We start from the raw sequence: 72,089 nt of genomic DNA, 5'->3' as shown, positions 1-72,089 counted from the left end.
TGGCTCTAGGCCTCTCATGTATGGAGGAGGAGCTGCCTGAACAGCTCCTTCGGGTTCTTTGTTGATCACCGCAGGTTAAGAAGCACGCCGGGCACGTCATCGTCGTTCATCCATGCTATATGCCTACCTATTTCTTAATAATATGTACTGTTAATGAAGAAAGACAAAACGGGGAAAAAAAACTTGTGCTAAAGCTACAGACCTAAGGTAATAACCCCACTACTGTTCACTAATAGTCGATGTGCGAACTTACTGGACTACCGCATTGGTGTCTACGAAAGATCCCAGCGAGTAACCCTCCATCGAAGCGAACTGAATGTCCTTTAGATAGAAAGACGTGAAGACAGAAGCCGATTTCCAGGATGCTACTTCCAAAATCGATGACACTGAATAGTTCCTTAAGAAAGCCGAAGAGGTAGCTATTCCCCTAATGGAATGTGCTCTTGGGCGTGGGCGAAAATCGTTGCTGCTGGGATCGGCAGGAACGTTACCTGAAGCCTGAGTAATAACTTCCCGTAGGAAATTACTGACTGCATTCTTCGAAATTAAGACCTGATTCTAGTATAACTTTTTTGAGGATTCCAAATATGGGTCTATTTTTTTACTACGATAAAAAATAAGAAAGTTGCCGCACTTTTGTTATCTCTAGAGGGATTCATTAGTGACACAAATACCGTTCGCGGATAAGGCAAGAGCTTTTCTGTGCGTCCCAAATATGTCTTTAGTTCATGAACCGAAAAATGTGCATCTCTAGTTCGTCGTCTCCAACAAAATCCTCCAGAGAGGAGACTTTAGATGCTCTTGGCAGGGGATTGGTTTCTGATTCTGATTTGTTGACAAATTCTGTTATGTACGAATAATAGATACTGCTTGTATCTCTCCCACTCTCTTCGCTGTAGCAAGCAAAACCAAGAACAGGACTTTATGGTCAGTTCTCTCAGCAACAACTCTTCTAATGGCTCGTAACTCGAAGACCTTAGCATATTTAAAACTGCCGCTAAATCCCACGAAGGGCCCCAAAGCGGTATCATAAGGCATTCAATTTTGAATGACCTTAGAAGATCGTGCAATATCCTGCTGTTAGACAATTCTGGGAGATGAAACCGGAACGCACTACTCAGCATAGACCTATATCCCGTTATAGTCGAGTATGACAACTTCTTGTGTTTCCTGAGGAACAGGAGGAAATCTGCAATCTTCGCAATGGTAGGACAAGAGATACTATGTCCTTCCTTCCTACATCAGCTCCTGTACTTGATAGAGTTTTCTAGTAGACTTTCTTAGACATAGGGAAAGCTGGCGAGCCACTTCCTTAGAGAGCCCCATACTGCGCGCCACTCGATGGATAGTCTCCACGCAGATAGGTTGAGCACATGCAGGTTCTGATGATAATGAAAATGGGGCTGGCTGAGTAGATCTCTCCAATTTGGGAGGATCACAGGAGGTTCCTCTAACATTTCTAGGAGATCCGGGAACCACGGTCTCTGGGGCCAAAACAGAGCTATAAGAGTCATTTGAGTCCCCGTACTGCCTCTTAGTTTGCTTAATACTTGATGTATTAATCCGAAGGGGGGAAAAGCGTACACCTGTAGGTTGTCCCATGAGTGGAGCATCGCATCTGTCCCACACGACATGGGGTCTGCTACCGGAGAGAAGTAGACTGGAGGTCGAAAATTCAGTCTTGTGGCAAAAAGAGCTGGACTTTCTCTTGTACTTACGTCCACTCGCCCCCTAGTACTTCTCTTGACCGACTCAATGCATCCGCCAATACGTTTAGTTTCCCGGCTATGAACTGGGGAAGGAGAGAAACCCTGTGAGATTCGCAGCACCAAAGTATCCTTTGTGCGATCATATTTAGCTTTGCCGACCGTGTTCCCCCCTGTTTCCTCAGGTAAGCCAACACTGTAACGTTGTCCGAGAAAAGCGCTACCGCTTTTCCCCCACCAACTCTGAAAACTGTTACTGCTTTCTCTACTGTTCTCAACTCGCAGTAATTTATCGAATCCTCCCAATCCGGATCCCTCCAATGGCCCTTGGCCTGAGTTTCCTCTAAGATTGTGGCGCAACCTTGATCCAAGGCATCTGTATACAGATGAACATCTGGAATCGGGAAAGCCAGACTTACGCCGGCGGTCAGATGAGATTCTTCTGACCACCACCTTTAGATCCTCTAGTCAGGAATCGTCCCAAACTACCACTGCACTCTCTTCCTGAAAGTCCCAGAGATTCCTAACATGCCTGCAGAAAGCGCATCCGGAGACAATACGAGAGAGAAAGAGAGAGAGCATTCTCCCCAACAAACTTCTCTATTCACTCACTGGTTGACCCCTCTGTGACCTGAAGCTTTCTATTTGACTGAGGATAGATAGCACTCGCTCTTGTGTCGGAAAAACCCTCAAATGACGAGTTTGAATCATCATACTTAGATATGATTTTACTTGCGATGGTGAAAGGGAACTCTTCTCTTATTACTAAGTTTTGACACAGTTGTAACAAGAAATCCCTTGCTCTTCATGCTTCCTCTCTCTCGATGAAGCCTGAATGAGCCAATCGTCGAGATACCTCCTCATTCTGAATCCCCAATGATGCATTATCGCAGATACCAGACACATTACCCTTGTAAACACCTAAGGTGCAGTAGTCAGCCCAAAGCAGAGGACTTTGAACTGGAAAGTTCCGGATGGACCCAAGAATCGAAGGAACTTCCGAGATTCCTGATGTACAGGAATCTGGAAATAGATGTCCTTGTGGTCCACCGAAATCATCCAGTCGTCTCTCCGAACCGACTTCAGCACAGATTGGGAAGTTTCCATGTGGAATTTTGTAGAAACCACCAGCTGATTGAGACCCAACAAGTCTATAATCGGTCTGCATGAACCTCCCGCCTTGGCGGTCACGAAAATCTGGCTGTAAAAACCTGCGAAGGGGAAGCAGGCTCTATCGCTCCCTTCCCTAAAAGTGACCGAGTCTCCGCTGTCAAGGCCATACCCTTGAGGAGTCCGGGGAATAACTGGCCAGGTGAATAGGAACATCGGATAGGGGAGGCACGGAATGGAAAGGAATCTTGCATCCGTTCCTCAAGACCTCCACAACCCAACACTCCGCACCCCACTTCTCCCAGATATTCACGAAGTGGTTCAGACATCCTCCTACTGGTGTCAACTTGCAAAAACCCCTCTTCACGACTGAAGGCTTAGAAGTTACAATCGGGGAAGTCTTAGCGGAAAACCGCCCATTCTTAGGGGACCTGACACCTTGTGCCGCAACCCGTATCATCGCCTGTTGCGACTCTACCACTAATGTTGAAAGGACGAAGTTTACCATCACCGCAACTTTGTTGTCTCTGAAGAGTTTGTCGCAGAGTGTGAGGGGCATCCTCAACAGGGCTCTCTTGTGGATATCTGGAAAATGGAGGGAAGATGTCTCAAGTATAAGTCTCTCCTCTTCTTTCCAATAAAGGTTGTACTGGGCGCTGCGACATTTGCTTGATGAGCCAATCCCGTTGAAACCGATGTGATTAAATTATCAAAGTGGACCGGATCCGACAGAACGAACCCGTCTCTTTTCAAGAAGCCCATGAAGCCCGACAACATCCACATCAAGTGTGAGAGAGCTTTGGACTGGTTCCGAAAGGTGTCCTCCAAAATGGTCGCTTCTCTCAAGGTGATTCCTACCTGCCTAGATGACAAGGGAACTCTCGCCAAAAGAGCCTCTACAGATTCATTCAGGGGAACTCTTATACCCGACGAAGGGTTACCCGCTACTCCATACACATTCTTCCTGGGTGGAAGTAGACAAGAATCCTGCCTACCCAAACCCACTATTGAAGTCAAGCTAACATCCGCATCTCTCAAGGACTCCTCCACCTGACCAAACAAAGGCAACTTACAGGATGTGCGAGGTACCGAAGGTTTCGTGGAATATAATTCCTCAAACATTGCCTGACTAGGGTGTACTGGATCCTCCGCCACTCTTGACTGAGGAAACAAACCATGAATAAATCCTACCATCATCCTCTTATATTCACTTTCTCCCGCTTGGGGAAAACTCTCTTCCACAATAGGGATTTCTTCTTCCAACGATGTTTCCCTATCGGGAACCTCCGATCGGAGAGGAGCAGAAGAAGAGACAGGACGAACTTCCAACTTACCTGACTGCAAAGAGGGGGAACTCAATGAATCCCTATACCTGGAATCCTGACCAATCAATCCATGTAGAATTCTGCACCAACTGTACCCGGTTGTGACAGAACACTCCCTCCTAAGAGAGCCGATGTAGCTCGTGGAGTTGTTGCACTGCCAAACACTTGGTGTTCCAAATCTGAAGCAAACCTCCCTGAGGCCGAATTCCCCTGATGTGAAACATTCACATGGATCGTCTTCTCCTGAAGACTGATGACGAATTTGGTGCATAAGGCGCAGCCGATCTACCCAAACTGGATTGCAAAGGAACTGAGGCTGAAGCACCTACGCTTAACCTCTCAAAATACCCTGAGCCAACACCTGAGAACTCCGAAGCCACAACACCTGAGACATTACCTAAGTTCTTAACCGCAGGGGAGCCTGCCAACGCGGAAAAACTCGCCCCAAGAGCAAGATCGCTTGTACCTGAGAGAACCATGCCAGTACCTAATACCGGAGCAGCCGCAATACCTGTACCAATCATACCACCCAATGTCCTATTTGAACGGGGAACCGCCACAGCAGTCTAAAGACCAGAAGAATCACCCACCATAGCGGTTACATAAGAATTAGAAGAGGGATTCCCTGTGCCAGTAACCCCCACCAAACCAGCACCAATACCATAACCCTTGGAAAAGGAAACCGCCACACCCTGAGAAAGGTTTGGGAAAGACATATCTGGTTTGGGAAAGACATGCCTGGTATAACTACTGGAACCCCTGCTGAAGAACTCGGGCAGTAAGAGACCCTGCCCACCAAGCTCGCTCTGACAGGTGTGCTAAGAGCGCAGGATACGCCCACCGAAACCGAAATGCCTAACTGTCCTTTTGCCAAACCCTCCGCTTCTGAACACGGGACCTCAGAACGGGACCCCTCTAGACACAACCCACCCGGGGGAACCTGTTGACAGGTTGCAGACGAAGCTAGGGCATGCCCCAAAAGAGAAGAGTGAGGAAGAACTTGAGAGGTAGGCTTGTTGATAAGAAGTGGAGAGAAACATTAGGAATAGAAGGAGATGGAGAAGAAGAATACGAAGAAGAAGCCATTGTTTTAAGTGAAAGAAGGTATATAGACTCCCCTCCCCCTGATAATCATCCGAAAACTTGACGAAATTCTCACTGACATGATCCCGAATGTCCGAAAAGCCTAAATGATAGTACTGTTTAACCAGAAGTCTATAATTCTGAGACAAACCTAGAATGTTAGCATTATGCTCTGCCAAGTTGAATGTTGTTTCATCAAAATGGTTACCACCAGCCCTTGAATCTATAATAGACCCCGCTGAGAAGGAAACTTTCGAAGAAGGGATGGCCTCAAAAATTCCAACAGGCTTTACTTATGATACCGACTTAACGGACGACTTAATGTCCTTGTCCTTCGGAAAACACGAGGACGGAAACAGAACTTCCGTCAGATCCAATGCCGATCCTGTAAAGATAGCCAAATGTGAACCCAAAATACACTGCTCTAGCAGCTTCTCATCCTTAACCTCTACACTAGGATCCCTGACAGTCTTGGTCTCACCTATTGCTAATTCACACTTTTTACTTATGCTTTTAGGGGAAAGGGGGTATTCTGATGCAGACACTGCCGGCTCCGCGCCAGGGGGGCCGGCAGATCCTGACCTTTATGCTTGCGGTTCCCTATAACCCCTGGCACCCGTTAGGGCTGGTTCTGGAACAGGCAGGGGACTGAAAAAGAGCGGTTAGAGTCCACACTCCTATCATTATCCCTATCCTGATTCAGTTTTGTCATCAATTCAGTAAAAAGACTAGTCATACTTGATGACAACCTATCCTCTAATTCCTTGAATAATACAGCTTCTAAATTCTCTTCTTCCACTTTCTTAGGTTCTGTCACCCTATGGTTATTCTTTCCTATGTTTTAAATAGTTCTCCATCTGGTCCAATGACCAGTCCCTACACTCCTGCACCTCCCTACAACTAATGCAACGTAAATGTCTGTCATGTTTCAGGGTACTCATCCACTTCTTGCAGGCAATACAAGACCGATGTGCTGCCCCATCACCGCTGCAATGTTGTTCTAGAGTCGTAGCAGATGAGGATGACTTCGAAGGTGCAGCCAGGGAAGTTTCTTTCTGAGGTGTGTCTATGATAGAAAGTCCAATCAACGTTTTAGTCAAATCCAAAATCCAGAAGAGGTCCAAATGAAGTCCAAAACATAATCCAAAGTTCATCAACAAAACAGCAGGTTAATCTGTCGGTCAGGCTAATAGACCAAAATCTTCACTTGAGCTAGGAAACATCCTAACGCTTGAGTGAACAAGAAGCAATTGAAGGGAGAGCGCTCTGCTGGCCGGTCCTGGCAACAGCGTTGTCAACAGTAGTACAGGTAACTCAGTGGTAGGGGGTTTACCTGCAGCGTTGGTAGCGCTGGCAGTTAAAAAAGTACCCAATTACAGGTAATTCTGTGGGGATATAATTCGGGCTGGTCAGTGACCATGGCTAATTCAGGTGTTCAAGTGGTGTATTGCAATCTTAATAGTTACACAGCAAACTAGGAAGTACCGAGAAAATTTAGATTTCTGCTATCTAGCCAAGGAATAAGGTAATTTTAGCCAATTTGCTCCTGTCTCTGAAAAGAGGGGTTTGGAGTGGTTGGAAAGCAAGATATCAGAAAATAGAGACAAAAGGAGGTTGGTCAGTGACTGTAGAAAGGAAGCAGGAATGAAGGTCATGTAAAAGGCTAAAGTTGGTGAAGTTTGGAGGTGAAGGGACCCTGCAAACACCTTGTTGCAATGCCAAGAGCGCACCACGTGAGGTACACTATTCCTTTACTTGTGGTAAAACCTTTTATATTGGGACAGGTATATCAGTACATTTTTAAAGTGGGATTTGGATAACACATTAAATCTGGGTGGACTGGTCAATAACTTTTATGGACTCTTGATATCTTCAGATTAAATTCCGCTTAATTGTTCTCTTTCAGTTTATTCCCCTCAGTACATTACTACTCTGGTGCCTACTCGTTTCTTCAGGTATTCAAGACCTTTACACCATTTTCTTAAGTCTTCTATATATAATCAGTTTTAAATATAATCAGTGTAATATTCAGAGATTTTGCTTCAATGTATTTTATCCAATTGCATCTAATTTTTCCCATATTAGAGGGGATAATCTTTGACTCAAAACTGCTTCCCTCCACATGCTACATCCTTCTTTCCTGAATTATAAACATAATCTGGATGTTGTTTTACCTTTGCGTAACAAATAACAAAAGGAAGGCAAGATTTTTTTCTAAATAATACTGAATAGAACTTGGCTCATCAGCAGGACATACCTTGTTTCTTTCCAGAAGCTGGTTATCCTCTTTGACCACATATTCTTTTAAATTTTCCGCCCATTCTCTGACTACCATATTGATTTCCTCCGTTTCATCAATAACAGCAGAAGCGTCTTGTAAAGTCGAAGCTGAGTCCAATACCGTCCTTGCAGACACAAGTTTTCCTTCATTCTTTAATATATCTTTCAAAGAGTCTTTTAAATTGAGACGAGCATTGCTGGACTTTTGGTGACGCTCATCGATCTTAGACATCAGTTTTTGAATATGTGCAGATATGTCTTCACTAAGGTGATGTTTCAGGGCCAAGAGACCTTCCTGAAGCTGTTCCTCACCCTTCATAAGCCTTTCGACGTCTTCCTTCATGCGCTTAAGGTCCGCCATGACTTCTTCGTTACTCTTGCAGACCACCTGTTTGAAACCATCCAGTCTTTCCTGGTACCTGGAATTCATCTTGCTCCCTAGTTTACCAGGTTTTCTTTTCACAGATAGAATAGACTTCATGCAGTCAATCAGTGCATGATTGACCATTAAATCTCCTGCTGACCTTGCCTTAAATTCTTTACGGCATTTGTAACAAGCCTTCTTATCTTGGGCGATGAGGTCATCAATACATTCAGTGCAAAAATGATGGGAGCAGGGCAGGTTGCGAGGGCGCCTTGTATCATCATTGAACAGCTGACAGCAGACACCACAAAAGGCCGGATTTGGAACTGACTGACAAAGATATAGATGTGTATCAGTACATGGGAATAAATAACACATACGTTTATACATATTTATGAGAAAAATTGTTACCTACCTCATGGCATTTCCCTTCTGGGCGTGGGTGATACCAGAAGTGCATAGCTCTCTAGTTTATCAGCGGGTCTCTTGCGCCATTGGTCATTCTTTACGCCACCTGACACTGGTATACTTCTACAGCTGAGTGAACTCGTCGACGACTTATTTACCATTCCATTATTCAACCTCTTAACTGACCTATCCTTTCGGCTTCAGGAGTCACTCCCACATGCATTACTTTACCCTATTTGACCCTCTCACTTTCTTCATGACTACCCAACAAAATGTCTGCACGTGATCTCATCGTGAGCCAGGCACCTCAGTGTTTACTTTCGTTCCGCTAGGCCTATAATTTCAACATTTCGGAGAGAGAGAGAGAGAGAGAGAGAGAGAGAGAGAGAGAGAGAGAGAGAGGTGTTCTTATTGCAAGCTGGAACAGCAACAGCAGGGGCGGATTTAGGGTGTGGGTGCCCCCTCATTTGTGGGCAAGCTGCGGAGTGGGGGTTTGGGGTTGGAGAAGGTTTCCGGGATTTATTTTCTAATTGAATACTAGTAGATTATTATTATTATTATTATTATTATTATTATTATTATTATTATTATTATTATTATTATTATTATTATTAGTTATCTATATTAATATTATTATTTTTTATTTTATTGTTTTTTTTTCTTTTGCTGACGTGCGGGGCCCTAGCATCGCCTGCTCAACCCCCCCCCCCCCCCCCTCCCCCCGCCCTAAATCCGCCACTGATTAACAGCACCGCATTTTCTTGCTTCCTTCACTAAAACTGATATTTCAGAGGTCGGACGTCAAAAGTGGTGGGGCGGGGAGGTAATAGAGCTAAAAGAAGAGTAGTGAAGAATAGATAAGAGAGGAGGGAGAAGGAGCAGAGATAAGAGTGGGAGGGTTTGATCTATGAAAATTAGGCTGTAATGCCTGGCACTGGGACACCTTCAGCAAATCGGCCCTCAAGTTCATAAGAACAACGAGAGAGAGAGAGGGAGAGAGGAGAGAGAGAGAGAGAGAGAGAGAGAGATAAACAGGAGATAAACAGCAGCCCACAAGACTAAAGAAAGCTACGTGAATTTGAATTCTTTATTTTTAAATCATTGAAACACATGGTTTCAATAGGAGACTTCATTCTCTCTCTCTCTCTTACGGGATAAATATTATTTTTTTACTCGCCCTCCATCGTTGAAGGAGATACCATTATCAACAAGGACAACACGGTCAGTTCTTCCTGATAATGCATATCACAAAAAATCGCTACCTGACCACGCTTGCTATCGCCTGGGAACCGCCAGTTTGAACTGCTACAATATTCGATTGCTTCCCATTAGTCACTCGGTAATCTTTAGGATACTTTGATCACCTACTAAGTGCTCGCGAGCGGTTTTTAACATTTCGTTAACATTCTACGACAATCTGGGTATAGATGATTAAACTTAAGACACTCACCATGGCGTATATTTAAACCTATATACTCCCACAGTGGATATTTAAACATATGACTTACCACGACTTATATTTTACCCTATGACACTCACCACAGCTTATATTTAAACCTATGACATTCACCACTGCGTATAATTAAACATATTACACAACGCGGGGTATATTTAATCCTGTGACCTTCAGCGTGGCATATATTGAACCTGGCGTTTTTTTAAAACTATGACACCCACCACGGCGAATATTTAAACCTATGAAACTCACTACAGCGTGTATTTAAACCTATGACACTCACCATGCTGTATGTATGCCCAGTTATATGAAACACCACGACACTGTTAGGTCCTCGGAACTAAAACTTCTGTCACCTGATCGATGGAAAGTCACTCGCTCAGTGGATGTGCATCAGAACAGATTCGGGAACATTGGTTGTAATTTTCGCTCTTGGTAGGTATCGCTTTCGGCAAGGTTGCCAGATGCTTCTGAGATAAAGACAACAGGCATCGATATATATTATAGTATATATATAATATATATATATAGATATATATAGATAATCTTATATATCATTATATATATAGGGTATGTCCTTTTGTAAAACGCTGAAAGAGAAATTGTCAGTAAGGTTTGAAAGATATAACAGTAGGAAAACCTCGCAGTCGCACTATGAGCAGTTGTAGAGTGGCTGGAAAGTCAGAAGGAAGAAAGAGAACATGAACGGAGGTAAAGTAAAAGGAATGAAAGGGACGCTGCAAAGAACCTTGAGTAATACTTTGAGGTGCTCTGACACCACTATTCCCCCTTGAGTGCTTCTCAGCTGATGGCACTGTAGAACTTTCCTCCAAGCTTATAAGTCAATCAACTTCCAAAGGATTTCTGTTTACTCGAATTTTGTGAACTTTTTGAAGGAATGTGTGGTTTGGAAGGATCTTGAGTAGTTTGCTTGCAATGCAACATTCAGTGATTCAAATTCCGTATTATTGGGAGTACAAAAGCAAAGCAAAGATTGTTCAATTTCAACACAGCTTTCTTTGAGCAAAGTGTGTACTAGAGTTGTACGGTTGAACACGGACTGGCCTTCAGCTCTACTTATTGGCTTGCTTTGTCTCTAGTGTCTCATATTGCTCTTTCTCGTCTGAAGGGGCTGGAAAGTAAAGACAATTTTGAACAACTTAGTCATTTAGACCAAGTTGAACTAGATATAAAGGCAATGTTATAAATACAAACCAAGTTTTTTATGGTTATTTTTATTTTTTTGACAACAATATTTTGCCCAAGTCTATTATATAATATAGAGAAAATAAAGATTTTAGCTTATTAATCTGAAGAAAAAGGGAAAGCGGCAAGGTGGAAGGGGAAAAAACCCAGAGTTACTTTCAGCGTGATGAATGTTTCCATTGCCTTCCATTCATCAGCAACCTTCTGAAGATCGAAGTAATCAGTTAGATCACTTTCACAAGCTAGTAAGATAATGTTAACGTTTCTCTTTTGTTCGGTTTCGCAAATAAGTTCTTAATACCTTCAGCCTCGTGAATGACCTATCACTTCTACATACTAAAGGTGGTGCAGTCAAAAACAATTTGGAAACTTTTGCCAGATAGGAAATAATCAATTTTCACATGGCAAAGCTTTGACCTTAATCACAGAAATATCTCCCTGTAAGTATGTATGTATGTATGTATATATATATATGTATGATATAGATATATATATAGTATATATCTATATATATATATATATATATAATAGTATATATATATATATATATAGATATATATATAGTGTATATATCTATATATATATATATATATATATATATTTTGTTTTTATTTATATATATATAGAGATATATATATATATATATATATACTGAGAGTAGCGGAGAGTAGAGAGAGAGATAGAAGATGAGAGTAGAGAGACGGGGACAGATATAGATAGAGAGAGAGAGAGAAGAGATAGAGGATAGACAGAGCATAGAGACGGAGAGAGAGATCTATATATATATATATATATAAATACTAATTAGATATATATATGATATAGATATAGTGTGTGGTGTTTTGTGGGTGTGGTGTGTGGTGAAGTTTAAAAATTAGCGCACCATTTAAAGCTACAATGTTATATATATATATATATATATATATATATATATATATATATATATATATATATACTATATATATATATATATATAGTATATATATACACGTATATATATATATATATATATATATCATATCTATATTTATATTAATATATATATATATATATATATATATATATATATATATGTGTGTGTGTGCGTGTGGGTGTGTGTGTGTGCGCGCGCGCACATTAAGCTACAAATGTTCTTAAATATCCAATTCGCTATACCTCGGAGTTAACTTATTTTCACTTATGTTTACCGAACGGGAATTTTTCAGTTGATAATAATCTCGTCCTCTCGTGGATTCGAACCAGCGGACAGAGGAGAAATTTCTTGCAACTCCGCATACGTGGCTCTCACTGAAAACTGTTCAACAGAGAGAGAGAGAGAGAGAGAGGCAAGCAGGTCAAGAGGCTCTCCTTAATGTTGTCCGTTTCTTATGAACAGAGTGAGTTCTGCTTTGCCTATGAATATCTGAAGATTAATGAGAAGTGGACTGGGAAAGTGTATATTGTGTCATTGTTGTTTAAACTTTGATTGCAAACTTCCAGTTTTCTATCGTTCAAAATTTTGTTCAGGCATTGTGCTTGCGCATTCGCAGTTGCAACAATAAGTGACAATACGAAAATTATAAGTTACATTGTTTTGGATGTCAGCGTTGTTTGTCATGGCTAGACAGTTGTCTGAATTACGTAAGATGTAGAGACATCAATGGAATAGGACAAACAAAGAGGATTTAATTGACAGCATCTTAGCCGCGAGAGGAAACGATGAGGGACCGCCAGGCATTACAAAGCAGCTCGATGACGTCATGGATCGTAAAGAAAGAGAGCATGATCTAATCATTTTAGGGATTCCAGATTTTGAGGAAGTGTGTGATGGGGCATCATCCGATAATGTTAAGCTTGAAAAAATCTGGACTTGGATTGGGGTTGAAAATGTAAATGCTACGTATCGCAGATGAGGTCAAAGTAACCCTTACTAGTGATCTTGAAAGACAAAAACTTTCGGTTGAATATCTTGGATCGTGCCAAGAACCTCAGAATTGCTGGTGACCCATACAAGAAGATATTTGTTTGTTTGTTTGTATGGTGTTTTTACGTTGCATTGAACCAGTGGTTATTCAGCAACGAAACCAACGGCTTTACGTGACTTCCGACCTACGTCGAGAGTGACCTTCTATCACCAGAAATACGCATCTCTGACCCCTCAGTGGAATGACCGAGAATCGAACTCGCGGCCACCGAGGTGGCAGGCAAAGACCATACCAACCACGCCACTGAGGCGCTTAAGAAGCTTTTTATGAAGAAGGATGTTCATCCAGCTGTTAGGAAGGAATGAGAGAGGCTACGTAATGTCGAGAAGACAGAAAAGGAGGAAAGTGTAAAGAGACAATGTTTTTGAATTGTCCACAGCGAATAGGAGATTTCAAAATTGTATCTTGGAATATCAATGGCATATTTATCAAATTGGAGAAGAATTGTTTCATGCATTTATTGTATATTTATGATGTAATATGTTTTACTGAGGTAAAAACAAGTTTATCTGTATCATTACCTGGATATGCGACGTATCGCAGTCATTAAGAAAGCTCTGGTAATCGAGGTGGTACAGCAGTTTTTGTTAAGAATAGTTTATTCCATTTAGTACTTAATGTTGATGTAAGTATTGGATCAAGTATGGATTCAGAATTACGGAGGGTATTTTGTTTGGATTTTGTTATATTCCGCCAAGTGATTCTCCTAGTTATTCTCATTCTCCTTTTGCCACATGAGTGGGTAGTATGTATTAATGGGTGATATGAATTGCAGATTTGGGAACACAGTAAGATATTTACTTGATGATTTTGAAGATGATATGCTTTCTTATCCCATTGTTAGTGACGATGTAGGTCATGTTAATGACCATGCAAAGACACTCACTGCCATAGTGTAAAGATAATGGTCTGTTCGTGTTAAATAATCTAAATACACCGGACAAGCATTTTGTTGGCAACAAAACTTACGGGAAAGGTGGAGTTTGGATTTCTGAAATAGATACGTGTTGTTTCACGAAATATGATTAAGAATATGAGAAATTATCATGTTTGGCATCGAGCTGATCTTCCATCTGATCATGCGCCAATAGCAATAACAGTAGCTGGTGTTGATATAAATATCGATAATATTTTGTTATGGGCAACATCACTTGAAGGTCATTCAGCTAAGCTGAGCGAGACTACGGGCTGCAGAGTCGTAAAGAAACCTGTTAAATTTTGTAACACCGATAAGCAGAAATTTATTTATATTACTTCATATGATACGATAGATTGTAGTGATATAAATATCTTTGCTGAGTGTGTTGCTTGTTCGTTGTATGATTGTGCGAGGGGGAATTTTTTTCGTGAAACTGATGGTGTTTTAGATGATTTTGGTCGCTGGGAGGATCACCTGCCGAGTGATAAGGATGACTCGAGAGTTTGGAAGGAAATTGAGGAGTTTAAACATCTCTTTGAGAGTATCTATAAACCCCAGGATGCTCTAGATTGATGTGGATTTGATAATACAGAGGTTACTATACCTGTTTTAAGCGTTTTACATAACTCCTCCTGAAGTATGAGTGCAGATAAAGAATTTGAATCCTAATAAAGCATGTGGACCTGATGGTCTATCTCCAGGTATGTTCTCAGTGTTACCAGCTGACTAAGTATTATGTCTAGTTTGCCTCTTTAATTGAGTATTAGTCTCTGGCTTGTACCCATTGTCCTGTATTACAGCTAAAATGTCTGTGATTTTTAAGAAGGGAAATAGAGCTGACCCTAATAATTGTCGGGGTATAAGTTTCACCAACGCCATTGATATGGTTATGCATATGACAGATTGTACCAATGGTTTAAACCATATAGGGAGCAAGCAGGTGCTCAGAGGAAGCGTGGTTGTATGGAGCTGCATATGACAGATTGTACCAGGATCCATACAGAGAGGGGTCAGTTAAGAGTGGGACGAAAATAAGGCCTATTCCGCGCACCTCGTCACGTGAGCCCCCGTGAGCCGGGTGGCGCTCAGTATTATGATAGGCGCTAATTCCTTTCTTTTATCTTGATTTATCTACCCGTTCCTGATACTTGTCTTTTTTCTTTTCTACATTCATGCTTTCATTAGTGAAACTCAACTCAAGTTAAGACTTTCATATTCAACCAAACAAAAGCTTCTTTCAGTTTTCTTCTGAAGATTGAAAAAGAAACCCACAAATTCAATTTGTAACTTGTTTACTTCTATGTATTTACATTTAGTTTTACTCCACACTCGAGTACTTTCAGGCCCTTCTGTGGCCCATTCTCAAGAGATGTTGGGATGTTAGCCTGGGTCAAGGCCCAGCAGTCTTCTGGAACTTCTTCTCGTTGTGCTGTCATTTATGCGATGGCTGTTCTGGTTTTCTTGAGAGTTGCCAATCCCCTCTTGTCGCTCTGATATCCTGAGCTGATGGTCAATGGGATTCACCCTTGTGGTAAGGGTGTGGTCACCGTAAGTCTGTTGGGCAGGAAACCTAATCTCCAGGTCAGCAGGGTCAATCTTAGCTTCTTTTAATATCAAAGCTCGGCTTATGGGATCTTCTGAGGTAAAACCTTTGTTTCCTTCAATTACTTTGATCTCTCTGATAAGCGCACCTTCTACTACCCTCCTGTGACTAATTTTGTTGCTTTTGTATATAAGCCTACTGTTTTTGAAATCCATCCTATGGTCATTTTCCCAACAATGTCTAGCTATAGCACTCCCCTGAGAGTTAAGCTGTACTGCCCTTTTATGTTCTTGGACTCTAGTCCTTATTCCCCTACCTGATTCCCCCACATATCTATCTCCACAATTATTGCAATTGATTATGTATACCCCCGCTACATCATCTGTATTACTGTCTTCTCCTTCCAATTTATTTTTACATACTTTGTTTTTTAAGGTATTATCAAAGGTATATACAAATTTATATTGACTTTCTTTCATTTTTGACGTGATTTGTTTCATTTTAGGCATAAAAGGGAGGGCAACTATTTTCTTGTTTTCTTTATTCCATGTACTCTCTACATTCGCTCTGTAAAATATTTTTCTAGCTTTGGTGAGTGCCCTTTTTCAATCCAAACATCGAAATAGGCGTCTTCCTTGCGTTGATCAAATTGTGTGTCAGTGATACTTATTTCACGTTTGAGGGACATGTTTACAAACAGAAATATGGAGTAGCTATGGGGTCCTCATTATCACCTATACTCGCTAACATCTATATGGAATATTTCGAAACTAATCTAGTTCCTAATGTGAATGTCCCTAACTTAAAACTGCAAGGATGGTGGAGATACGTGGATGATATTTTTGCTATTCTGCAAGGGGATGGAAATAAAATAGAAACTTTTCTAGATGAGCTCAATAAGTTTGATAACAATATCCAGTTCACTTTAGAGAAAAGTAACAATAATAAACTGCCCTTTTTAGACATACTCATAGAAAGAAAAGAAACAGGATATGAATTCAGCACATATAGAAAGCCCACACATACAAACTCATATATTCATTTCTTCTCTTTTCATAGTCATGATATAAAAATAGGGGTTCTAACAGGTTTATTTCTTAGAGCAATGAGAACGTGTGACCCTTGCAAGATAGAGCAAGAAATAAATTACATCGATAAAAGCTTCGATGCATTAGCATACCCGGAATGGTTCAGAAAAAGGGCACTCACCAAAGCTAGAAAAATATTTTACAGAGCGAATGTAGAGAGTACATGGAATAAAGAAAACAAGAAAATAGTTGCCCTCCCTTTTATGCCTAAAATGAAACAAATCACGTCAAAAATGAAAGAAAGTCAATATAAATTTGTATATACCTTTGATAATACCTTAAAAAACAAAGTATGTAAAAATAAATTGGAAGGAGAAGACAGTAATACAGATGATGTAGCGGGGGTATACATAATCAATTGCAATAATTGTGGAGATAGATATGTGGGGGAATCAGGTAGGGGAATAAGGACTAGAGTCCAAGAACATAAAAGGGCAGTACAGCTTAACTCTCAGGGGAGTGCTATAGCTAGACATTGTTGGGAAAATGACCATAGGATGGATTTCAAAAACAGTAGGCTTATATACAAAAGCAACAAAATTAGTCACAGGAGGGTAGTAGAAGGTGCGCTTATCAGAGAGATCAAAGTAATTGAAGGAAACAAAGGTTTTACCTCAGAAGATCCCATAAGCCGAGCTTTGATATTAAAAGAAGCTAAGATTGACCCTGCTGACCTGGAGATTAGGTTTCCTGCCCAACAGACTTACGGTGACCACACCCTTACCACAAGGGTGAATCCCATTGACCATCAGCTCAGGATATCAGAGCGACAAGAGGGGATTGGCAACTCTCAAGAAAACCAGAACAGCCATCGCATAAATGACAGCACAACGAGAAGAAGTTCCAGAAGACTGCTGGGCCTTGACCCAGGCTAACATCCCAACATCTCTTGAGAATGGGCCACAGAAGGGCCTGAAAGTACTCGAGTGTGGAGTAAAACTAAATGTAAATACATAGAAGTAAACAAGTTACAAATTGAATTTGTGGGTTTCTTTTTCAACTTTCATATTCGTTATTTTGGTTATAAGTAAATGATCGTATCGTTAAAGTACTGACCAGAGGAACTCTAATTTCTTTAGTAAAACTAAGCTTCAGGTAAGGTTTTCATATTTGTTTGGGTCTCTTTGTCTATAAACATATACTCTGTTTATAAAAGGAAAACTAAAGGTGACATAAAAACAAAACTATTTTAATCATATATTTTATTGTACAGTTTCAAAAGTCAAAAAATAAGAAAAAACATAGTTAACATATTCACAATTTCATAAATTTCTTTTTCATGCTACGACACTCTTTCTTTTTCTTTTTATCTATCACAATTGTTTTGTTCAGATGTCTCATCCGAAAGAACAGAAATTTTAGCAAAAAATACTATCACATCTTTGGGAATATCAACTCCGGATAATTCCATTCCTAAAATTAATGACTTTATGCAGTCTTTTCCTTCTCTTAAAGTATCACCTTGAGCAGCAATGAAATTTTCTCTCATGATAGATAACTGAGACATGAAATCATCAGAAGGAGCATGAAGTCCGTCCATGTTAATAGTACTAAGCCATGATTTTTCTTTTTCGTCAGCCTCTGATGCCTTAACTCCCAAATGAGGATATTTTAATCCAAACTTCTTCACAATATAGCCTCCAATGTATCGAAGAGATTCTTCTTCTATCACTTCAGATATCAATCTCTTGTCTTCCTGTCTCATTATTAGGTTCCTCTCCCAAGTCTATTGCGCCCTCATTTTCTTTTTCAAAGTCACATTCTACTGTTTTGAAAAAAAATACTTGTCAGGCATATTTCTACAGATAGTTCTCTCTCGCTGTCTCGCGTTGCACTTGCTGGAGTTTGCATTTGCTGGTTAAAGATATCAAATTCTTCTATGCATTCGGTAGGGTTTTTTTCACTTAACAGCGCATTGTCTTTCCCTAGCAAGTACTTTCTTAAGCAGAATTTGAAGTTTACTGAATTAGGATTGTCATATGGCCCATTCATTTGACGTACACACCAAAAAAGGGTTCAAGTACATCCTGATTCAGTCTTCTTGAAGGAATGAATTTAACAACATATAATTTCTTTACCATCTCATATAGGCCTATCAGAGACTTGCATGACAAAATAACTCCCTTTTGAAATTTATACATGCAATTAAACCGTGAGTTTGCCACCTTCATGGTTCTTATGGTGTCCATCATTTCATGCAAAACATTTTTCTGTTTTTCATAATCAATTCCAACGGCGATTAGGGATGCCTTGTCACCATAAACAGTACAAGAATTCATGATATCAAACCACTCGTCAACTAATGATACCAACTTTGCAGTCTCCTCCCAATTACTGCTCTCTAACAGGCCTTTCTCACCCAAAAATGCTATTGCATTTGCAGTTGTGCTGGGTAACAGTTGCACTGCCAGTTTCACACGTTGCTTTTCTTGTCCAATCAGGTTAAAATGACTTTCATTTAATTTGTAAGAAAGACCATATTCTGTCTTTCTCTTACTGCATATTTCACGAATGGCAGAATCCGACACAATACTGCCATCTTGCAATTTGAAACCCGACTTGATGAAATTGTTCCTTATGAGTATGATGAGATGAGGCGCATCTGCAAAAACGAAGATGTCTCTGTCTGCACTTGGATTTTTAAAAGAATTTTTCATGGATTCTGCAGATATTTCCAAATTTTTACAGACACGGAGATTTGACGAACCCAAATCATGCACTAATGCAACAAACAACATGATGGTTGGCTTTTTCAACAGTTTCTATTAGAGTTAAAAGAATTTTCTGAATGAAACATTGTACTGGACTGTTGGCATTTATATGCCGAGATCCTAAGCAGATTGTGTATTAAGGACTATAAAAGATCTCCAGAGACAGGATAAACATAAAGTAGGGTCAGAACCATAAAAGAAATCCTCAGAGACAGGATAAATATAAAATAGAAGCAAAAGACATATTTTGTTTTGATATTTTCGTTCAAATGCGCTCCCGAAGATATACTTGACTGTGAGCAACAGGGGCTCACGTGATCTCAGTCACCCAGCCCTGACCCAACCATATCTGTGCGTTAGTTGACCCCTCTCTGTATGGATCCTGGATTGTACCAATGGTTTAAACCATATAAGGAGCAAGCAGGTGCTCAGAAGAAGCGTGGTTGTATGGATCTGCATATGACAGATTGTACCAATGGTTTAAACCATATAGGGAGCAAGCAGGTACTCAGAAGAAGCGTGGTTGTATGGAGCTGAATATGGACAGATTGTCCAAATGGTTTTTAAAACCTAGGGAGCAAGCAGGGGTGCTCAGAAAGAAAGCGTGGTTTTGATGGGATGCATATGACAGACTGTACCAATGGTTTAAAACCATATAGGGAGCAAGCAGGTGTCAGAAAGAAGCGTGGTTGTACGGAGCTGCATATGACAGATTGTCAAAGGGTTTTTTTAAAACATATAGGGAGCAAGCAGGTGCTCCCCCCCACAAGAAGTGGTTGTATGGAGCTGCATATGACGATTGTACCAATGGTTTTTAAACTTAGGGACAAGCAGGTACTCAGAAGAAGCGTGGTTGTATGGAGCTGCATATGACAGATTGTACCAATGGTTTAAACCATATAGGGAGCAAGCAGGTGCTCAGAAGAAGCGTGGTTGTATGGAGCTGCATATGACAGATTGTACCAATGGTTTAAACCATATAGGGAGCAAGCAGGTGCTCAGAAGAAGCTGGTTGATTGGAGCTGCAATGACAGATTGTAACCAAGGGTTTAAACCATATTTAGGGAGCAAGCCAGGTGCTCAGAAGAAGCGTGTTTTATGGGAGCTGCATAATGACAGATTGGTCCAATGGTTTAAACCTATAGGGACAAGCAGGTTAATCAATAAGCGTGGTTGTATGGAGCTGCATATGACAGATTGTACCAATGGTTTAAACCATATAGGGAGCAAGCAGGTAATCAGAAGAAGCGTGGTTGTATCGAGCAAAGATTTACACTACGGTTGATCACAGACATAGCTAAAAGAAAGTTTGTTTGTTTGTATGGTGTTTTACGTTGCATGGAACCAGTGGTTATTCAGCAACGGGACCAAGGGCTTTACGTGACTTCCGACCCACGTCGAGAGTGAACTTCTATCACCAGAAATACGCATCTCTGGCCCCTCAATGGAATGCCTGAGAAATGAACTCGCGGCCACCGAGGTGGCAGGACAAGACCAAACCAACTACGCTACTCAGGGGCTTCCTAAAAGAAAGCGAATCACATTATGTCCCTTTTATAGGATTTTTTAAAGCTTTTAATTTTTTAAACCTTTTAATTCTTATACTGCTTTTAACTTCGGAGTGGAGATTTACGTGTGGGGTGGACTGACTTTTATATGGGTGGAACTAATTCGTTACACTGGGTAACTGTCCTTAAAGGGAAACACTTAATTCTTCATATTGTCTTGTCGCGAACTTCACTTGACCAAAAGATTTACTTTTGCTGATAAGCAACTTGAAGAATAATGCCCACAGTAATGTGTGACCGTCTTTTATAACAAAAGCAAGAAGCACTGACTTATAATTTGTGGAATTCGAAATCCCTTTAGCTCGCCACCATAAATACTGGTATGGGAAGGAGTCTTCTTCTGTCTTAGGAGGCTTGGTAGCGTGATTTTATTCTTCAACAAGAACAATATTTGTATCCACCAAAATAACTACATTTACATTGGGTGGAAATAAACTCATGTTTCCCTAAGATACAATTATTATTTCCTTGAGTGTTTATAAAAATTCCACCTTAACTTCTGGGTAAATGACTTAAACGTTTGAGGTGATTGTATTGAGTCTATTTCAAAAGCACTTTGGACTTTTATGAGTCGACACTTGGACTTCGATTCTTTACTCTCTACCTTACTATGCTCCCGTTCCTTCGTACGAACGGTTTGTTTATATATATATATATATATATATATATATATATATATATATATATATATATATATAGTATATATGTATGTATGTATGTATGTCTGTCTGTCTGTATATATATATATATATATATATATATATATATATATATCATATATATATATATATATATATATATACATATAGATATATATACCAACAAGTGAAAAATGAAACGCCTCTAATTATTCACCTGTGGATATGTATAATTGAATCACGTGCTAAAGTGATTGTAATCATTTATATATATATATATATATATATATATATATATATAATATATATATATATATATATATGATATATATATATATATATATATATATATATATATATATATATATATATATATATATATATATATATATATATATATATATATATATATATATATATATCGTCTTCTTCTCAGCTGGTTCCCATTTTCATATGGGGTCGCCTTTTCAGATGAGCCGTTTCCATCTATTTCCATCCTGTGCTTCTGCCTCATCAATTCCCTTCTCATGAGAGTCTCCTCTCACACAGTCCTTCCATCTCTTTCTTGGTCTCCTTCTTCTTCTTCTTCTTTCTTGAACCTCCATCCCCTTACTATGTCTCCCAGCGAGGTCCTCATCTCTCTTCAACAAGTGTCCATACCATCTCAGCCTCCCCTCCTGCACTTTCTTTGATACTTCCACCACCTTAGTCCACCCCCTTACGTAGTCATTTCTGATCTTATCATCTCTTGCTACTCCAAACATCCACTTAGGCTTTCTAATTTCTGCCACATCCATCTTTTTCTCCTCTGTCTTTTTCATGCATGCTGTTTCCATACCATACAGCATTACTGTTCTTACCACCGTCTTGTGAAATTTTCCTTTTAGACTCAGCTGTACTCTTTTGTCAGAAAGAACTCCAGAGGCCGCTCTCAAGTTGCTCCAGCCTACCTGTACCCGATGTTTTACTTCTTCTTCCATACTTCCTCCAGCGTTAATAAAGGATCCCAAATACTTAAACTTATCAACTCTCTTTGTTTGTTCTCTACCAAGCAGAATACTTTCTTGATCATCCCCCTCATTGGTGGTACACATATATTCTGTATTAGATCTACTTGATGTCCCATTTCATTTTCAGATCTTCCCTGCTCTCTGCGCACAGAACAACATCATCCGCATACAATATGTTCCATGGTACTGCCTCCCTTACTTCCTCTATTATAACATTCATCACTATGTTAAAGATAAATGGGCTCAGAGCCGACCCCTGTAATCCTACTCTCACCTTAAAAACCCTCTGTCTCCCCAACACTGTTCCTCACTCGGGTAAATAGATTCCGGTACATCTCTTGTATTCATCGCACGTACTTCTCTGGCACCATCTTCTCCCTCAGACTCCTCCATACCTCTTGTCTCAGGACTCGGTCATAAGCCTTTTCTAGGTCAATGAATACCTACCATATGTAGGTCCTTTCACTTTCCCTGAATTTCTCCACTAGTTGCCTCAGACAAAATATACCATCTGTTGTTCCCCCTTCCCTTCATAAATCCCATCTGCTCTTTACCTATTTGTACTTCTTCTCTCAGTCGAACATCTATCATCCTTTCCAGTATATTCAAAGTATGGGACATCAATTTAATACCCCTATTATTACCCCACTCTTGGACATCGCCTTTCCCTTTAAAAATTGGGATCAATATACTCCCACGCCACTTATCTGGTATCTTTTCCTGCTCAAGGATCTTTATCATAAGATCGTACAGTATGGCCACTCCTCCTAATGCTTTCCATGCCTCCACAGGAATCATGTCTGTTCGTTTGCCTTCCCATTCTTCATCTTCTTCAGTGCATTTAGTACCTCTTGCCTAGAAAACCTCATTACCATGCCAATGTTCACTTGCCCATCCCCTTTTATTAGTCTATTATTTTCTTCATTCAACAACTGTTCAAAATGTTCTCTCCATCTCTTCACAATGTCTTCCTCCTTCCTAAGGACTACACCATCTTGCTCTTTTATTTGTTTGATATGTATAATATCTTTGGTGCTCCTATTTCTAGCCTTTGATATCTTGATCATCTTCTTTAATACTTCCTTTGTCCCAAGCTCATTATGCACATCATACGACTTAGCTTTAGCTTGGGCTACCACCTTTTTCACCACATTGTTTTTCTCTCCTAACCTATCTCTGTCCACCATTGACTGTGACTCTTCCCACTTTTTCTTTGACTCCTTATCTTTTACTACTTTCTCTTTTCTTTGCCTCCTTATCTTTTACTACTTTCTCAATGTCTTTATCCCACCACCAACTCTACATTTCTTCCCATGTGATACCAGATGTCTCTCCTAACAGCTCCTTTCCATGCCTCCTCATTACTGTTACATTTCGTGCCCACTATTCTTGAACATCTTCAATCCTTTAACAATATCCTCCAAAAACCTCTTCTTAAACTCTCTTCCTATTCCCTTCCTTCAATAATTTGTACCATTTAATTTTCCTTATCCCTTTAGCTTTCGTTTTTCTTTCCCTTTATAGCTTTAAATCCATGCATAGCAGTCTATGCTGGGGGCTACATGGTCGCCTGGAATAACTTTGCAGTTCTTGACCTCCACCAGCTTTATCCTTTTATACATGAAGTGGTCTTATCTGGGAGCATCTTCCCCAACGCCTATATGTTATTAGGTGTTCCCTTTTCTTCTTAAAGAATGCTTCTATTGCCATGTTGAATGACACAGCAAAGTCCACTACACTCTCTCCTTCTGGATTTCTCTCCCCAATTCCATGGCCCCCAAGCACCCGACCAATCACCTCATTTTCACTTCCAACATGGCCATTCAAATCTGGTCCCACTATCACCCTCTCATGTTCTTCCAGTTCTTGCATTACTCCATCCATGTCTCTCCAGAAAATTCCCTTCTCTTCTTCTGCGCAACCAACTTGTGGTGCATATGCACTTATAATATTCAGAATCTCTCCTCCAAAACATATCTTCAATCAGATGATACAGTCATTCTTTCTAAGCACTTCTATCACTGTATTCTTCAGTTCACCAGACAGTACTATGCTAACTCCATTTCTACCTTGTATATTTATTCCACTATAACACAGTTTACATCCATCACCCAACTCTTTAGCTTTATTTCCTTTCCATTGCGTTTCTTGCACACACATAACATCTACATATAGTATATATATATATTATATATATATATATTATATATATATCTATATATATATATTATATATATATATATATATATATATATATGGTAATATTCTGATCACATCATCGTGATAAATATATACACACTAGGCTACAAGTCTCCTTTATATTTAATTCGCTCTACCTCGGAATTAATATATTTTCATATATGTTAACTGAAGGGGAATTTTTAGTTGATAATAATTTCGTCGGCTCCCGGCCACGAACCTAGAACGAAGAAATCAGAATGTACAGTTTATATATATATATATATATATATATATATATATATATATATATATATATATATATATATATGTATATAAATACACATATATATGCGTATATATACTTAAATATATCTATCTATGTATATATGTGTGTATATATATAATTATATACTATATATATACTATATTTATATATTAGATATATATTATAACATATATATATAATGCGTATATATTATTTAAATATATCTAGTATATTTTATATATATATAATATCTATATCTATAAGATATATATCTATATAGATATATGTGTATATATATTATATATATATATATTATATATATATATATATTATACATTATATAACATATATAGATACGGTAATATAAATTTAAATATATCTATGTATATATATATATATATATATATATATATATATATATATATATATATATGTATATACATATATGAGGCCATGGAGAGTGAATGGTGTATATGTTTGCGTGCGTCTGCTTTTATAGAAGGAAATAGCTTTAAAAACCTTAATATTAGAGAGAGAGAGAGAGAGAGAGAGAGAGAGAGAGAGAGAGAGAGAGAGAGTAATGTTTATGGTAGTTGACCAGGCACTGAATGATTTAACCAATTCTTGAGATCCTCCTTAAAGAATCCTTGCGAAGATGTGCATGACATCCCCATGCGCCCCACAAGATTCTTCGGAGAGGAACCAATTTCTGATGTCCCAAAACTAAGGGTACGCTCTCACTGCAGCAAAACGCTCTTAAACAAGTCAACATCCTGTCACACACCAATCACATACATGTTGAATACAAGTCACTGACTTGTAAGTACCAATTTCCAAACTCCTACAACTAACAAATACGACCTCACTGCGGTGAAACATTGACACATGTCAGCGACTTATCACGCAAAAATCACATATAGTTTGAATACAAGTCAGTGACTGGTAGTTAACAATTTCCGAAGTCCCAAGAATAAAGGTACCACCTCATGGTAATGAAACATTGACAAATGTCAGTAACTAGTCACACACAAATCATAGGAAGGTTGAATACAAGTCAGTGACTCGTTGTTAGCCGTAACCAGTGCTTTATGTGATGATCAGGCATTTTTCAAGGTCTCGTTCTACACTACAGTTGTTAAATTGTTTTTAAAAGAACTCGTTGACTTGTTTCCAATATTATGTTTGCGATAAGTGGGCAATAATCAATCACTGTATATATGATGTTTCACTGAAATAAGGAAGCACCCTACTGCATCATTGGATGTCTTGTAGTCAAGGAGATAAAAAAAAATTGCATATTTGGGAATTCAGTCTCAGTAATTTATACCTTGTCTAATATGAAGAAAAATTGCATATTCTGCCATTCTAATTTTGGTGGCTTTCGATTTTCACCTACTTTTGTCCAATACAATAAATCTTTTTATTTTACATTTAGTACTAAATAAACATAACACACTGAGAGGCTTACTTCCTCATCAAGTTGCATATGCCCATCCCAACACAAGCACACATTAAAGTTATGGGGGAGAAGAACTGTCCCAAGACGCACATGCACCTAACTAGCAACCCAGGCACAGGAACGCCTACTGCAAATACTCATCCGGATGTGTACCCAAGAGCCCACAGGAGGATGAGACAGAAGGATGAGACTTCCCTTTCATCTTCATCCACCTAATGTGGTGAAGGAGCTTCAAGGGCTAGGGAAGAAAATGAAGACAGTTATGAGCAAAAAACAACAATGAAGGGCCCAAGGAGGACGGACAATATTTCTTCTTCCCTCTTATCTCAAAAGGCGAGCTAGCCTTACACATCAGACAGTTGGTCAAAGGATCAGCTAATGCAAGAACTTCAGTAACAGAAGGATCCCCCTTCATCACAGTGATTGAAAATACAGGAGACGCTCATACAACATCAACGGCAGACATCATACAGGGTACTTAACAAAAGCCATTTAGGAATATACTTAAGGAAGGGCTACCTGCAATATTCAAAGTAAGCCAAATCCTCTTCAAGTAGTCAAGAAACCTTTTATTCACTCTGGAAACACTATCATAATTGCCATCATCATCAATGAAGAAAAACTGCTGGAGGAACACTAATCACAGCTGTGCCACCATCTCCTGAAGAAAGGTCATGGACAGGACTCCCAGGGGCAGGAGAGCAAACCTTATATGTGAGGAAACTCTAAAAAGTTGGCGAAGAAATAGAAATTAGTGGAAAGTAAGGCCTACATGAACCTGAAAACATCCCTTGAGGTTTACGCCAACTCCTCAACAGTGGAAAACATCTTTTGTCCTCCTTCCTACATTTCCCAAACTTTTCATAATCAGAATCAGACCAATCTGCATGTTCCTCACATAAAAACAATGCTTGTCAGTCTACTGAGATGAGAGACATGACCACACAGCCATCCATGTCCCTCACACTTGCGTTGCTCATTTCTTCTTCAATTGACAAAAACAAGGCAACAAAGATATGAAAAAATACCCACAATTCTTAAGGTAACAAGAACATATCTACCCTCAATGAGAGCCAAAGAAATAGTGGCTGTACAGTATGGCGAGTGTAGAGAAGTCAAACCCCATCTACACTAGCAAACTCTCGTTTCCAAGTTCAAAAGGTGGTTCACACATGCAAGGTGATGATTCTAAAATTGAAATATGTTAGTCGGTATCCCAGCTAGGAACAACATGCCTTTATTTTTCCACATAGGAATACTGTAGGGTAAATTGCCCGATACATTAAGCAAGTTTCTGTTAACAAATCTGTTGGATAAAGATGGACAGGATTTTTAAATAATACAAATATGAAAATCTTGATGTTTAAATAATACAAATATCACAATTTTTGAAAGTAAATTGTATACAATAGGAATATGCTTAAGGCGAAGCCGGAACAGCCGCTGAATTCTTTACAAGGCAGTTAGGTAGTTACCTGCCGGTCCGGTCGTTAGTAGTCCCTTTGAGTGGACATAGACATTCCAATTTGCTTTGGCCTAGGTAGCTGATTGAGGGGTGGCATGAGGTGGGCAGTTAGTGTAAAGGACCACAAGTTTGTATAGTTAGGAAAAATACAATTTACTTTCAAAAATTGTGATTTGTTCCTAAACAATGTACAAACCCCCGGTCCTTAACACTAGGAAGACTCACTGATTGGAGGGTGGAATCTGAGTCATCTCCAGTGAAACGACAAGGGGTTCCGCCTACCTGCAATTTCCTTCCTGGTCGTAAGAGCTAGGAAGGGAATCCAGCTACTGACTACTGATCGGATTTAAGAACTGCAAGATCATAGTCAGTCTCCTGGGCTCACTCATAAGCGAGAGAATATGTGTCCCCCTTAAGAGAAAGCTAAAAACCATATGTCGGAGACTATAAGGCAAATACAATCAATGAGTTTGTCTTATGTCCAGGTGCTCTTCCTGCCTTGTGAAGGGAATGGGGGTGGAAGTTACTCCTATTAACTAATCAAGAAAATAGGTAGGTTATTCCAAGGAGTGTCATACCTGCATCAATCGCTCGGTCCAGCATGTAACGGTGCGCATATTTTCTCCCCCAAAGAGAGAGAATAGGATGAAAGAGAGGAAAGGGGGAGCCAGTCACTCCCCAATCAGCTCAATCATACCGTACAACGAGGCGAGATGCAATACTCTCCAATAAAGGAGCTGGGTAAGATACACTACTTATCGAGTAGCCACAAATGGTCCCAAGGAAAAGTGTCCAGGGCCTGTGGGTAACATCCCGAACCGACAGGTTCTATGGAACGTGAGAGAATGGGGCAATGCCCCGACCTCAATACCTCTTCAGGGGAAGTGTACTATTGCCATCAGCAGCAGATTATTACTTCTTCCTAGTCATTTCTCGAAGTCATCAGATACTGAAGACTAAGCTTGTCTACCATTACATTCCTCTTGTCTGGAATGCATCTGGCTGACTGCCCGACTGAGAGTACTGTTGCCCACTCGATCACCAGCACTGTCAAGGGGAAGCTCGGGAGAGGCAAGACCCTCACTTATTGACGTGTGCCACTATTTTAGTGTCAATTATCAAAGCTACAGTGACTCATCCATGTCTCCCAATACTTTTGGTGAACCAGGAAGGCAACCTTGAGTTTCAGGACGTTGATGAGAAGCTGTTCGTCTTGAAGTTCCTGTACTTCTACAACTTTTCTCGGTTCGTCTCTCTTCCTCAGTCAATGCCTCCGACTCTCCAGGGGCAGCAGTCGAAGCCTGACGATGAGACACGGCCGAACAGATCGTTCCTGTCGAAACTGGAACCATCTTACTGTCTACCTGAACATGCTGGTACTAGAGTTTGAGTAGGACTCATGTACCAGCCCGCACAGGTAGCAAGTCCTCTGCTTCAGCTCGAAATCGAACCTCTCACGGTTATCAGGGTCTTCAGATCCCAGAGACACTTGAGGAGTCAATTTCCGTCCTGTGAAAAACCATGAATGGGAGTTCACTTGGACCAAGCAAATGTTGGGATACCTCAGACATATCCCATGCGAATGCACTCAAGCTGAGACCAGGTCGAATACTTGTGACACCTGTGGAGCAGTCGAGAGCCCGACCCGGTGTGTTATACGAGAAGTAGGAGGAATGATAGAGGGGCATCGGATGCTTTCATTCCCTCTAACAGTGCCGTTGTCAGGGGGGAATGAGCCACAACCTCGTGTCGACCCGTAGTGACAGCAAACCCTCTTCGAGGCCAAAATCTCGAGGAAGGAGGGCCAAAAAAGTAATCTCCCACTATCCTCCAAGTGTCTTGCTTCAAGAAATAACGACATAGTCCCTAAACCCTGCAGAAGAATCCAGATTCTTCATAGGTGGGACCAAGCCCTAGTTCGAGTCCTGCTCACTGCCATAGAAAGGACAGAATCCATCATTGGCTGTGGATGCATGTCCTCCCTTAGGAAGTTTTACATTCGGAGATTCTCATGAACAAGATTCGGACATGGTCTCTGTCCTTTGAGTAGAGCCTATAGAAACAGGAATTGGAGAACAAACCTTGGTTTGGTCTCCAGAGGCATCCTCCGCCCCAAGATCCCCCGATCGCTGGGGAGAGAAACTCGGTCCCTAATTCCGGAGAAGTGGGAAGGTCGACGAGTGCCAATATGGTACTCTGCAGCGTCACTATTTCCTGTTGAAAGAGATTCTCTCGCTTGTCAGGTATGCCCGGTTACCTGACTGTCGACAGAGGCTTCTAAGGGACCGCATGTCAACAGGACTGGTAGAAGGACTTCCAGCATTGCTGGCCTCCTGCAGTCAGCAGTGCTGCTCCCCATCAAGGTAGATCATGCACTGACTCACGGACCCGAAAAGGATTCGAGGTGGGAGGGACAATCTCCTGAAGAGGATGTCTTGGCTGCTTCCCTGAGATCATTGTGCTGATGGATCAGCGCAACGATCTCTGCAAACGTCCTCTGCATTTCAAGGTTGTCCGAATCCCTTGGTAAAGGCCCAAGTCCTTCCAGGGATCGATTTTCCCGATCTGCTCCTCCGTCAGGAAGAACCAAGCCAGACCCCTTCGATCCATACACAACGACTTTGGCGTACGATCGTCGGGGTCCTGGGACTCAAGGAACATAGGCCACCGTCGCTGAATCCCGTGGAGAAGTCTCTACGGGGTTCCTACCATTCACCTTGCCCCTCCCACTGTATCCCTATGAAGTAGACGGAAAGGGAGAGAAGGATCGGATGCCAACACTCCTCCTAGCAGCAGTACTGCCAGGTGGGGTGAGCCTCGCCCCTGTACTAACTGCGAACGTACCAACAATGCAGTCCCGAGATGATTGCAACTGTTCTCTTCGCTCTGCAGTAGCACTGGTAGCAGTGCTGGTAGCAGGACTGGCAGCAGTGCCAGTAGCAGGACCGGCAGCAGCGCTGGTAGCAGGACCGATAGTAGCACTGGTGGGAAACGTAGTCTTCTTCCAAGCAGCACTGCTGCTCGCAGAGACCGGGTTCCCCACCTGCTGAGAGTGTGCATCCCCCTCACGACACATCCCAGTGCTCTTCGAGGCTGAAGCCCCTGATGAAGAGGACTGAATAGGGGACCTCTTGTACGTCTCTTCCTTGCTCCTTCCAATGTGGAAGGTGCAGAGGTCACGGCTCCTGATGAAGAACCAGTCTTGGTATTCGCAGGAAGGTTCGAGCTGCAGCTCTATCCCTTCTCGTTTCGTGCCACCACCAGTGGATGTGCTGCCCGCTTTGGAAGGCAGCACACTCGGAGTTACTCACAAACAAGACACAGACATGGCTCTGGTTCCTCCTGCAGCGCTATCAGAACTCGGAGTTGGAGTGCGAACCGTAGTTCGTTCTCCAGAGGCTGCCAAGGCTCTGGCCTCTGAAGGTGGAGCCTCTGTTCCCTTTCCGGAAGGAGAGAGCCAACGAGAGAGCCAACGAGAGAGCCAACTGCCTTCTTCCCAGAGGAGGAGTGCAGACCCTTAGAAGTTTCGGCACGAGACTTCTTAGGAGGGGGGGGGGGGGAGACGACCTTCTCCTTCTTAGGTCGTGCGACCTTCGGAAGAAAAGGTAAAGAGGAGGCAGGCGAAGACGATGAAAACGAATCTGAAGAGGAAGATGATGACACCCTGGCTCTCTTTCTCCTCAACTTCGAAACCTTCTCCAGGGACGATACGAGGTACGACATACCGGGAGACGATCGCAATGGCAATAAATGAAATACGAAAGTTGAATTGTATACCTTCACTCCCCTTCGCAGCACGGCTGCCTGGGGAGTGAGCCAAGCCCTTGCACCAACCTACGGTAGCACTAAGTGCGTGAGTTCAGGAGAGCACGATATTATAGGCGATGCGATCTCCCGAGAGCATGGTCTTTTCCCCGCGCTGTATGGTAGCAACGCTGGAGGTGCCAATGTCATACAAGCAGCGCTGCTGCCCATTGAGATGAGGGCTGCCTTGGTGGAGACTTGCAACAAACTCTGTCACGATTGTTCTCGCTGCACTGCATAAGTACTGTGACTACAGGACTGGTAGTAGCGCTGGTAGGTGCCAATGCCTTACAAGTAGCGGTGCTGCTTGCTGGCACGCAGCTCACTACCAGGCGAGAACTTGCAACGTCGTTATAGATGTTGAAGGGGGCCACCCGCCCCCAATAACCTGTACTGTTGCTTCTATCCCATGGGCAGATGAAACGCAATAGGCTTATGACAAAGAACCAGGTTCAGACATTGCAGGGGGGAGGGTGGGTGGGTGGGTGGGGGGGGGGGGAGGGGGGGGGGGGTGGGGGGGGGGGGGGTTCGAGCTGCGACTCGACCCCATCTCTCGTCCCACGCCACTGCTGCAATGTGAAACTGAAGCCACATCTCGGCAGTGGGTGTGCTACTTCCCTTGGAGGTTAGCACATTCGAGGAATCTCGCAGACGAGACCTTGACACGGACCCGGTTCCATACGGCGTGCCCTTGGAACTCGGGGCTGGAGAACGGAACAATGTCCGAGCTCCAGAGGCTCCCAAGTCTCGTGCCCCTAGAGGCAAAATCTCGGTTCCCACTCCCGCGGAAGTGGGAGAGCCAACTAGAGAGCAGCTGCTTTCCCCCAGGAGGAGGAATGCAGACCCCTTGAAGTCTCGTACAAGACCTCTCGGGGGGAAGGCTCCTGTATCTCGTGCCCTTAGAAGCCAAGTTTCGTTTCCCGCTCCCCTGGGAGCAAGGGAGCTGATGACCGAGCCAACTGCTTTCCTCCCGAAGGAGAAATGCAGACCCATCGAAGTCTCGTATGAGACCTCTCGGGGGGAAGGCTCCCGAGTCTCATGCCCCTAGATTCCGAGTCTCCGTTCCCGCTCCGGGAATGGGAGAGCTGACGACAAAGCCAGCTGCTTTCCTCCCTAGAGGCCGAGTCTCAGTTCCCACTCCCAAGGGAGTGGGAAAGCTGATGAGAGGTCAGCTGCTTTCCTTCCGAAGGAGGAATGCCGGCCCCTCGAAGTCTCATGAAAGCTATCATCCGCTTCTCAGTCTCCCACCTTTGAAGGGGAGGGAGAGGAGAAGGCAGATGACATTAACGACGATGAGGAAACAGATGAAGAGGATATCCAGAAAGGCATCGTTGTCTCCATCTTTGACCCCATCCTAGACAGCCTCCGCAGGATTGTAGTCAGAGCCATCCTCTAGCCCGGAGGTGGGAGCAGCAGCCATTTGCCAGGAACAGGTCCGCGAGCGGGAGCTGGTCCGGGAACAGGACCTGTGCTGCATGACGAGCGTCCCGCAATTACACGCCTGGCTGTGGCAAGAACCCAGGACCGGCAGGAGCCGCACTGGTAGAAGCGGATCTTGCAACCATACACCTGGCAGTGTGGCACCAAGAAATACCCATTGGCAGCTGATGTCCACCTCCCGTGTAAGGAAAAGAGGGGGGTAGGCGAGGCAATAGACCTTGGATCTCGTTGACGTGAGCCGCACTGCCACTGAGTCATGAGTCCCAAGGAAGACCAAGAAAGGGAAAGAGCAGTGCTGGTATCAGGACTGGGGTCTATCCTCCTAACAGGTCTTCCTGTACTTCTACAATTATATGCTCCAAATAACACCAGCTGTATTCCAGCAATGCACTACCTACCAGTAGCCTCTCACTCTAGATTCTTCACAGGAGCACAAACCAGATGGGCTACTGTAGAGAAGGAACTTTACACGACTGTGGCTTCTTTACAACACTTCCAGCCCAATCTTGAAGGTCATCACCGGGTCATTGTCTTTACTGATCACCAACCACTCACATTCCTCAACCGTGCCAGACTCAAAAATCTAAATCTCTTACGGTGGTCTTACATCCTGGCCACCTTCAATATTCAGCTTCAAAGCATCAAAGGGACCAACAACACCATTGCGGACACATTGTCACGCCTTCCATCAACATCTTCAGTTGGATCCACCGCTATGGACCCATCTTAGTGGGGGGGGGGGGGGGGGGGGGGGGGGGGGGGGGGGGGGGGAAGGGGGGGGGGGGAAATTGTCAAGTTTTCACTCCACTATTGTATATATTGTATATAATTAGTCTTATGTCTTTATTACTTTTTCTTTTAACTTCCCATACGCTCGCCATCTGTTGATTGCTCCCTCACTTTTCCTTCAACTTTGTCTTATTCTAAGTCTATTCCCATTACTCCTCCTTGATATCCTTAGTTTTGTTTACTTGGGTACCTCCACCCTCTTGTTAAGTTAGGTGTTTTCTTCCTCTATTGAAGACAGTGCTTGTGGCACTAACTAGTTTATCTTTGTGTATTTTGTAATTTAGATATTAAGTTTAATACTGTTCAATTATGGTGTTATTTGACAAATGTTTAAAGTGAAGTGCTTTGTTATATTGATTACTGTTTTGTGTTACCTTTATATAAGTAATTACTAATTATAATCTTAAGTGACTGTTGAGCTTCGTTCACCCGACCAGTGTTTTGCACAGAGTGGATATTTTATTGTAGTGGAATATTATTTTTATTATGCTTCCTACCGAGTGTCAGCTAAGGGCATATAAAAGCTAAGTATTTACTACTGAATACGAGGAGATTCAGCTTAGGTGTGGCATAGCATGCATACTAAATAAAAGTCTGAAAGTAATCGTATTAATATGCTAACCAAAAATCACACTCACGCTCCTGGTGACTTTGAGCAAGGGCGTGAGGATGACAAGGACCAAATCACAAATATAGTAATTGAATTTTATTCACAACTTATAAAAAAAGAAATAATGCACGTATGCCGATAAATACGCTCACACTCCCGGCAACGATGGGCAAGAGCGTGAGGAAAAACATCCATGTGCTTTGTACTTACTCCATTAACAAACTACATTTACGCTCCCGGCAATGACGGGCGAGGGCGTAAAGATAGAAAAAACACAAGAAAAGACACGGACTTGCCGCATCTCGTACCCCCATTGGGATCGGGGGGGGGGCAGGTACAAGGTTATACAGAATGCATGATTCATCATCGTAACACAATATCACAACAACGAAAATATACAAGGCAGTTGCAATTCATGGGTTTCCCTTCAGAATATCACAAACACACATTATCGCAACAACAATAATCCACAACAGGAAACAACAAAGAAAAATTCCACCAGGATTAGAAGAAAACTGCATCAAACAGTCGTGCAGAGAGCGCATCTACTCACAACGGTGGCCAAAAGCAAATTGGAATGTCTACGTCTGGTCGGAGGGACTACCAACGACCGGACCGGCAGGTAACTACCTAACTGCCCTGTTAAGAATTCAGCGGCCGTTCCGGCTTCGCCTTAAGCATATTCCTCTTGTAAAGGACCTAGGGTTTGTATACCATGTAGGAACAAATGAAAATCTTAATAGAAAGTTTAGAAATTTACCATAGCATCAGCAATCCTCACATTCATCATTTCTTTTAGTTGTGCCCTATTTTGCAAGGAATCAATAAAGTACATATACAGATTTCCATTTTCAGATATTTCAAGACTTAATCCCAACAATAGTCTCAATCACAAACCTGTTCAAAGATGAGAATCTCTCCAACAATGAACATTTTTCATTGTTGCAGGGTATCCTACATTACTACTAATATTCCGATATAAATAACTTAATTGTTGTTGTCTTAAAATACAAACTTTTGATATGATATCGAAATAACTTACCTTCAGTTTCTAACTGAACATGATACAGTAACTTAATTTTCAAAATAAACTGGATATACTATACTGGCTCCCAACCAAACTATTTGAAACCAAATTAGCTGGCAACAGCACCTTTGGTAGGTAATACCAAACCACACTGGCTAACCTTAACCTCCTTTATATCCTTAGACCAGTGAAGGGCATCACTCAGGATGTCCATACCTTCTTCCACATTGCCCATGTGTCCACCATAGCTGAGCGCACATGGACCCATATGGATACCAAACAGTGGTGGTGTCCTGGAATGATTCAAGTTCCAAACTATCCCCCTGTTGCCTGGGGTGACATGGTTATGTTCCAGAGAAAAATCTGCTACATCCCCACTTACTACTTCAGATATCTGGTAACCAAACAAAGCTCGTTCCCAAAGCTGCCCTCTGTTAGCTATTTGCAAGGGTGTACCGGAATAGCTTTCTCCTGAGCCACCTGTGAAGTGTTTATGAATGTCGTAGTGTCTACCGTTGTCATTGAGAAGGATGGAGACTCTTCCAACTGACAATCCTTTAGTCTCCAAGTCCAGGAAGACTGTACTTTTAGAGATGGCTAGGCCCAGAACATCTTCATACTGATGAAAGAAAAGAAATTGCATACAAATTATAGGTAACAATTCATTATAAATTTATTAAAGTCAGTTCCATTACCTAATACAGTAACAATCAATCAATCAATCAATCTGTGTGTGTGTGTGTGTGTGTGTGTGTGTGTGTGTGTGTGTGTGTGTGTGTGTGTGTGTGTGTGTGTGTGTGTGTACTATTGAGAGCACATTATGATCTGTTTACTTTCAATAAATGGTAACTACCAAGACAAGAACAAAAATAAATACCTGCACATAATAGGCATTAGGGACAGGTTCTTCTTCGTCTTGTAAACTATACAGGAGCAGCTCTCCATTTTCAATAGTGATTTTGGCAGACTTTCTTGTGTTATCCTTTTCCTGGAGTGCAAAGACTCGTCCTTCCTCTACTAGAATTTTTACAGGGATGCTCATTTCCCAGAGCCCTATAGCCTAGGATGATAAAAGACAATGACATTATTCGTAATATTAATACCTAGAGTCACATAGCCCAAGATGATGGACATGGACACAACATGGTTTTTAGTTATACTGACTTTCACTAAAAGTTTATCCAACTTTGGTTTCAAAAAAAAATGACATTGGCGTGAATTTTACAGTTAAAAGTTGAAACAACTGGATAAACAAAAATCCACTTCCACTAACTGTTACTTGACTTGAAAGATCCATCTTGCTTGCAGCAACTCCTGTGATAGGGATGAGATGGAAAGCATCTTCTTCAGGTTCACTGATCAGCAATTTCATAAGCTTGCTATGAAATTTTTCAGATACCTTCAGTTCCTGTAAACTGCACCCAAATTAATGAATAGAAACAGTATCCAAGTCCACAATATGTTTATATAAATATCAAAAAGGGCTTCTGTCATTACCTATTTTCACACTTTCCAAATGTATTTCTTGTGTCACTACTACTACTGCGATCTATGAAACAGCCTAAAATTACCGTGTCCCATCATCCTCACAGCACCAGTAACAACATAGTCAGACTTGTAGTGAACTACATAGATTGGTCAGATTTGTAGAAAGACTAGATAATTTGTGTTGAAAACACCATGACATTTACTTGACCCATGAAAATTCATTTCAACAAATAAATTCATTATACTTTATAACTGTTGGCCATACTTTTTCCACAATATTACTGTTGGCTTAAGTTTTATATCTACGATGTATTATTTATACAGACTGGAATCTTTCTTATTCAAAAGTCTGTCTATTTAATGATTTACAGTAGCTTTAGTTTTAATAATGCCTACGGTGCACCTCATATTACTGGGATAAGGCAAAGATCAAGACAATGTATTACTGTTACCTTTCTATTATCTGTGGTACAAACTTCTCTATAAGGGTATTTAATTATATGGCCTCCCAAAATTTGTTTGCTCCGATTTTTTACAACTTGTTAACCATTTCCTATCAATGTCAACTTTATTCAACACAACCTTGAGAGAATGTGCTTCCTATCTTTTTCCAATCATATCTATTCCTCACAATGGAGGGGATAAACCTTCATAAACGACTGCCTCTCTATGGACGCTACATCGCTCTTTCCTGGAATATAAACATATAAGGAGTGTTGTATCACCTTTGAGTACAACTAACATAAAGGTAAGAAAGGCTACTCTCAAAACAACACTAACTGAAACCATTTTAAAATTTGCTTGTTAATAGAATATACCTTGTTTCTTTCCTGAAGTTGGTTGTCCTCATTTGCTACATATTCTTTTAAATTATCTGTCCAGTCTCTGACGTCCATATTGATATCCTCCGTTTCATCAATAACAGCAGAAGTATCTTCCAAAGTTGAAGCAGAGTCCAGTACCTTTCTTGCAGATACAAGTTTTCCTTCATTTTTCAATATATCTTTCAAAGAGTCTTTCAACTTGAGACGAGCATTGCTGGACTTCTGATGATGCTCATCGATCTTAGATATTAGCTTTTGAAAATGAGCAAGAACATCTTCACTGAGGTAGCGTCTCAGAGTTGAAAGAGACGTCTGAAATTGTTCCTCACCCTTCATAAGCCTTTCAACGTCTTCCTTCATGTGCTTAAGATCCGCCATGACTTCTTCGTTACTTTTGCAGACCTCCTCTTTAAGACCATCGATTCTTTCCTGGTACCTGGCATTCTTCTTACTCCCAAGTTTACTGGGTTTTCTTTTCACTGCTAAAAATGAATTGATGCAGTCAATCAGTGCATGATTGACCATTAAATCTCCGGCCGATTTGACTTTAAAACTTTTCTGGCAATTGGGACAAGCCATCGCATCTTGGGCAATGAGGTCATCAATACACTTAGCGCAAAAATGATGGGAGCAGGGCAGGTTATGAGGGCGATTTAATTCATTGTTAAACAGCTGACAGCAAACACCACAACTGGCCGAACTGGGAAGTGACTGCCAAAAATAGATCTGTATATCAGTACATGGATTGAAGCATATACACACCTGATATTAGTACACATTTTAATACATGCACATGCGAGTTAATAAAAATTGATTAAAAAAAAGTCAATAAAAATTGAGAAAAATATCATAAGGCTTTCCTTTTAGGATGGGTTGGTGAAAAGAGTATGGCCCTATATTATTATTTTCATTACTATTCAGAAGATGAACCCTATTCATATGGAACAAGCCTACAGGAGCCATTGACTTGAAATTCAAGCTCCCAAAGAATTAGGTGATCATTAGTAAGAAAGAGAAAGTAAAGGGAAATATAGAATGAAATCTCGGTAATTAAAACGAAAGAAGACATAATAAATTAATTAATGAAAAAATAAAAATGTTTTAAAATGGAAGGAAAATAGTATTGAGATTGTAATGTATTACATCCTTGCTTGAACTTCTGAAGTTCCAGTTGCGTGAATCCTCAGGCAGACTGTTCCACAGTCAGCAGTGTGAGGAATAAAGAGCCTCTGGAACGGACAGGTTCACCACAAGGCACATTTACTGCATATTGGTGCAGCTGTTCAGCGAATCTGATTGCTCTCAGAAGATGAAGGGGATCAGGGATCATTGTAAATGTGAAAGATCTCTGTTGAAATATAATTTATGAAAATGTGTTAAACAAGAGACCATCCGTCATTGGTCCAAGTCATAACTGCTACTGTTAGGAAACAAAATCCTACCACTATGAGACACTCTATCTAAGAGAGACAAATCTCTGCCAGAAGCATACATCCACACAGGAGAACAATATTCTTGTAATGGAAGTACAAATGTCCTAAAATGGGTTGCATTGATTGAATCACTTTTATAAATATGTGAGGCCTTACGAACAATATCCAACTTTCGTGCATTTGCTAAATCTTTCATTAGATGTTTCCCAAAAGTACGATTGTAGTTAAAAGTTACATTTAAAATAGTTAAAGCTTCAGAATTATTCAGCAAAGTTCCTTCTACCTGAAGCGGAAGATGTGGTGGAAAATCAGTAAGAGATCTGCTAATAAATAATGTTTTCGTTTTAATGGAATTCAGCCTCACAGCCCACCAACTACACCAATCACTGACCCAGTCATGTCCCGATTGAGGCTGAGGGCAGCTTCATTTCCCATAAGGCGAGCCTTTACTACACCCATAAGTGTAGCATCATCACCATACTGAACAATCTTGTTTTCCAGGCAGACAACCACACCGAAAATTACCATGTAGAACTCTTGGTTCTCTAAAGATTTCATCAACAGCAAATCGCTCCTACCTACCAGTGAGGAAATCTGGAAGTATAATTTAAAACAAATCAATCCAGTCTATGGTTCTGAAGTTTATAAATAACTGTCTTATGATTTCCTAAACCCAAAGCAGCTCAAAAATCTAATTAAATTACTCTGCACCCAAAACAACTTATCAAGGTTCCCTTGCAAATGGCATGCCAAATCTAAAAGCAATGCAGGTACCTATCGTTTTCAGGAACTTTGGGGAGCACAGGGAGAATAGAGATTGGCCTGTAGTTACTGCAGTCTACAGATATGACACTCTTTGGAACAGGCACTGTATTACTAAGCTTGCGCAATCTGCAGAGAAGCTACATACACATAAAAATCTATAGAATCTATTAAACTTGGCAGACATGCTAGAAAACTTTTTCAAAAATAAAAAAAAGGAAAGAAACCATCAGGGTCTTCTCCACCCTAGCAATCAAGATTATCAAGAATTCTCTTGATATTCCTGAAGAGACATGCAAATTTTGTAAAATGACGTTCAGGATGATAAGTATCAGCTGATTGCTTAGTTTCAAAAGCTCGATGAAACAATTCAGCCTTTTTCCGTAAGGCCAGTAACCAATCTACCATGATTTGTTAGTAGTTGTGGAATGGAAGGCGAGTCTGACCAAAAGATAGATACCAATTTGGTCCACCACAGATGAGGCAGAGTAATTCCTTCACATGTCCTCTTCAAGGAATTATTGTAATTACTCTCAGCTGTATGGTAAGTTCTATTCGCAGCACAGTGAGACTCGACGGAAATAAGTTTAATTTTCATTTGAATTATTTTGTTTCCATATGTTGCATTAGGTCTGTTTGTCATGGTAAGCTCGTCTACATGTATCATCAAACCATGGCTGATCTTTTGTCCTGATTTGAAGACCTTTCAAGGGACATACGTTATTAAAATTGCCATTAGCATTTGAATGAACTTTTTCTTGGAATCAGGAACTAATATAGCATCTAAATTAAGTGTCTGACAAGCTTTAATAATGCAATCCAAATTGGCTCTAGATTTCAGCCATTGCCTCTAGATTTCAGCCAGAACTTTTTGCTGATGGTGGCATTAGGAACATACTTATTGACTGATATGTCCTTCTCAATGGCACACTCTTGAAAAAAGTACGATGGAAGGAATAAAATAAGACAGTTAAAATAGCTCGCTTTAATGAAAGTATATACTTCCATATAAAATATAACTTTTGACAACTTGTGAGCTGGTTACTGGTTGGCTTGTTGTTGAAAGAAGTAACTACAGGTATGCTGTCTTCCTTCTTTATTCCCCACCGTTATTCAAGAAACCCTGAGGATATAAACGAAATTTTATTCTAAATGTAAAGGAAAATATTTTTAGATCACCTAGTAACTCAAGCAATAAACTTAATAATAGTCAGCAAGGCTTAGAATTTAGATTTTGAGCCAGTGAAGTAAAAGATTATTTATTTGCCGTCGACAATACTAAATGTGAATATCGCTAACCACAACAGGCCCAAGGACCTGGAAACTTCAACTTAAAGAAAAGCTCACATCTGGCCAATAATCTAACACAAAGGTGCCTAAAAAATGCTAACAACTTTATGGGATAACGCCAAGTTACAGAAGTGATAAATTATGAGTACTGAAAAAAGCAGCATCCACAGGGCTTACTTGTTGGGAATCGAGCAAGGGAATATTTATCCAAGATAAATACACTGACAGGGAAACACTTTTAGAAAACCAGCATAATTTTTGCAATGACATTCCTTATCAATACTATTCCTCTGAAATTTGGTGACGATAGTGTCGTTGATGTTAAAACACATTTGGCTGGTTGATGTTAAAACACATATGGCTGGTCTCATCTTGTGCAGGATGGCAGAGAAAATCGAGGATGTATTACCCATCCATTATAAGGCCTTGACGAACTAACATTAATTGGGGTTTTTATTCCCAAAGACTTGCGTCAAGTAAGAAGGTCTTCTTCCAACTGCTTTATTCCAATTGCCTTTTTTCCGCCGGCGATGGTTCCTTCAATACGTCATAATACTGAGAAAGAACAAGACCACCAGCAGATAGTTCCGAAAGAGTCATTAGGTAGTTTACACTTGAAAGGATTTGCCGTCAAAATGAAAATAAACAATATGCTGTGTTTACCCTCAAGTGCAAACAACATTAATACTTAATTCACAATTTACATAAGTTATCAATGGGTAACATAGTTTTACTCAAAAGGGAGAAAAAGAACAATAGATTCTGTAATTATCCAACTACCAATAACAACAAAAAAGAACACGAACACTCAGTAAACAAATAATTCCTAACACACACTGAACAGAACAGACCTTGGACATGACAGCAACTAGAACATCTCTAATTATGAGGTCTAATCTACTACCAGGAATATGCACGACTCCTAAATTAGCTGGACAAATTCGGAGGATACACTGAACTTAAATAGCAGATCGGCCATGTTGAACTGTGGAATTTGAATATTGTCACTCACTGTGGTGTGTATTAGTCTCCACAAAAAAAAACCGATAAAACTTTTGAATCCTAACACTGTGACATAGTAATCTTTTCCCAGAGACAGTCGTTAATAGAAACATCATTATTTGGATTGAGGTAAATAACAAATACGTATGAGAACATTGTAGAACTTCCTGAAAATTTTAAAACAAATCTTCATGGTAACTAGACTCCAAATTTTTCGGACGATATACGTATAGGTTGCCTGGACTTTGTGTACATATATGTACAGCCATACATTGTACATGCAGGGATGCTGCGACAAAAAAGAAAATCAGGGCTATTAAACTTCAAGATTAAAATTTCATCTTGAACTTATTAAATCGCAATTGTGGGCACAAATCTGGAGATAAGAGAAAAGTTGACCTTAAGTTTCAAATATTTGAGCAAAGTACTTTGCAATTTTTCTTAGCATAATGAGTAGCAGGCCAAGGGTTCATATCAATGTCTCACGAAAGAAATAATGTTAACAACAGGAGATCAGTAGCAACACTAATAAATAGACTCATAACAACAGTACCACTGTTGAGATCAACAGGACAAAGAGAACAATACCATCACCAACATGGGTATATCCTTTAATTACAAATTTTTCTGTTGAAAGCATTTAGTATAAAGACTATCATATGCCACAGAATAAAGTGCCGGAGGCAATTGGTCGACAAGGTAGGGCCAGCACACTTTGTAAGGCAAACCAGAAATCCGAAGGTTTACCACAACCACTCATGGGAGACAGTCACGATGGATTTAGGAATTTAAAACGCTCCAAAGGAATATAGTGTGTATAGACGAAGAAACTTTCCAGATAATCAACAATGCAACTTTTACTTTCACATTAGGTTGTCCTACATACTTGAAAACCATTACAGTGAATGAAGATTAGGATAAATGCCTGATTGTACCCTCAGGCAAGGGAACTCAAACCCAAAAACACTGCAGGGCACAGTACAGTGGCTATGGCACAGTACAGTGGCTATGGCACTGTCCATAGTTGGAGTACAAGGTTTGAATTTGAGTAACCTCCTCCCAGAAGAGTTGCCTAACAAGGCTAAAGGGACCCCTGCCCATCAGATTTGGTTCCAGTGTCCTTCTCGTTGAAGGGTTGCGGCTGCCTGCTTGAAGATTGCCAGCTAAGGCTAAAGAGTCTCTTCTACCTTAGAGGCTAAAGAGTCTCTTCTACCTTGACATATCTAAAAGTTTCCTGAAATACGGTTGCTAGACACATGGCTTTCCTTTACAGCATATTACTAGTACTCCCCCAAACCGGCTGTACTGTCACTCCGTAATCATTTAGTCTCTATAGTCTTGAGGCCTCAAGGGTCACACTCCCACAAGCATGATCAGCCTATCACTACTTGCCATGTGTGTGTTGTGTGAATTTTTTCGAACAAAACAACACCTCTTAATTACAATATTACTTCACTTCACAAAGAGTGGAGGGGTAAGTTGGGTGGGAGAGGGGAGGGAAAGAATAATGGGAGGAGACAGGGGAGGTTTTAAGAGAGTGGAAGAACAAGGAAAAGGATGAATGGTTATAAAATAAGAAGGGGGGGATGGAAAGGGCCAGGGCAAGGAGAAATCAGTATTAGGGGAAGAAGGGAGAGGGAAAAGGGGTAGGGGGATGGGGACAAGGGAGGGGAGTTGAGACTAATATTAAACTTTTTATGTTGGCACCAGGGCATGATAGAGGAAAAAACTAAAAAACGACACACAAATGAGGATTCAGTACCGTTTCGCATCAGCTTAAGGCATATACAAGTTCCCATTAGCTTAACACTCTTGTTAAGTGTTAACTGTGCTATATCAGTAATACATACAGCTGGTTTCCACCTCTCCCGTTAACCTTCAACAAATTCCTCCCGCAACGCTACATATTTGTGTAAACACATCCCTATTACAAGTCCACTTTATCAAAATTATGGAATTAAGTGGTTAAGGGCAACCTTTGTTTGCCGATAAGATTTTTCTTACCGAACTTTATGATACCGTACATATGAAATACGATGAGAACTTTGGAGAAATACTCTGAAAGAATCAGAAATTTCCAGTCTAGTTCATGGTTACGGTGATCGGAAGGAGGGGGAGGGGGGGGGGGGGGTTGTAACCACAATATCCCCTAGGGCTTTCCTTTGTAAAACAAAATATGGTAAACTTATCACATTCTTGCAGTTACTTTTTCAAGTTTCCTCATTAACAACGCATCATATACTCCCTAGTCTCAATTATTCAGCAATACTAAATTTTATTAATAACATTATCTAATAATTTCCTTAATAAAAATATATCTCTAAATTTAATTAATAACAATATCTCTATTTGGTTCTTTCTTACAATAACCCAACCAGGAATACGACGAATTGGCCATTTAACACTAACAGCGTAACGCACTCTGTATTCCACTTAACCCTTACTTTAGGCCGTAAAATTCCGAGTAAGCCACTTTCCTGTAAAATATATACTATAACGTTCTCGGTACACAACTTTGGACCAATCTATAAACAAAGCTAAAATAAAGGTTATCATACTAACAGAAACAAAATGGCTATCATGAAATACAGATGGTAATCACGAAATAAATGAAGATAAATGTAGTGAGAAACGAATATGGTAACCCGGCACAACCGCCCCACCAAAAAAAACAATTGAATCCAAGAAATTGTTATGAGTGATTGATGGTGTAAAATGGTGTAACGAAAATATGAGGGCAATCATGGAAAGAGAAGGGGGTGACTTGTACAAATCATGTATTAATCAAGAGTTCATACTTATTCATACATCCATTTGACGTCACTGACAATAAGGTATCAACCGCCCTAAAAACGTCTTCTCCGTCCCCAAGGGCATTCTAAGGGGTGGGGGGGGGGGGGGCGCTGTCCTGAAAAATGTGATGTTAAGTATATGGGGTAAAATCATTTGAGTAGACGTAAATCCACTTAAGCAAAATCATTTGAGAAAAGGATTAAAATAAAAAAAAAACTGAAGAAATAAGAATTATTAAAAAAACAGAAAGGAATATATGTTACTTAGTGCATGAATTCTCTAATTGCTTCACAAATACGACATACATTCATTACTACATACATACATACATACATACATATATATATATGCATACATATATATATATATATATATATATATATATATATATATATATATATATATATATATACACTAACGTGCCAACCCTTCCCACAGTTGATTTACCCCATCCATAACCGGCCGGTCCCCTTACCAAAGGATAGAGTTAGGGGTAATCATTCTCCCCGTGGTCTACCCCGCCCAAAACAAAGGATTCACATCGGTTATCACTAACCATAGGATACAGTTTCAAGGAAAATTACATGTTAATTACAGTCGACCGCCAAAAAAAGCGTTATATTCTCAGTTGACAACCAGAATACTGTATAAGAAGTCAATCTCCAGGGAAACCCGACGCGTCACAATTGCTTATCTAGATTAACCTTCCTGTTCACCAACCTAGTGTAACATTCTCCGTACGCCATTTTTTCCTCTAAACAGGGCGTTAACTTTTCTCTGTAACTCACTTTTCACAAAAACACTTTCCAATCACCTTTAGACTAACAAGTAAATCACTTTTCACTGGTAACCTATAGCGTAATGTTCTTGATAAATCACACTTCCTTCACGTGTGGCTTAACTTTCTCGGTAAATCACTTTCCACAATCTATAGAGTAACGTTCTCTGTATATGACTTCACTAACTGTCTGATGGTAACGCTCGCGGTAGCTCTTTCGACACGTGACATTCGTCCAACAAATTACACTCACCATCATTGCGAACTTGTTGTGAATATTCGCTTATCTAATACACTGAAATGAGCTTGGGCCTTCAGAAACAAAAAAGCTCCGAGGTGGTCTGCTTCAGTGGCAACGCGTTTCTCTATATGCGCTGCATATCATATGCGCAGTGAGCCAGTGACTGGGAAGAGGGAGGGAAGTAGCCGACCTGTTCAGCCCAAGGTCTCCCAGTCATGCAGTAACCTCCGAACTACAGTTGCCGTTTGCTTCATTTTTTATTTTTTTTTATTTTATGACAGCTATATTTCACTGAATGAGAATTCAGTGTACTACATTTCATTGAATGATAGTTCAGTAAGTAAAGTGTGGTTGTAGATTAAGTTAGTCGTATGTCAGCAGTCTCTCTCTCTTTCTCTCTCACCAAGCACGAACACACGTACGGTACACATATTCGTCAATAGTATGTGTTTGAATGATAGTGCTTTCGTCACTTTTTAGCTTTTCATCCAAACGAATACTTCTATTGCTCTTGTTTTTCGGTAAAGTTGACGAAAGGAACGGCTCTATAGTTTATTAATGTGACTCTGCTGTAAGTTACAGGGGTTGTGTGAGCTTCCGTTTTGAAGCATGAAGACTTTCATGGCTGTGCTCATGCTTGGCAACGAACACGCCGCGACTGTTCATCTGCCATTTCACATTTACCTTTTTTTTTTTTCTTGCATATCCTCTGAGTATTTTTTTTAATTAAATGGAGTAAGTCAGGTTATCCGTTACTGGCTCTCCCTCATTCTATTTAATGTTTTGCTATATTTAATTAGCCTATGTTCTATTAGAAAAAGAAGCTTCTTTTCCTAATTACTCGTCTGAAAATATGAAGGCGAACGGTTTTTTTTTTTCTTATAAGCAAACAATGACCACTTCTTTCCCTCTACTTCGATGCTTCGGAATTCTATTTGTGCTTCCGTTTCTCGTGACTCCTACAGCCTTCATTCCCCTAAGAGGCCGACTTATATCTTCTGTCAGATTCAAACTTTCCTATTTTGTTTATTTTCTGTCTGCTTGATGTCTTCTAGTTTCAGTTACACAAAGCAAGCATTAAAGTTTGGATTTCTCAAAGGTCTTGAAGTACATAGCTAAGGACTGTCTGATTGAGATAGGTAAAGACAATTTTGACCTAGTTAGTAATTTTGACAAAGTCGAACTATATACATTATATATCCAATGTGTAATGTGATATAAACAAATCAAATTTTTATGTATCGTACGGGTAATGTTATATATTTAATCAAATTTTTTGTTATATTTTATTCTTTATACAATATTTTCCCCGAGTTTATTTTATAGTGCAAAGAAATTAAAGATTATATGTCATACATACCCATTCTTAATTTCTTACATATGTACGGACATATATATATATATACACACACACTATACAGGTGAGTATTTAAACAACAAATACTGTCCATTTTTACCATCTCAAAAGGGCTTCCTTGGTTGCCATTCACTCCTGTAAATGTCTACCCACTCTCAGTGCTCTTGATGAGATGGTCGGTCTAGATCTAATTTAGAATGTAGTCGTGACGATGTGAATCGCGAAGCACTTATCTACAAGCTAAGATTATTGGGTATTGGTGGATCTTCTATCAATATATTTTAATAGGTAGAGCTCAAAAAGGGCCTGTGTTGATGGCTAGTATAGTAGATTTAATTATGTCATTTCAGTCGTTCTTCAGGGCAGTAGTGTTCTTAGACCTTAGCTATTTATTATCTATATTATATACTAGGGACATGTGACAAAGTCTGGAGGACAAACTGCCTACCGCGATAGTGCTACTTTTCTAGCTAATGTTCTTCCTCCGTGCCTATGTTTGCATAATCCTTGAACAGAGATCTGGTACGTATTCATGAGTTTAGTATATGAGGCCTTGGAGTAAAACACTTTACCTTTCTAGAACTCTAAGTTAGATAGTTATATATAATTCCAAACAGTTTTGTCTTCACAACCAGTTTACATTTATATGGTCCATTTTTAAAAGTTAGTGACTTAAGATTTGGCGTGTAACTTCTGATATGATACTGTCTTTAAGAAGAATATATGTAATACTGATTGCAGAAATATTTAAGAATGTTTCAAGAAGTTACATCTTAATTTTGCAACTCTTTCTTCTTCCTTATTTAGGGTAGCGTATTTCACGTGCTGATTCCCTCCTCCAGCTCTCTGATAGAGTTTTGCCATCAGTCAAGTTTGTTTTGCAAACTCTTAATATTGACTTGTGGCTTAAACATAAAGTGAGTTCTTTATTTGTGGCTTAAACATAAAGTGAGTTCTTTATCTTTGTTGCATAAAATGTACTACATAGCAACAAACGTCCTTTGCAATCTTCTCTACCTGACCTACCGCGCAACACTAGGCAGGCTGATGCTGCGTACGGCATGCCATTTTTTAATATTAGTGTTAACCCTGCATAGGTGCGATAGGTCGCGCACGACCTGAGGAGTGTTTCAAAAAACATGTTTTTTTCCCATAAATCATAGTCTATCTCGAATCTGGGTGTGATCGACCTGCAAGAGGCCAACAGAACACACACTACAATCATGTTAGAACCTGCGTTTGCCTTGTCTTTGTTCTTGGTGACAGGACTTTATTGTACGAGACCAGAGAGCCGACTGACTCGCAAACACGTTGCAGGTTAATGCCCGGCAGTGCATCACAAACACATATTGTACATCCCCCCCTCAAGATTATACTTATACATAATAAAAATTAAAGGGGCCAATGTCACTATGAACATGGAAATGAGCTACGAAAAGAAAAATGTTTTTAAGTAACTTTTCATTACAAAAACATGCAGTTACATACACTGAGTGCGTTGCTTAGTGGCACTCAAATGCACGTAATACACATACACAGAAAAAAAAAAGAATAAATTCTTGATACAATTGTACAATTGCATATCATATGAGCAAACAACAAATAATATCAGCATTATATGAAGTCTTGGAGCCAATTGGGTCTACCGGCAGCCCTTTTGGGCCTACCAACGACGCCGGGGTCCTGCATGGAATGCGTTACTGGTTCTATGGGCATAGGGCTCGCGGAGATGTCGTGCTGAGATGCAGGGGCTCTAGGGGACGCAGCGATGACTCTCAAGTTTTGTCTGTTCCTTTTTGAGAGTCTGCCGCTCCCGTTGAGCTTGACTGTGTAACTGTGTACTAACGATGGGGCTTAGTTTCCGATACCACGCCCGTTCTGTCCCACTGCTTAGTAGCCTGGTTTTGTATGCGTACATGGGTGCCTAGTTGATGGGCGGCAGTCTCCTGGTGGTGTCAAGGGTGCGCATAGCTACCTATGATTTTGCCACTTGTAGTTCCCTTTGACATATCGTCTGTCTCCAACATCGGTCTACTAGCAGGTGTCTTCTAGCCGTCGGTACCCCGTCATGCAGCTGGCGACCCGTTGCAAGCTTTGATGGCAACTTGTTGATCTCCCTCAGAGGCGTGTTGAGATACTGGAGTATCGCCAGGGCCGTCTTGTCTGACTCAAGGGCTCCACCTTTTGACATGTTTTCTCGGAGTAGCCTCTTTGCCGATTCGACAGCTGCTTCTGCCCTGCCGTTAGACTGGGGATACTGGGCTCACGACAGATGGCCCTTGACTCCCCATCTCCTGAAGAAGGCAACCATCTCCTCGCTGGCCAAGTTCGTACCTCCGTCAGTTGATATTTGCTCTGGGGCTCCCCAACGTGAAAAATAGGATCGAAGGTGATTGCTTATTTTGTTGGACGTGGCACCACAGGGGAAGTGAGCTACTTCTAACCAACCGGTTAGTCTGTCTGTGTATACCATGTATACATTGCCCTCTATTTGGAACATATCTGCAACAACTTGCTGGAAGGGGTATTCTGCTGGCGGCGTGTGTATAATTTCTTCAGGAGGCAGTGAAAGGGCATGTTCATTACATGAGGTGCATTGGGCACGGCGATGCTGAAGGTTTCCTTTTATTCCCGGCCAGTAGTCTGACTGCCTGGCCCTCCTAAGCATAGAGTCGAGGCCTTGGTGTCCCGTATGTAGGTTAGCGGCTACCTGACAACATAAATCTTCGGTGATAACCAAAAGTATGCATCCTTGGTCCACCGAGTATGTCACCAGATCCTGGTTGATGGCTAGCCTATCCCGGACGCCGAAGAAGGGACGAAGGCAGGAGATTTCTTGTGACTTCAGTTGGGGCCAATAACCCGCTGCGACCCTAGCAAGCAATAGCTGATACACTGGGTTGTTAGATGCGGCGCTCCTGACGTAGTCTTCATCCAACACGATGATGTCCAGTTCCAAGGCTGCAACAGTTGCACATGCCACTGCCACTTGGATGTCGTCCTCCAAATCCACATCAGAAGCTTCGTGGGGTGCTCACATGGTCGGGTGCCTTGAGAGAAAGTCCGCGGCAGTGTTCCTTTTTCCGGGCAGGTATTTGATATGAAACTTGAACTGGAGTGTCTTCTCCTTCAGGTTGAACAATCTTGGGTTGATGACATCCTTAAGAGCCCTATTACCCAGTAGCTTGACAAGTGGACAGTGGTCTGTGATGATGGTGAGATTTGGGCACCCAAGTAGGAACAACCTGGCCTTCCACAAGCACCAGGTGACTGCAAGGGCTTCTCCTTCTACGGGGGCATACCCTGCTTCAGAGGGGGTGAGGTGTCGACTGCCACATAGGGCAAGACGCCAGCTGCCCTTGCAACAAAAGGGACTGTCAGTTGGCTGACAAGCGCAATACTGCTGGAGGATGACGAAACCAATGCCTTCCTTGCTCCAATCCGTCATGATTATCATAATATGCCAAGCCGTCCTTGGCTAATTGACAGATGACCTCCTGTGCCTGCTGGAGTTTGCTACGTAGCTGGCTATCCCAGTAGACGCATTTCCCTGTTGGTTTTCTGAGGAGGTCCCTAAAAGCTAATGATTCACGAATCCGAACCATGACTTAATATCAGTGATGAAGGGCTTCTCTGGCATGTGGAAGTTACGAATGGCGTCTAGTCATTTGTCTGCAGGTTTATATGACTCCCATCCCCAGTGGTACCCGACGAAGGTAACCTCTCTCTTGCAGAATTTGAACTTCTCGGGCTTGAGTGTAATACCTGCAGAGGCACACGTTGACAGGAATTCATTTACGTGCCAAAACACCTCTTCGATGCTGTGATCGTATAGCAAGGTGTCATCGAGGCATTTATGCTTTCTGGTGATGTCTTGCAGGGCGTCATAGAATCTTTTCGTGTAGGCGTCGGAAGCCGAACAGTGACCAATGGGTGTCCTACGATAACGATACCGCCCCCATGGGGTGATGAAGGTCGTGAGTGGGCGGCTATTCTCGTCCAGTTCCACTTATTGGAAACCCCAATGGGCGCCCGCTGTAGTCTTGTATGTGTGAATGGGGATGCTCGAAATCATATCGAAGGGTGCCGGTGTATGATGAGTCTCATGGAAACTGTGGGCATTGAGGCGCTGGAAGTCTACTGTGCAGCGAGGTTGGCCCGTTTTCTTGACTATCACGACCATCCTTGCACACCACTCCGTTGCATCCCCTGCCGGGACTGGTTCTATCACGCCCTTCCGAACGTCTTCGTCAAGCTGGGCCTTGACCTCCTCTTCCCAATGCTTAGGGATTGCTGGCGGCGTGTGACAGGCATAAGGCACGGCATCGGGCAATAAATGTATGAAGTGCTGCTTGCCGGTCATCACAGGTAGGGGTTCCCTGGTTGTGTTGAAGGTCGTGGATGAGAAGTGACGTAATAACCATACCTCCAGTCTTGGTATGTTCTCCTCCATGGGTGGGATAGGTATGGTGGCTGACTTCGTTGTCTGAGGGGGGTTAGGCTGAGAGACTGTCACGCTACTAACGTCAGCTGATGCAATGAGAGGGGAAGGGTGAGGGAAACCAGGTGGTACTATTCCCAGCTCCTTACAAGCATTCAGAGATAAGTAGAAGTTCTTGGCCATTGACACGAAGTAGACCTCCTGCTTCGTGCATCGCCCACGTATTTCAATGGTACAGGCTGTTGATCCGAGGCATCTCACTCGGAGATTAGCAACGTCCCTCAGACCCTTTCGAGGTTGCAACTCCAGGGGCTTTATGTGCAGGCTTGAAAGAATCGTGGGCCCGGCAACGCAGATCTGTGCTCCTGTGTCTGCTACGGCGAGTGTGGACACCGACCCTCCGCTTTCATGGGAAACGCAAGCCTTGATTGGTGGGGTGGGGGAATAGGTGTGTGTCTGCGACAATCATCAAACTCGAGGTGAGCGGCACTTTCTTCATACTTCTGCAGCATTTCTGGAAGTGCCTTACCTTTTGTCACCCGTGGCACGTCATACCTTTTGCTGGGCACGATGTTCGACCAGGCGAATGACGTCCCCCGCAATTCCCGCAATGCTTTGCACCTGAGTTACTGCGCAACACCGCGACGTCTGGCTCTACGTCATCGGTGCCAGTAACGTCATCATTCAAGGCGTCAGCCGACTCCCTCGCACCAATAGCGGCACGTTGGACGCTTTCAACGTCTAGGCTTGCAGCTTCAAAGGTACAACACAAAGCCTGAAGGGCATCTACACTTTTAAATGTATCACATGCCTGAAATACATGCCTTTTTAACACAGGGTCACTGAGACCTACTATTATTTTCCGTAACAGCATATATTCGGCCAAGCACTCCCCGCATTTGGGACACTGAAAATCACAGTCGGTGGCCTTTTGAGCACACCTTGAGAAATAATCACTAACAGACTCTTCGCGCCCTTGTGTGAGGGCAAAAAATTCGGACCATTGGACTGCCTGATTCGATGACCGTAACACAATACCGAGCATCCAGTGCACGTTGCAGCGCCAGCACACAGTTGAGTCTAATATGCAGGACAACATCCTGCGGCGGGAACTTGTTAAGGTGGATCCAACATGTCATCGAACATCTCCAGGACCTGAACTTTGCTGAGGACATCACAACATTACATTTCTCAGGGGCAGCAGAGACAGGGACTTTGCCGGCACGTGATCCAGTACCGGGAAGAGCATCCTGAAGGGAACGGATGGCACGTTGCTGGTCTGCAATTAACGCCTGTGCTTGCATCACGGCCCTTGGCATTGCAGGAGCGGCACGCCTCGGCGTGGCCTGGGCTGGTCAACGCATCAGAGGCATGACTTGGTTCGAAAACTCACTGCGCCATGTTGGGTTTACAATGAGACGATGTCTTGGTGACAGGACTTTATTGTGCAAGACCAGAGAGCCGACTGACTCGCAAACACATTGCGGGTTAATGCCCGGCAGTGCATTACAAAGACATATCGTACAGTAGTGATTTCCTGTCTATCACTGCTGATACTGGTAATGTTTTGTTTTGTTGGAAACTGTTGGTGGATGGTGTGAGTACCATATGCATGCCATTGGTTGTGGCTGAGATGCCTTATATTGCCATTTGGTCCAATTTCCTTCGAATGCGAATTTCTCAGTTTTTGCATTTATTTGCAGTTCTCATCAATAATGGCCAGCAGGCAGTATTCCCAGTGCATGGATATCATCAACTTACTTCTAATGGAATTAGAAAGTGATGTTGATGATAATTTAGAGGTTGCTGACACCTACCTCTATGGCAAAAATCTCGAGTGTGTGAGAGGCGAAGCAGATGACCTTGAAATGACTAGAGAGAGGGGACGTGACAGGGGGAGGGGAATAGTGGTTCTGTGCCTTTTCTGGTGACAGATTACATCAGCTTATGTCAATAAACCATCGCACTCTGTATGAAGAGAGAGAGGGAGAGAGAGAATAACATTTCTGAGAATTATCTTATGACAAAGCTGCCTAACTGCAATAATGGCTATATGCCCTCATATATTCTTGATTTAAAAAAAAAAAAAAGCAATAGGTTCACCATAGCAAGTCAAATAGTTCAGGTGGCAGATTTGGGAGTAGAAGTTGGTGTGGATTGTGGCCATTTTGTTTACATACCCGAAAGGTGAGTGGGCATATTTCTATATATTCTTGTTTTCTATAGAATTTGTGATATGATGGTATATTTTCATGCATAAATATATTTTAAAAATTTCATGGTGAAAATAGTAGGTAAAAAAATGATCTTTAGATTTGGCCCCTGATATAATGTTTGCCCAAATATTTTTACATAATTACGTTCTAGGATAATATGACTTTATTATAGAAAAAAAATGAGCCACTTCCTATTTCATTTAGGTACCAAAAAAAATTCGTGAAATATTGACTTTTTTTTTTTTTTGACCAAAAAAATTTACCCTTTTTTTCTCTTTTCAGATTTTGACCTCTATGGGTCCGACACCTTTTCTGGCAGTCACATATCGTAAATTGTAGTTTTAGGAAGGATTTCTTCAATTTTTTTGTGTATATAGCTTTTGTATTTTTTGTAAATATTTTTGTAAATTAATTTTTCTTTATATACTTTTTCTTTTTAAATATTTGTAATAAATATTTCATTTGTAGATGGGTATTATTTATCTTTTCAGTAGTGTTTCAGAATGTTAAAATTGATTTTAGAAACTAAACTGTACAGCAAAAATGAAGTTAGTGATTTTTGGGAAATTTTTCTAGATGCTCGAGTTGAGCTCGACCCGCACGCACCTTTAACGCGGTAGCAATATAGCTAAACCTATCCAGCGTTAATAGTACTTAGTCTTTGTATCAGGTTCACAATAATATTCATTGAGGAATTATGCTGATTTTATAACAACGTTACAAGAGCTTTCGAACCCTGTCCTGGGTTCATCTACAGTCTAACTCTTCTAACGTTTTTATACAATTAACATAATTCACCACTGAATATTATTCTGGACCTGACATATACTTCAGTATATCCAGTTCTCTATCTAGATGAGAAAGACCTACTACACAGTTAGTACGGAGTTTAATCTCGGCTAAATATAAAATGTGGAATTGCTTAACCAGTGCTGTTGTAGAATCTTCTCATCTCCAAATGTTCAAGCGAAGAGCAATTAAATTCAAGTGTATTATTTTCAAGTTCTCTCATATCTGTTCATTCATTACCTTTTCCTATACGTTGTATCTTTTTACAGGCTGATCTCCTTTTGAAGACATCTTGGGTTTATAGTCTGTTGACTATATTCATAAAAATTAAAGAAGGATGGAACAATTTCTTTTCTTCATATCTTTTGTGGCCGATTTTCATTTAACACAGCTATCACATATTTCTAAAACCTGTTTTCTCTTCAATATTTCGTATATATATATATCTATATATATATACTATATATATATATATATATATATATATATATATATATATGCGTGTGTGTGTGTGTAGTGTATGACTGTTAATGATAATATTCCTATTATTACTCGTGTATTAACCATACTGTATATGTATACAGTATCGGTGCCAATTGTCATGACTTAAAAGCATTAGGAGGAGGCAGAGCCGTATAAAGAGAGTTTGGCCAATCTTTTGACAAGGCGCTATCTTGCTCTTGTCCTGTTCAGCGACTCTGTCCCAGCTCTTCGCTCTCACTCTCTTTTATCATATGCTGCTGATTCACTTCCTTTTGATTTTTACGACCGAGCTTTGTAAATATTCTCTTGTTTTGTAGCATAAATATGTAATATTAGAGTGAAAAAAACTTCAGGTGCCTACCGTTAATGTCATGGCAAGAAGGAAAGGTTATATTTTTTGCCTGAGTGTTTACCCAAGGCACTAGTCGTCCTCATAAATTGCTTTTGTTTCCAAAACCATTTTAATTTGCCCTAACAATATTCTCTGCATTCTGAAATAAACTGAAGAAGGCATCTGTGTTACAAACTAGGAAGTTTTCTCTACATTCTTTTAATTGAGCCAGCCTTTGAGAAGAATCTGTCTGTGTTGACTGGGTGCTCTCTATTGTTTGAAGATAGAACGTACAATGATCATTTGACTTTTTAACCTTTGTTATGCAGTAACCAGCAATTAATGTAGGTTGCTCAGTTCCGCTTGATTAATTAAATTGTCACTTGAGAATTGGTCAAAATCAGGTTCCTCAGTTTCATTTTTTGCATCACCATTTGTTTCAACATTTGGCTTATTAAGAAGGTCAGCTAGAAACTCACGGTCATCTACGTTATAATTACTTGCACTTGAGCATTTCACAAATTATGCAACTGATATCAGTTTCAGAGACTGTCAAAATTCTAAGGCTTATGGAGCAAAACAAATTTTCTAAACAATTTTGAGTGAATCTGGAAGACAGTAAAAATCTGTGACCTCTGTCAAAATAATTACTTTGGAGATTAAGAAGGGAAGTGGTAGACAATATCACTCCATATTGAACTGCCTTCCACTGTGCCTTAACTGCAATAAGTATTTCATGAAACACTCTCACAGCTTGCTCAAGATGCAGCATAGCTTGCTTATAGTAGGATTCTTTGACGTTACTTAGTGCCATGATTGGATGTCTGCTTGACATTAAATCGAACCACTTATTTATTAGACCAATGAACCAAGCTGTTGTAAGTAACTCTACTGTATCCTTCGCGTTCAACAAGTAATGAAGTCCTGCTTTTACCGAATTGATAAAGAAATTTAAAGCACTTGATACTTTCATTTTCTCAAAATGAGATAGATTTATAAGAGCTTCAGTGAGTTTTGACGTAAGCTTCAGATCTTTGCCTTCCTGAAAAGATATCAAAATTCTGGCTTGTTCAGCTGTCACCTCTTTCGATGGTAAACCAAATTGTTTTACCATGTCGTCACTCAATGAATATTACTTTTCACAGACATGACCACAAGTTCTTTATAATGTGTGGCACCCCGAGCATGAGGTAAAGAAATTGTTCTTCGCTAATAGGATGAGCTATCTTGTTAACAATTTTACAGTTCCTGGCACAAATATAATGCCAAAACACTTTAGAAAGGGCCAAGTTGCACTCCTCATGTCTGATGTGATGGCACTAAAATGCAATCCAATGTAATGCGCTCGTTGCAAAATATTCAAAACCAAAAGGTTTTAAAGTTTCCCCCGTGACGATTCTGGTGTGACAGAAGCAAGATGGCCCCCATCTCTATATACGGCTCTGGGAGGAGGCTACCATACATTTTAGGACAATTAACTCAAACAAGCCTAAACATAACAATTCAAACATAGGCTAATATCAAATCTTAGCCTAATGAGGAATCAGTCACTGATAATCCTGCATGTTTCTGAACATTTAATGTCACTTGACTATACAGGAAGTACAAAAAGGAGTTGCTGGTCAGTTGCTACACATGGCCGTTACACGAATATTGGCGGTGGTTCTTCTCTCAAAAAGACAAACGCCTCCCAAATTTATTACTTTACACAATTACTAAAGTAATGAATCTCATATTCTAAGAACACAACAGCTAATATAAAGGTACCTCATAGGCATAGGCTAATAAAAATTCCTGGCCTATTTAGTTGGAGCAGGTACTTGACGTCGGACACGGTCGAAATTCGAATCTTCATTGTTGTAGTTAGGGTTGAGGGAAAGGCTGGCTCCCGCAAGGGTTTTCAATATTTTTTCTTAACAGTAGCTGGATATATTGTTTTTACGTTGCATGAAACCAATTGTAAAAGCAACTTATTCCAAGTTATCATCCTTCCCATAAGAGTTAGAACTGACACTGATTCGTAAACTGAACCTCTATATTGGTTTCCTATACTGGTTCTTACACCGGACCCGGTTCCCTGTAATACAAACAGTTCATTTAGGACAGCAATCTTGTGCCAAAGAGTATGCAGCCGTTAGCCTACAGGCTATGCTATACTCATGCCTAACTTGACTGTTACACCGCACATTTAGCCTGACTTTATATGCGTAACACATGTGGAAGTTAACTCTAGACTAGAACTAACATTTTCATAAACACATGGAAGACTAATTCACATCTTAGCCTACCGTTGGTGGTACAATTGCAACCACATGCAAACTCAACATAGTGCAACTTACGTGACAGTACCACCATTACAATTCTTGGTAATTTTCCGTTATATCAGAGTAAAAATACAAAGGAACACTACCGAGTGTTATGGCAACATATACATTATAAACCAAGACAAGTGCATACCTTTAACAAGGGAGAAGTATTTCAACAGGAGAGAAATACGTCATTACAATTTAATATATCGGGAGATACGTTCGTCTCCCCTTAGCGTTGCCGTAATCGTCTCGAACAGAAATTTGAGCTTATGCAACTGCGCACTTGGTTACAGTTACATCATTACATACATACTAACTATATATATATATATATATATATATATAGATATATATATATATATATATATATATATATATATAATATATATGAAGAGGTGTCCAATCAGACGTCAGTCATGTACACGTGTTTTATTAAGAAAAGTTTCATGTTGTCACCAACACATCATCAGTTTGCAATTGAAATTCACAATTAAAATAAACTTAAAAATTACAACAAAAACTAAAATATACTCAGAACGTTGAAATAGGGAGTGAGAAGAAAACTACCTATTCATAAAGAAAGAAAGAGCTGAGCGACTAAAAGAGGTAAGGTCTGCACACCACGTTTACGTTGTGTGCAGACCTTTACCTCCTCCATACCCTTTGGAAGCTTGTTGTTCAGAATGGCCCTTGTGGTCTTGTTCCATATGAATAGGTTCATCTTCTGTATAATAATAATAATAATTTTATGATTGATCTATACAATCGTTCTCTAAGAAATTTACATTTTACGTTCTAGTTGTTCTTGACTTCTTTGGTCTGACTTCTTGAGATTTATGGTGCTTTGGATTCGTCCTCAGAGAGGCAATTCACTCTGGAATTACGTAATATTGATGCAAAATAAAATACGACTACTCATGTTTAGGGGAAAAAAAAATATTGAAGAACTTCCTAATAAAAGCACTAATACTGGCTACTAAGTAGTTCGTTCAGGTACAAATAGTTATATGTGCATAGATATGAATCATTAACAAAAAGTATTTCTAGATCACTTCACATGCATACTTATACAAAATGATTAATATAAAAGGTAGATCACTAGTACTATTCCGCGGCGGCCTAGACTAACAAAAATCAAAACTTTGCAAACAAAACCAACGTTCTTAGGCTGTATGCTTACATGGTCTGAGTTCTATTTGGTCAAAAAACCACACTACCCCCAAAGGTAAAAATACAAAACTCCTTTTGCCGTTTCTATAAAAACCAGTGTCTCCAAACCAAGTACTTACCTACTCCCAATTTGTGAGCAGGGATGACCTCCGGTTATATTGTTGGTTAAGGGATTCGACAGGAGGTGCTCGACTTCGATCCTGCAAGTTACTTTTCGCCAGATCACATTATTAACATGAAAGTATGAAGACAATAATTTCTTCAGATCAAATTTCCTTTACAATTCACTACAATGGGATCACAGCAAAAGGATATTAAATAGTGGGTAATTGAAACAAATTTGTTGAATTTTAAACAAATTAATTTTAATAACTAAAAACTAAACCTCAAATGGTAATTAGAGGTAACCGAACAAGAATTACTCAAAAAGAACCTAAAATTCTTAAGTCAAAAAGAACCCAGTTATAAGATTCAAAGAATAATGGTAGCCATAACTTCCAAACCCGCCACACACAACACACCAGATAAAACTTCGGAAATATCAGCCAAGATGTTCGTTTCGTTTTCCATGTGGGTTTTGTTGGGTAAAAGGTGAAAAGTTATACTTATTATATTTAATGGATTTAATACTTACTATTAACTGCAATACAGCACAGACTTGGGAAATTCAATACAAGGAAAATATCAGTAAATAAAAATTGTGCTATTCCTGGTTTTCTAGTTCGTTGTTAAATTTAAACTCTACACATTAGTCATTTCAACAAACTTGTTAGCGAATTAAATGTAGCTGAGAGAATAAACTGTTGGTGCTCTCACGCCTTAACTTGCTTACACTATTACAGACCGAATTTTCCCAAAAATATTATAGAGGAAATCGGACAATGACTCCCCTCCGCCATCAGTAAACACATTGATGAAGATGTATGCATCTTTTGCATAGATACACAGGATACTGCGAACAGATATATATAATTATACTACACCAATAACATTGATATAACCATACCTAACAAGTATTAACATGCATAAACTGAATTTTATAAGTATTAACATTGATATAACCGAACTTAATGCCTGCACTACATTACTAACATTGATACAGTTGAAATTAATTATTGGCTTGGCTGTAAAGTTTTCATATTCTACCGAAATAACTGCCTTCAATTTCCAACTGAACAGGATATACTAACTTTAATATTCTAAATAAACTGGGATTTATTATACTGACTCCCAACCAAACAATTTTAAACCAATTTAGCTCCCAACCAAACTATTTTAAACCAATTTAGCTGGCAAGAGCGACTTTGGTAGGTAATACCAAACCACACTGGCTAACCATAAGATCCTTTATATCCTCTGACCAGTGAATGGCGTCACTGAGTATGTCTATACCTTCCTCCACATTGCCCACCTGTGTACCATTGTTAGGCATGAATGGACCTGAGTGTATACCAATCAGTGGTGGTGTCCTGTATTGGTCCAAGAGCCAAACTACTCCACTGTTGCTGTGTTTGACATTATTCTTGTTTAGGGAATGAGCTGCTACATTCCCACTTATTGCTTCCGATACCTTGTAACCACATACAGCTCGTTCCCACAGCTGCCCTTTGTTAGCTATTTGCAAGGGTGTGCCTAAATAGCTTTCTCCAGAACCACCTGTGAAGTGTCCATGAATGTTGTTGGCTATTCCATTGTCAGTGAGAAGGATGAAGACTCTTCCAACCGACAAGCCTTTGGTCTCCAAATCCAGGAAGACTGTACTTTTAGAGATGGTTAGGCTCAGAACGTCTTCATACTGACGAAAGATAAGAACATGCATATATATCAAAAATCATACATAACATTTCACTGTAACTTCAAAAGACATTTACATTTCATAATTCATTCAATCAATCAATCAATCTATCTCTCTCTCACTGTATGCACAGTATGAACAATTAACTTTTAATAATAGAACTACCATTAACACAGCGAATATACATTACCTGCACATAATAGGCCTTGGGGATAGGTTCGTCTTCGTCTTGTAAACTATACACGAGTAGCTCTCCATTTTCAATGGTGATTTTCGCAGACCTCCTTGTATTATTGCTTTCCAGGAGTGCAATCCTTGTATTATTGCTTTCCAGGAGTGCAAAGACTCGTCCTTCTTCAACTAGGATTCTTACAGGGGTGCTCATCTCCCAGAGCCCTATAGCCTAAGATGGTAGGAGAATTTGGTGTTACTCGTAATATTAATACCCACCATTTACCTTATGGTTGATGGTGACAATGACAATAAAAAGAAAATAATAAAATCTATTCCCACTAACCGTTACTTGACTTGAAAGATCCATCTTGCTTGCAGCAACTCCTGTGATAGGGATGAGATGGAAAGCCCCTTTTTCAGGTTCGTGGACCAGGAATTTCATAAGGTTGCTGTGAAACCTTTCAGACACCTTCAGTTCCTGTAATTTGTACCCAAAATTATTAATAAGAACATTCTATTCAATATTAAGTTTACTTAAATATCAAAGAACTCCAGTCAGTAATGCATATTTTCACACTCCAATTGCAATTCTTGTATTGCTTTTATTTACCATAGTCAACCATCCTAACAGCACCAATAACAACTTGGTCAAAATAGTAGTGAACTATACAGGGTATTCACCCTTATAGACAAAGAAAAAAGAAAGCACTTGACTGGCCATTCAAAAAAAAAAAAAAAATTTCCTTCCAGTCTGCCAAAAAAAACAAAAAGTTTTTCCATACTGTTGGTCAGAATTTACCTCCTTCACGTACGGATATCACCATCTACTTAATGATTTAGACAAAATTTTCCTTAAATCAACATAAGAGACCATTTTACACTTTGGATATTAATAGGGCATACCTTATTTCTTTCCTGAAGCTGGTTATCTTCTTTAGACACAAATTCTTTTAAACTTTCTACCCATTCTCTGACTACCATATTGATTTCCTCAGTTTCATCAATAACAGCAGAAGTGTCTTCCAAAGTTGAAGCAGAGTCCAGTACCGTCCTTGCAGATACAAGTTTCTCTTCGTTCTTCAGTACATCTTTCAAAGACTCTTTCAACTTGAGTCGGGCATTGCTGGACTTCTGGATATGCTCATCGATCTTAGACATTAGTTTTTGAATATGTGCAGGAACTTCTTCACTGAGGTGGCGTTTCAGGGTCGAGAGACTTTTCTGTAGCTGTTCCTCACCCTTCATAAGCCTTTCGACGTCTTCCTTCATGTGCTTAAGGTCTGCCATGACTTCTCCGTTACTCTTGCAGACCTCCTCTTTGAAACCGTCGATTCTTTCCTGGTACCTGGCATTCATCTTGCTACCACGTTTACTGGGTTTTCTTTTCACTGATAAAATAGAAGTGATGCAGTCAATCAGTGCTTGATTAACCATTAAATCTCTAGCTGATTTAACTTTGAATCCTTTCTGGCAACTGGGACAAGCCTTCTTATCTTGTGCAATAAGATCATCAATACACTCTGCGCAAAAATGATGGGAGCAGGGCAGGTTGTGCGGACGCCTTGTATCATCGTTGAACAGCTGACAGCAGACACCACAAAAGGCCGGGTTGGGAAGTGACTGCCAAAGATAGATAGATCCGAATATGAGTACCTGAATGTAGACACATGTACATTCCTTATATTATAGTACATGTACAACCAGCAACAAAACAGGAGAAGAGAAGAGAAGAGAAGAGAAGAGAAGAGAAGAGAAGAGAAGAGAAAGGAAGGAAGGAAGGAAGGAAGGAGGAAGGAAGAAGGAGAAGGAGAAGGAGAGAGAGAGAAATGCATACAGTTTATGGAGAGAAAGAGGGGGGGGGGTAGAATAGAGTAACTAAACTAAAGAAATGTGTGATGAGAGAGAGAGAGAGAGAGAGAGAGAGAGAGAGAGAGAGAGAGAGAGAGAGAGAGAGAGAGCTTTTTTTTATTCTTGTTTAGTTATTAATCTGATGGATAATATTTGAGACCTGCTTTAAGAAATATGTTATCGCATATTTTTTGGAAAAAATTATGAAATCTTATCCATCATTGTTCTAAATCGTAATCATATTTTCTATAGAAAAAAAAAAGCCTTTATGATTTGTTGGAACCGACTATTCATATTAATATTATTCAGACGGAAATATCCTTCTTCATCATCCTATAAGTAGCAGTTCTCTCTCTCTTTCTTCATCTGTCGTTCTGTCCTCCGTCTTATATCACCTGGATCTATTATTTCAATAATAGTTAACGTTTGATATGTTATTTGAATGTGGCCAGGGATCACAAAACCTTAATGGCTACTCTACCTACTTGTGCTTAGCTGCATCTATTCTGCATCTACTTTTGCTCTAGATAGACTGATCTGGTCACAAAAATGTTACACCGGTTTTGTAGTCGTGGGTTGTACGGTCATCAAAGCGTCAATTTTGCAAGGGTATTATTGTATTAAGTAATCTATGCTAAGAACACATTACTGGATATGCTAATCTAGTACAGCAGGTTTTGAATTTATGGCATAACTTAGTTGAGTTACCAGTTATTCAAGTGTGATGGGCCACTTGGCTCCGACCCTCGCAACCATCTAGTCTACTTATAGAAAGTATTTTAATTTTCCATATTTCTTGTTATCTCTTATAATGTTCCGAAACTCTTGGTGGAATTGAATTATGTGAAATGAAATGCAGTGAATGTGTGCATTGGTGGATGGTAGAGTATAATGGATGCAGGTGTTGCAAAACCTTGTACTATTAACACGTTACTAGTTTCTCAAATTATTTTTTGGCCGTCTTTAGACCTGGTTTTCCCACGAGGTAAGGTGCCACAACATAGCCACGGACGATCTGTATAACGCCAGTGGTCATGACAGTCGTGTGTTAGCAGCCTTCGAGGTATATATACTCAATAGAGTTGTCTTTGCCGTCGCCATCCCTACAAAAATTGCCATAGCTAATTACATAATATATATAGATTATAGTGCACAAAAGTATATGTTGCAACAGTTATTCCAAACATAATAGTTAGACACAACGACCGTGACCATGACTTATCCAAGTGTAGATAATCGTGATTACTAAATAAGCCTCCACAAAGGCTGCAAACACACGACTGTCAAGACCACTGGCGTTATACAGATCGTCCATGGCTGTTTGTAGCACGTTACCTCGTGGGAACACACGGATTCATAACGTAAGCGATAGTAACAGACATTAACCATAAACCGATTTGTGCCACCTTATAAATTTTGATAAGCGAACCCAGTCAAGCCGTACATTAAGGTCACCCATGTCACATGTTCCCCCATCACCTTCCAACCCCCCCCCCCCCCCGGTTATTTCCTTCTACCCCTGCACCTCCTCATGTTCGGGGTTTCAAGGTCTTACAGTTATTATGAGACCGTTCTGGTGGATGTTTTCTGGATTGTAAAAATAATATTCAGAGGACAGTATTTCATAAGCCATTATATTTTCCAAATGTTTACAATTATTACATTACCAAAAATAAAAAGATTGATATGCAAAAGATAATGAACAGGAGATATCATATCGAAAGTAGTAATTTGTTTCTCGAACAGCTCGGAGTGGGAAAACCGACTAGATGTGCTGGCCATTTCCCGCTGCAGCGCTGACATGCCAAATAAGGCAGAGTAAGAGAGCAAGCGTGAGCTGGAGGAGGAGGAGGAGGAGGAGGAGGAGGAGGAGGAGGAGGAGGAGGAGGAGGAGTGGGTTAGCTAAACAGTGACCGATTTGCCCCTTCCAAAGACTGTCGCCCAATAATTTTGAGAAACTCAATATAGTATACGGTTTTGCAACACCATTTTATTAATGCACCGATGCACACATTCACTGCATTTCATTTCACATAAATTCATTTTCACCAAGAGTTTCGGAAACAATATAATAGATATAAGTTAAGTAATATAGAAAATTAAAATGCTTTCTATAAGTAGTCGATATGGTTCGGAGGGTCGGAGCCAAGTGGCCCACCTCACTCAAATACCGGTAACTCGACTTAGTTATGCCATAAACACAAATCCTGTAGTATTAGATTAGCATATCCAGTAATGTGTTCTTAGCATAGATAAACTGATAAAATAATGCCCTTGCAAAATTGGCGCTTTGGTTACTCATACAACCCACAGCTACAAAACCCGAGTAACATTTTTGTGACCAGATTTATAAGTCCAGTCTATCTTTTTTTTTTTTTTTTTTACTTAAAAATCATATCAAGTACATTACAAATAAATACCTATGCTATATATGTAATTCAAGTACAAAAATTTATTTTAAAAAATCTAAAAATAAATCTTAGTTAAGTCTATCTAAGTCTATCTAGTGCAAAATTAGATGGAAATAGATGCAGTTATCTACAAGTTGGTAGGGTAGCCATTTACGGTTTTGTGATCCTTGGCCACAATCAAATAACATATCAAACGTTAACCATTATTGAAATAATGGATCCTGGTGATAGAAGTCGGAGGACAGAACGACAGATGAAGAGAGAGACAGCTGCTTATAGGATGATGAAGAAGGATATTTCTGTCTGAATAATATATTGATATGAAAAGTAAGTTCCAACAATATTTAAGGCTCTTTTATATAGAAAATATGATAACAGTTTCAGCAGGTCTCAAATTTAAAAATCAGATTAACCACTAAACTGAAATAACAGCTCTCTCTCTCTTTCTCTCCATACTCTGTATGCATGCATTTATTTCGTTGCCGTTCCTTGTACTCTATTCTATCTACCAAACCGCCCACCCTCTCCCTCTTCGCCCTTATGCATTTCATTCATTATTGCATTTCTTGCCTGTTTACCGTAAATATACTTCCTTCCCTTCAAACCATTATAACTATGTACTGGCTGTTTGGACGTGGGTCACCTTCAGGGCAAAAATGGCATGATCTCTCCGAGCTAGGCCTTGGCGGGGTGACCGCCGGTTTTGTTGCTAGCTGTAAAAGTGGTGTCACGAGGGGGGAGAGGGGGGGTGGTCCAGTCAGGCTAATTTCTAGTTTTCCTGGCACAGCTCGTCTACTCGATACACTAATGCTTCTCCCAAGTTTAAAATAGTCAAGACCCTATCTAAACCTGACTGACTTACTTCCCTACTGACAACCTTCACTACATTATCAATAGAGCATGAAATTACTAATCAGTTCAACTCTGATGATGTTAAATGCAATTCACCTCTGATTCTCATTGTGTTCCTTGGTTGTAAATTCTTCCATGACTTTTTACGTTAGCTTTATGAAATAAGTGAATGAGATGTTACGGCTAAAATAAGGCTTAAAATGTGAGTTGAATTTTCCCGAACGCTACTGACGCCGGTTAAGACACTGGATGAATGATCATTCCCGAATATCGTCAGCCTCCTTCTCTCTCCTCATCTCTCAGTCCTTCTCTCTCTCTCTTCTCCTCTCTCTCTCTCTATATATTATAATATTATATATACTATAAAGTCTAGATATATAGAAATATATTATAATATATATTATATTATATATAATATTATATATATATAAGATATTATATATATATAAAAACACCGAACTTGGATCCATCGTCATATATATATATATAAATATATATATATATATATATATATATATATAAACACCGACTTGGATCCATCGTCATCGGGTGGATCAGCCTTATTCACTCGATATTTAATTGGTGAAACAAGAATAATTACACCTTTAAGCATACCACTCAAAGATACAAGTTTCGTCAAAATAATGCGATACATAAAAGCGCCTTACAAACTAAAATAAGCATGTGAGGTCTTCGTAAAATACGTTTTCAGGACAGTTTTTAAATCTAATATGGCGTCGACACCGACTGAGGTGCCGTTCGTAACCGGCATTGATCCAACGTCCTTAGCAGCCTTCCCCGCGCTCATTTGAACAATTTTGTTGCCTATAGTAGTGAATGTATGGAATTCTTATAACCGGGGTCATGGTTCGAACTGAAACTAATTTTATTTTAACATGTAATCGGTGGTTTTACCCATACTGCCACCACAACTGAGACTCCACGGCGCTTATTTGATTGTAATTACACACACTTGGTTCTTAATTCACTCCAAATTGCACTTGACATACGTTGCTGTTCCTGGTTTTTAAGCGATCACTCGACAAACGTAGTTGTGGCCAGCACACAACTACACTGTTTATGAGGTGCAAAGGTTTTCTCTTCATAGTTTATCTTACAGTTCTTACTCATTACTTAGTTTAACTTTGCTTTGTTACTTCAAATTGTTTTATTTTACTTCATGTCTATTATCCTTTTGCAACCAAATTAACCCAATAAATTGCAGATATTTCTAAAGTAGATACGAGCAGACGAAGGCAAAATGTCATCGTTGCCAATTTAGTGGAGCTTCACACATAAGAAGATGCATTAACAAACTGTTTCCCTGAATTCCAGTTGTCATAGTAAAGCAATAATGATAATATTGCTCTAATATGTGTATATACTACACATAGATACGCTAATTTCACTTACTTTCCCGGTTTTGAGCGCGTCTCATACCCAGTTTGGAGCGTTCACAGCAAACCTGTTGATGTTTGAGTTAGGAATCTAGTTACTTTTTCAACAACGAATATTTTCAAATTAATAATATTGAATATGTGAAAAATTTATGCAATTCATGCCCTTATATAGGAGTTTAACTATTTATAAGATATTTATCTAGTGCACGATTTATCTTCTTTCTACCAAAAAATCGAAGTTTCCTTGGATGGTTTGGTTGGTGTCATTGTTGACGGTTGTTGTGAAGAAAGTGCCCCAGCGTCTATGGGTAAAAGTTGAGTGCGGATTTAGCAAATGGAATGGAACGTTTATTGACACAAGTGACTCCGCTTTCATCGTGGTGGCGTCAATCTTCTACATTTATGGTGTTGTAACTAAAAATTTCGAAAGCGTCATGGAGGTATGTTTGCACTGCGAAGGACTAGACATTCATTAACCTCTGTTTAATCTTAAATTATGACCTTAATTTCTGACTTTGGAGAAAATACTTTATTCGAAAGGATGGTAGATGTCTAAACTGTTGCTGTCACCAAGAATGACTCATGACTGGTGCACCATGGCTCCGGTGTTAGGACGCGTTGAAGTACTTTTCCGGAGGGTGGATCCACACGCGGTGAAAACTCGATTAACTAGTCAAGTCGGTTGTTTCCCCCTAAATATATGTTTGCACAAACATTCCACTAACCTCTACCGTTACCTTCACTACACAACGGATGAAAAGAATAGGTGTGGTGTGGGGTGGGGGTGAAGTCAAGGGAAAGAGTAAGGCGAGACAGGTGGTTAAGAGGATAGAAGGCAAGGGATCGGACAGATAGAGGGGAGGGAGGGGGGCGAAAATGGGCAGGAGCAGATAAATGAAAAAAAAAAAAATCACAAATAGGACACAATAATGAGGACTCTGTATCACTAAGGGCAAGCCTGAAGAAAATAAACCGGGCGGCCCTGCTCCCAACAAACATTTCCCACCGTGCGCCGTGATCCGGTGTAAATCGAATAAACGAATACTTGCACACAAAGGCTATAAGCGTAGCTTATGTCGTAACATGATTAATAATAAATATCACACATTTTCCCCCTGTTGTAATATATCATACACACTACACACCCTATTCTAAAAAGTTCAGTAACCGTTTGGTGAATGGTATTTACAAGGGGAGCCCTTTATAGAGTTACCTACGGCCTAATGCTCTCGGTAACCATGCAAACTGGCCGGAAATCACACTCACCATTGCGTAACGATTATCCAGATATGTGAGACACCAAAAGGCGGTTGGTCCTTCGATAACTATGTAACGTAACTGACGTGGAGGGGTGGAGGTCGAGTGAGTTGCTCAGGTGGTATCCGCTGAGAGTGTGGTGGAACTTGCAAGGTGCAAACTGTACACACTTGACTCAGACGGGCGAGCTCTAAAGTCATGTTTACGTCACGTCCGAATCCTGGACCATAGCTACCGTTTGCTGCATTTTTTTTTTTCTTATTATTATCCTTAACCAGTTTATTGTTTTAAAATGATAATTCATTGCTTTTTAGAGAGAAGAATGCTCATTGTGTTTGATATTCCATTCAAATTGACGAAACAAAAGGTTTTTAGTTTAATGGGAAATGGATGTAAAGGGCGTGTAACAGCATGCAACATCTCCGTTCCACATATTGATCACACTTACGGAATGCAGGCGACCGTTGCGTAACTTAATGCATACATTTTCACTTCGTATAGCCTTGCATTCATATTCGCAAATACTTATGTACATAACGGCATATGTGTGTTAAATATAGAATTCATCTTTGTTACATTATATATATATATATATATATATATATATATATATATATATATATATATAGTTGTGTGTGTTGGTCATATAAAGGTTAGCAATTCAGTCAAGGAACAAGGAAGTGAAGTTGTTGTATGTCCGGTACACGTTCGTTACTTGGTATAGTATACGAGTATCCGACGAGTTATGATCTAAGTAATTTCCGTTTGCCCTTGGACTGTACATGCGAAAGCGATTCTCTCATTTTTCCTTGGTGATGAGTGGAAAAATACGATTAATTATTTGTAACATGATGCTTGATTTCTCTCCGTCCGTGCCAGCGTGTTGCATTAATTTTGAGAAGATAAATGCTACCTTGGGAATTTAACCAGAATTGCGGGCAGGATTTGACGGTGGCCGGTAATAAACTCGCAGGAAATAAAGCCGCAGAAAAAAAAAAAGTTAATTTTTGGCTGGGAAAAAAAATGTCATAGGGAAAAAGTCACATTAATTTACGGTGGCCGGTAATGAAGTCACAGGGTAAAATTTATAATATTTCTTTCGGGGTTATTATCTTAATGATATTTGCAGTCTTTAAGTTTTTACTATAATACCCAACGGTAGGTCGTGATGATTGTGACTTCCAGAAGCCAGAGAAGCTTTCGGGAATTTTATGACAAAATAACAAAAATAGGGGGACTAAACGATTTCGAAAGATCCCAGTCAAGTGCGAGATAACATGGAAGGTGAAAACTAGGCAGGAATCTGTGTAGTCTGTGGAAGCTGGATGGTTGGAATAATATAGAATATTGTTTAAGATTCATCAGAATTCAAAAAGTACCCAGAAAACAAGCCACAAAGCAGTCAGAAAGCCCCAGAATGCGGGCTTACTATGTCAAATGCAACACCAGACACTTCATTAGATCTTTTGCAAGAGTTAAGGCAAACGGGTAAATTTTCGCAAAAGAGTTAACGGTAATGTAAAGGTGAATGCAAACCGGGTTCCAAAAAACAACGGTCTTGTACTAAACACGCCGCAAAGGTAAATACATACCGGGTTTTAAATAATCACCAACGGGCTTCAACTAAACACGCCGCAAAGGTAGATGCACACCAGGTTAAAAAAAAAAAATATAAGAAAACGGTCTTTTTCTAAACACGCCGCAAAGGTAGATACATCCGGGTTTTAGAAAAATCTCCGACGGATTTGTACTAAAGAAACACACAGCAAAGGTGGATACATACCGGGTTTTAAAACCCTTGGTGATCCACACTAAGAAAGTGTGACTTTTCTTGTTTTTTTCCTTTGAGTTTTTGTCTTTTTATTTTTTTTTCTTGGATTCGGATGTGACAGATCTAATTTACCTGAAAATATCGTTGGTGCAGGTACCATTATCGTTGATATAGTGGGCATGATAATAATGATATTAAGTTTATAAGTATAATAATAATAAATGTAGCAGCTCTTTCAGACTTCAAAAGCCCATTTACTAAATGCTTTTCAACGTTTTTAATGTTAACACTTATTGGTGTCTTAACAGTGGATTAAAATATTCAACTGGATGATTAATTAAGTATATTTGTAGTCAAATTATTAAGAGTTGCAACCAATTAGTAAAATCAAGTGTTTATCATTATGAGACGTGAAAATAGATACATCTATGGATGTTAAGACCCGGTTGAAAACTCGCCTTCATCCAGCCCGTGGTCTCGTGTCCTAGAGTGTAGAGTTAAGGTGACCAGGTTATTAATTCGTGACCTGTCGTCTCATCGACGTCATATATTAGGTGTTACATGACATGAACGACAGGTCATTTTTACCATACCGGAATAATAACAACTACACATTTTTACCATACCGTAATAATAATAACAACTACACACTATACTTTGAAATATACCACCAAAGTTTAGGCAGCCCAATATAATATAAAGTTGTGAAAATGACATAGTAAATTTGCATGTTTTGTCCTTCAACACATTATTGTTAGAATGTATTATACCTGGTACTGTTGTTGTTATATAGATGCAGGGGTGCAGGGTCGATTTTCAGCCAATTTGACCAATTTCATCAAATTGGTTCCCCCTCCTCAAAGGGACACCGCGCCAGTTACCCTTTGAAGACTTTCCTGTATATTAAGAGAGGAATTAACCGCTCCAGTCAACATGAATAGAAGAATGAATAAGTATTATTCCCAACATTGTTGTGCATACTTTATGAAAAGATAATATTCACTTAGAAATTGGTTTATATTAGACTTACAAAAATATTTGTTTGGTTATGACAAGTATATAAACATTCATCAATTTTCCCTTTTCCAAAATTGGGCCCAGCATTTCGTAGCACTGGGCCCGCATTTTCCCAGAAGATTGCGGGAAACCATATCTTAAACGCTGAAAACTAACCCTAGAATATTCTTGAAAAAAAAGTCTGATTATATTTCTCACACCCATAATTACAAGATGGCTAACAACAGCATATAACTGAAAAAAAAAAAAAAAAAAATCTGGACGAGTGCAATACCATCATACATCTCAGGTATGTGCGCACCGGCACTGCATCGCTAGCATGAACACGTTTGCTAACCCTTTCGTCCCGTCCAGTTCAAGACAGGAATTCGTTATGTGCCATGACGTCATATAGCCACGTTCCGCTCCCCGGCAACAAAGAAACCCCCACACTCCACA

General features: G+C 40.2%; 3 protein-coding genes across 13 annotated transcripts in view; all 3 read right to left on the bottom strand.

The window, feature by feature from the left end:
* The window catches only part of LOC135224415 (uncharacterized), a 14,288-nt gene extending 4,128 nt beyond the window's left edge, over nt 1–10,160 (bottom strand). The window contains exons 1-2 of one of the 2 annotated variants that reach the window (XM_064263394.1): nt 10,016–10,160; nt 7,482–8,198 (exon numbers count right to left, since the gene is read on the bottom strand). In XM_064263394.1, the coding sequence (XP_064119464.1) occupies nt 7,482–8,198; nt 10,016–10,018 (720 nt within the window). In that variant the 5' untranslated portion in view covers nt 10,019–10,160. Of the gene's footprint in view, nt 1–7,481; nt 8,199–8,283; nt 8,644–10,015 lie in introns of those variants that run through there. The other variant, XM_064263393.1, reaches the window with a different exon arrangement.
* A 24,931-nt stretch (nt 10,161–35,091) lies between these two features.
* LOC135224414 (uncharacterized) lies at nt 35,092–46,225 on the bottom strand. 8 transcript variants are annotated; one of them, XM_064263385.1, is made up of 5 exons: nt 46,043–46,225; nt 37,726–38,493; nt 36,693–36,827; nt 36,297–36,479; nt 35,092–36,038 (listed from the first exon to the last, which is right to left on the bottom strand). In XM_064263385.1, the coding sequence occupies exons 1-5, from the start codon at nt 46,046–46,048 to the stop codon at nt 35,529–35,531; spliced, it is 1,602 nt and encodes a 533-aa protein (XP_064119455.1). In that variant the 5' UTR covers nt 46,049–46,225; the 3' UTR covers nt 35,092–35,528. The 8 variants fall into 8 exon arrangements, with proteins under 8 accessions (XP_064119455.1, XP_064119462.1, XP_064119456.1 ...); XM_064263392.1 differs by having other exon boundaries at nt 37,726–38,213; nt 46,043–46,223; XM_064263386.1 differs by having other exon boundaries at nt 37,726–38,442; nt 46,043–46,222.
* Nucleotides 46,226–58,370: 12,145 nt separating this feature from the next.
* On the bottom strand, nt 58,371–69,031 carry LOC135224416 (uncharacterized). Of its 3 annotated transcripts, none has more exons than XR_010316724.1 (6): nt 68,873–69,031; nt 61,999–62,715; nt 61,439–61,573; nt 61,112–61,324; nt 59,246–60,921; nt 58,371–58,680 (listed from the first exon to the last, which is right to left on the bottom strand). XR_010316724.1 is itself a non-coding variant. In XM_064263397.1 (6 exons), the coding sequence occupies exons 1-6, from the start codon at nt 68,873–68,875 to the stop codon at nt 60,412–60,414; spliced, it is 1,548 nt and encodes a 515-aa protein (XP_064119467.1). In that variant the 5' UTR covers nt 68,876–69,031; the 3' UTR covers nt 58,371–60,411. The 3 variants fall into 3 exon arrangements, 2 of the variants coding, with proteins under 2 accessions (XP_064119467.1, XP_064119466.1); XM_064263397.1 differs by having other exon boundaries at nt 58,371–60,921; nt 61,112–61,233; nt 61,264–61,324; XM_064263396.1 differs by having other exon boundaries at nt 58,371–60,921.
* Nucleotides 69,032–72,089: the final 3,058 nt, after the last annotated feature.

This window comes from Macrobrachium nipponense, chromosome 12 (genome assembly GCF_015104395.2).
Source record: "Macrobrachium nipponense isolate FS-2020 chromosome 12, ASM1510439v2, whole genome shotgun sequence".
Classification (NCBI taxonomy): Eukaryota; Metazoa; Arthropoda; class Malacostraca; order Decapoda; family Palaemonidae; genus Macrobrachium; species Macrobrachium nipponense.
This window is presented reverse-complemented; position numbering and strand designations above follow the sequence as displayed.

Excerpts from the sequence above, each read along its gene's own strand:
- LOC135224414 (XM_064263385.1), bottom strand. Across the intron at positions 36,480-36,692 it reads ATCTTTCAAGTCAAGTAACA|GCTATAGGGCTCTGGGAAAT; the intron begins GTTAGTGGAAGT and ends TTATCATCCTAG. Across the intron at positions 36,039-36,296 it reads CTAATGCCTATTATGTGCAG|TATGAAGATGTTCTGGGCCT; the intron begins GTATTTATTTTT and ends TTCTTTCATCAG.
- LOC135224416 (XM_064263396.1), bottom strand. Across the intron at positions 61,574-61,998 it reads AGCTTCAGGAAAGAAATAAG|GAACTGAAGGTGTCTGAAAG; the intron begins GTATGCCCTATT and ends TACAAATTACAG. Across the intron at positions 61,325-61,438 it reads ATCTTTCAAGTCAAGTAACG|GCTATAGGGCTCTGGGAGAT; the intron begins GTTAGTGGGAAT and ends CTACCATCTTAG.